General features: G+C 32.8%; 4 protein-coding genes and 1 long non-coding RNA gene across 6 annotated transcripts in view; 2 read left to right on the top strand and 3 right to left on the bottom strand.

Moving 5' to 3' along the window:
* Positions 1-22,346: 22,346 nt before the first annotated feature.
* LOC121119902 (uncharacterized) lies at positions 22,347-28,850 on the bottom strand. Its single transcript, XM_040714726.2, has 5 exons — positions 28,400-28,850; positions 28,006-28,104; positions 25,862-25,914; positions 23,442-25,766; positions 22,347-23,383 (listed from the first exon to the last, which is right to left on the bottom strand). Exons 1-5 carry the CDS (start codon positions 28,522-28,524, stop codon positions 22,530-22,532), a joined length of 3,456 nt encoding a protein of 1,151 aa, XP_040570660.1. The 5' UTR covers positions 28,525-28,850; the 3' UTR covers positions 22,347-22,529.
* Positions 28,851-34,435: 5,585 nt separating this feature from the next.
* LOC121120048 (uncharacterized) lies at positions 34,436-38,917 on the bottom strand. Its single transcript, XM_040714895.2, has 6 exons — positions 37,450-38,917; positions 37,022-37,372; positions 35,996-36,953; positions 35,595-35,921; positions 34,982-35,260; positions 34,436-34,923 (listed from the first exon to the last, which is right to left on the bottom strand). The coding sequence occupies exons 1-6, from the start codon at positions 38,727-38,729 to the stop codon at positions 34,672-34,674; spliced, it is 3,447 nt and encodes a 1,148-aa protein (XP_040570829.1). The 5' UTR covers positions 38,730-38,917; the 3' UTR covers positions 34,436-34,671.
* A 4,703-nt stretch (positions 38,918-43,620) lies between these two features.
* On the top strand, positions 43,621-46,098 carry LOC121119690 (kinetochore protein NDC80 homolog). 2 transcript variants are annotated; one of them, XM_040714426.2, is made up of 4 exons: positions 43,621-43,997; positions 44,062-44,347; positions 44,415-45,647; positions 45,726-46,098. In XM_040714426.2, exons 1-3 carry the CDS (start codon positions 43,816-43,818, stop codon positions 44,754-44,756), a joined length of 810 nt encoding a protein of 269 aa, XP_040570360.2. In that variant the 5' UTR covers positions 43,621-43,815; the 3' UTR covers positions 44,757-45,647; positions 45,726-46,098. The 2 variants fall into 2 exon arrangements, with proteins under 2 accessions (XP_040570360.2, XP_040570361.2); XM_040714427.2 differs by lacking the exon at positions 45,726-46,098 and having other exon boundaries at positions 44,415-45,651.
* An 8,524-nt stretch (positions 46,099-54,622) lies between these two features.
* LOC121119793 (catalase) lies at positions 54,623-59,027 on the bottom strand. The gene is given in 9 exon segments (XM_040714589.2): positions 54,623-54,796; positions 54,857-55,009; positions 55,081-55,117; positions 55,119-55,214; positions 55,666-55,748; positions 55,814-56,170; positions 56,262-56,894; positions 58,212-58,318; positions 58,982-59,027. Coding segments are annotated over 8 exon segments (1,503 nt in total). The 5' UTR covers positions 58,269-58,318; positions 58,982-59,027; the 3' UTR covers positions 54,623-54,709.
* Positions 59,028-66,270: 7,243 nt separating this feature from the next.
* LOC139905801 (uncharacterized) overlaps positions 66,271-72,089 on the top strand; it is a 6,316-nt gene continuing 497 nt past the window's right edge. Inside the window, exons 1-2 of the long non-coding RNA XR_011780862.1 lie at positions 66,271-66,388; positions 70,681-71,069. This is a non-coding gene — a long non-coding RNA (uncharacterized lncRNA). The remainder of the gene's footprint in view (positions 66,389-70,680; positions 71,070-72,089) is intronic.

A 72,089-nucleotide genomic window follows, 5' to 3' on the forward strand; every position in this document is an offset into this window, starting at 1 on the left:
GAAAATTCAAGATTTAGAAGATAACTTAATAATTTTTCTAAAATTTGCCGAGGTCAATAAAATTTGTCGAGTTTTGGTCGCTGAGAATATCATATGGTGAAGTTGACTAGAACGTAACTTAGTTAAATAATATAAATCTGAATCCCTTCTAAGACGATACCTATTATCGCTATCTTGAAAAGTTTCGATGAGATCTCGATCTTTGCTAGAAAATTCAACGCTAGGACTTATTGAATCAAAAAGGTTGCATTCGCAATCTTTAATTTTTAAAAACTTAATGATAGAAGAGGCTATGTGCCCAGATATTTGAAAAATATATATTGTATTGAGGTTCTTCTATAGTAAAATTAGAATTACAAAATAAATATATGTATATATATATTGGGAACAATTGGATCAGTGCTTACAAGTTAAATGATCTTTTTATTTTTACATTTATGCTTATTATTTGATTTTCATTTAATATTCTTAGGTTTTCATATAAATTCATTTCTTTATTAATTAAGAATATATACATAATATTAACATAATGATAGTATGTTCTCTTAATCAAATAAATATTTATAAATGCCCCTTCAATTCTACGATATAACTAGATAATACTATCATACATCTTCCATCTACTTTTTCTTCTATCCATACTAAGGTATAGTATGAAAATAAGATGCAAGTCCCCCTTTATATAGTCCCAGAATATATATTATGATAAAAGAAAAATACATTTGGAGCAATCAGAAATTGTAATAAAATGATGGTATTTGACTCTTTATAAACCTTATTTCTTGTACAAAGAGAACAAAACAGGCTGTATTACGTAGTGAAGGACATCAATTCTCAAAGTTGTTTATTCAGGACTGTTCATTCATACTCCCAAGTTATCAAATCAAGTTATGAGAACCATAAAAAGTGACTTATGGGTTCTTTCAACGAATTTTTATGTGTATTTCTCTAGAAATGATACAATGACATTTGAATGTGTAACTACAATTGCAATAAATAATAATTGCAGGTCACAATGTCCGATTTGAAGTCTAAAACAAGGGCAGAATTTGTTAAAAATTTTACCAATAAAAGTACAATTAATAAAGTTTATGTTCCAAGGGGATTTGTTTATTATTCAGGTGTGTCATTGATCCTGTATCTTGTTTTGAACTCGATATATTTTTCCACTGCCATTTTTTCCTTGACATTTTTTCCTGACACCATTTTGGAGTGTATCTTAGAACTGCGTAGATTTAAGAAATAACACTCCAATCGAGTGTGTGCGTGATATTAAAAGAAAAAAATGAAGTATATAAGTATCTGGGTTATCTCTAGCGATGAAAAATCGTGTGTATTGTGGGCATCTTAAAAAAAAAAGAAATCGAAAATCAACATGGTAACCCTGAGAATTTGAAGAATATTTTGAAGGAAAGGCGCTTAGCTGTCATGGCGTGTCATTAGATCAGCTACAATGAGCTGAGACATGAGAGGAGGGGAAGAAGGAAATAAACGAGGATTGGCAAGAATTACTTCGATGTCGATCCTCAATTCTACTCTGAGTCCAACAAGGACAATGAATCGTTAAGGTCACTCTACTTCTTGAATGAGCACACCCGAATGTTCAATAAATTTTGGTGTATTATTGAATTTAATAGGAAAGGAAATTCTCTACTCAGTCCAGTTAAATAATAACTACACTACAGCTGGGTAAGAGGAAATTTATGCTTCAAATTAAAACTTTCAAAAAATGGGTGAGCTTAAAAAGTAAACCGTATTTTTATCACTATTCCTCCTCACACCACATTAAAAAAAATTCCCTCTGTTATTATAATTCATTCAATCTTGATGAGACAACTTCTAAATATTGAGTAACTGCATGTGAGTGTACTCATGAAAAAGAGGGAGTAACACGTAGGATTTTTTGGGAGAGGTATATTTTATATAATTTTAGCAAAGTTTGTTTGTTTGCCGACGCCTTATTACTCCGGCAATGCCGGGTATTAGCGCTAGTTGATAAATATGTTAGTAGATATTTTAACACAATCTGAAAGAATATTAAGACAAATAGGTACGGTTCATATGCTATATACGTATACAGGTGTGGGAATAAGTATTTCATTCCTTGTCGATTAAGTAAATTTTACCAATGATAAATATTTTATATGGGATTGAGGTACGGAGACTGACTATTCCACTCCATGATATTTATGTTTTTCTTAATGAACCACTCCTTTGTTGCCATGTCCGAATGTAGGAAGACCCATTACACGAGCCATTTTGAATGACCTGTCTTCTAGGAAGGAGTTTGTCGGATTTCTAGGGGGATAGACCATCCTCCCTTCGATGCAATGAAGTTCTCCTTTCATCCTACTAGAGAAACACCCGGAAAACATAATGTTTCAACCCTTTTACTTGACGTTGGGGGTCACTAAAGAGACTACAAGGGAAAGAGGCGTGGCGTATATCTTTTAAGAATATTTTTTCTTATATCTAATTCTGATTCGTCTAAAATTCTGTACAGGGTAGGGCAGCAAAACGTGGACTGTTAATTAATGTTTATTTTCTCATTACTATGAAAGGTTTAATTTTTTTTTTTTCGATATTGTGTTTTCGCATCCTTTTTAAATAAACAAACTATACTAATCATTTGTTCATTTCATTGTCATGAGCGAACAACAAGCAAAAACGAAGAGCATCTCAGATCTCCTTGATGCTGGAGTTGATGTGATAAAGATTGCAGACATTGTATTCGTTATAGTTATTCAAATAGTGATCCTATAAACATATTTATTAGCTGAAGTATTGTTGGATGATTTAAGTATTGGTTTTAATTATAATGCCTTTTTTACATGAATGAATTTATGTTTAAAAAAATACCTTAGTTTATTTTAATACCATACTGAGGATCTCAAATTATATCTTATTATTACTTAGATTTGACACATGTGTTTTGAGCAGACTCATTATTCAATTGAGACTGCCGTAATGATTATGAAAAACATTATGACAGATGTTGTTATTTGGTGTGTTTTTTTAGTCATAGGTTTTTTCATATGAACTTGATTTCAAGGATAAATGTTTGAAAGTGATGGATATATTATTGTAAATAAAACATTGATTTTTACATTGAAAAATTGAAAAGATTTGAAGTCTGTAAACAAAATGGTAGAGATATTATATACTCCATGGGGACTTTATGTAAATATTTAGTGGGATATGACTAATCGTGGAAGGGGGAAAAATATATTCAAGTACTTTTTTAATAATAACACAGATTGAGAGGCACTTGGTTTGAAAGTGCCTTTTTTCAATGAAGATAATGAGGCCCTGTGGGTACTGTTATGTCAGTCCTTATTTATTAGGTCTAATCCATTCCAGTCTTAGGGCCTGCCCTCAAGACCGTCAGTCCTTCGGACTGTCATTATATAAGTGATTAAAGAGAAGAATGATAGTTGAGTGACGTCATCAAGGAAAGAACTTTTTAAGTTTTAGGACTGAACTGGGCCTGACCAAAATGAACTGGACAAAATGAATGCAGTCTTCAATCCTAAATAAGGAAGAACAGAACTCTAATCCTATGTTAATGTTTCAGAAAATGAGTGATATTCTAAGTAAATAAAAAAACTTTAAATATGAGTCCATAGGTTATATTTAATATATTTTCCCTATATTCTTTAATGGTCAATTAGATAAAATATGTCTATAAAGAAAATTTTTGTTATTAAAGACATCAATAAATAATATGTTAAACATAATTTGTTCCCTTATAAAAGACCTTCATATAAATTATAACATAACTTCCTACAGATATTGCTTTAAAATAGTGAAAAGTGAAAAGGAATTGCATAAAAAATATAATTAGTAACAAAATAAATGAAATCATGGATCAAATAATAAAAACTGATGTCAAGAACAAACAAATATTTATTCAGGGTCAATCGCAAAATTAAAGGAATGGAAATAAATTACAAAAAATTAAGGCTCAAATACGTTTTTAATAATGATTTTTATATTGCTTTATACCAAATAAAACTAAAGGATTCACAATGTAATAGTAGAGCTTTAGGTGTATTTTTTATGACATAGTCTGCAAAGCCCCGAAGCGGATCATATATCCTTGGAATTGTTATTGAGAACATGGAAGACTTTGATCATTTAATTAAATTCAAACTTAGAGATTGAACGAAAAATGAGTATCGTTGATGCTCTTCGTTCATTTTATATTAACGATAAACGCAAAAGCAATTGAAGGGCCTTAATTTAGCTGCAATATGGTCTTAACCACAGAATGAGGAACAAAAACTTGCAGTAGCACTAAATTACGATTGAATCCCCTTTATTTCTAATTATGATGTTGTATTACATAACTGCACGACAGCTGAAACAAAAATAAACAAATTGAATCTTATGTCTCTAAGTGTAAAAATGTGGGAGACACAGTAAATAAGACAACACGTCACGGATCTCCTCTGCGCTAATGCCAGTCCCGAGAAGATTACAGAGAAAGTTAGTATTTCCATGCAGACTGCCTACAACATCACCAAGTCTAATACCGCCCAATACAGCCAAGAAGAGCCAAGACTTCTGCAGCAACAATATGGTTGACTTCCTGGCTTGCCTCCATGTGTTTATCATCCAGCCTTGAGCCTTACCCTCTAGATTATATAGTTTGGGGCGTCTTGGAGAATAATTGTCTGCAGCACCTCTTATCCAAATTTGGACCCGAGCTGCCATCATGATACAGCACAGCCTTCATCGTAAATATCTCCCAATTTGTTTCCCAGCGTGGCAAGGCTGTTATTGCTTCTGAAGAAGGGCATTTTGAATACAAATAAAAGTTTTGGTTCCTCACTCTATACTATCAATTTTTTTTGGCACGAATATTGATTGTAGTTACAAGTATTACTGTATTATAATGTCTGGAAAAATGTGGGATGCTCCAAGGAAATTTTTTAAAAAAAACACACTTTAAGTATTAGGTTATATTTTACCTAATTTGTTTAATTGCTGCCTCTCTCGCTCTCGCTATAGTTTATCTAATGAGTATTCCTTACATATAATTGTTAGTTATTTAAATATGTTTTATAAATTCCATAGGAGAGTGACTTTTAATTTTCCTTCATTTACTGTACAATATTAATAATATGATCAATATAAGGTATTACATGGACATTGCTTGACCTTTGGAACAATCCTTACATGTTGTAAAGTACATATGTAAGTATATACGTTCAAAACACAACTGGACCTTTTGGAATGGGACATAACAAATATCAATGACACTACACGGAGGGGAGAAGGGACCTTGAAAGTTATGCAATGTGTGTATACATTTGTATAAAATTTATATGCGTAAATAAATATTTATTGTGAGAATGCTATAATGGAATCAATTAGCGGAGCAGACCAAATTTCTAAAGGTGATTAGTTTCCACATTTATCAAACGTCTAACGTTACGAATTTGTAATAATTTTGGAATAGAACGATTGTTTTTTTAGTTAACTGTATACTAGTATATTTAGTCCAATAAGATATTTGAGATATGTATTAAGGGCACAAGGGTACATTGTATAAGTTTCCGCAGACTTTTATACTTATTCATTATATCTTGAAATTGGAGACCGCGTTATCTGAATTTGAAATTCAATTATGGCCACCTTTAAATAATAAAAAGTGACATGAAGAATATATTATTGGAGTAAGAGGAGAGGGATCTCGACTTTTTCGAGATATTCGGACAATTATCACTTTGGAAGATCATGAAAGTAAATGAAAGTCTCGTTATGTACAAGAAGTTGTGAGTAAATCTCATATGAATTATGTTGGGGTTGTGGGTCGGAGTTGATCCGTGGACTGAGGGATAAGGGCGAAGGAGATCATTGTATAAGCCACAATGCCTTTTTCCTATATTATCTTATTATTAAAAGGTTGTCAACTGCCACTAGAATGGAAGCCTGCAAGGACTTAATAGTGTAGTGTGTAAGTTTACTGGACTCTCTCGGGAGGATTTCCTCATTAAGGCATGTGCCAGGTTCAGGACGACTTTGGAGGCTCTGGTTGAAGCTGGAGGTGGTTAGTTTGAGTGATTGACTTCACTATGGACCCTGTCAAGTAAGAGCAAAAGATTAGTGCATTATTTTTTGAAAATAAATTGTAGTATAGCTTATTAATTAATGTTTCCAGGTTTAAAATAACCACTCTGTATCAGAGAAATAAGAACGATAGCAATAACCCTTTTTCCTTTTCTAATCTTATAACTGTTATTTTTATTTATGTTTTTCCCATCCATCAAAACCTATTACAGTAAAATACTAGTCAGAAATATTTGGGTCATGACGTGGCCAAGACAGTCCCCAGACCTGTATTGCAAATCAAATCTTTATCAGTATGCGAACTTACAATATCGGCAAGGTATCAAATATTTATTTCCTGAACTAATTATATACCAGGCCCACCCTAAAGTATATATTTAGGGGGTGAAACAAAATTTCAGGAATCTAAAGCTATTCACAGAAAGTTTAATTTCTTGGAAAAAAAAATAAAAAATCCGTAGGTATTCTTAAAAAAATATTTTGTTTTGAAATTTTTTTTGAAATATTCAATTTTAGGAAAAACATTTAAAAAAGACAAAGTTATTAATGAAAAATTAATTTTTTGCGAAAAAAGTTTCAAAAATGAAATATTAAATTTTCTGAATTTTTTTTCAAAGATCTACAGTTATTCACAAAAAGTACAGTTACTCTCAAAAAAAAAAATTCGAAAAAAGTCAATTTCAAATATTTCTTTGAAAAAAAAATTCAAAAATAAATAGTTATTGAAAAAAAAAATTGTATCAAATATAAAATCCATAGGTATAAAATAAAATATCAGATATTAATTTTTTTTTTAAATTTCAAATATTAAATTATCTATTAAAATGCAAAAAATCCTTAATTTGGGATGGGGGGTATACAAGCCCTCCAGCTTAATCCCTGCGGACGCTTCTGTATACCTATATGAAACTTCTTGGATAGATTACTTCCATAATGTAATAATACGTTAAATGTTTTCTATGACCTTAGGTAAAGAAATCATGCAGGAAGACTTTGTATAACTATATAAATAAAAATATTCAATAATATACGCCGTGTACATACAAATATTTATAATTATACCTATATATCGATGGAATGTGGATAGTATTTTCATTCAGACCGTAGGTTAAAAATACGACAAATCATATTGCATCAAAAGAATCTCACGAAGAAGATATACGTTTCAATACAAAAAAGTATGTCACAACAATTCAATGTTTCTAAAACTGTTCATATAGAAAAATAGCCAGATGTAATGGGCATCCGCAGGGGTTGGGTTGGAGAAGCTGTCAATTAACCCCCATTAAGGAATTTTGGCTTTATACTAGAAAATTTAATATTAAAAATTTAATTTTTCAAATTAAAAAAAAAAATTATTTGCATATTTATAGTTTTTTGATATTTTTCTCTGTAAAATTTATTAATTAAAATTTAATTTTTCAAAATTAAAAAATAATTCTGTTTAAATAGCTATGGATTTGGAAATTTTTTTCAAAGATTTAATATTTGAAATTTAATTTTTGAAGTTTTCAAAAAAATTCCAAAAACCCCCCCCCTCCTCAAAAAAATCCTACTGATTTATATAAGCTTTATATATGCCTAAGGTTGTACTTTTTTTTTTTTTTTTTGGGGGGGGTTAGCTAAAACGATGCTTGTGGCCTTCATCTTAAATATAAAATATGTATGTACCGATTGCAGCAACATAACTTTCCTTTTTCATTAATGGAAATATATCAGGTTCTTATATTAGGGAAATGTTCTTTTAATTTATGGTATTTTGATAATTGGTCGTAGTTCGTTTAATAACTTTTCACTGAGAACTTGTAGATGGATATTATTTCATACAACAAGATGCCAAATTCAATTGACAACGTATTTTATTTCATGGTTGTAAATGATTGGTTGATTTCGAAATTAGAAATTTGTCGATTTTGGAAGGTGTTGAAAAATTTGGTTTTATAAATCAAAAAAGTTTTTTTTTCATTTCTTAATGATGGTACACTCTAACATTTTTGTTTTATAAAGTTTTGTAAATAATTCCTGATATGTGATGTTCACCATTGTGCATACACTGAACTTTGGTATTTTAATACACGGTAATTTTTTCGTTCTTTTATTTCTCTTTAAATAACTTTTTCTTAGGTCTTAAGTTATTTGTTTTCTATCAAACAAATCCCATTTGTATAGCCTGATTTGGAAATACTGCACTATTTTAGAATTTTTGCGTGACACCGGATTTAATGATTAAATTTAAGCTGTTTTTCATGATTATCTGTGGAGTAATTTTCCTTCAAAGAATTTTTGCGAATTTGAAAGTATGAAGATGAATTGAAAAAATTGTATTTTTATATTGAAGAAATTACCGAGTGGTCCATTAAAATCTGAATTTTAAACTCCAACAAGATATCATTTATTAATTAAGTATATAATTTCAACAAAATTGATACCATAAATAAATTTATGTTTGGGCTCTCTTAACCATTAATGTAGCAACTCTCAGTGGCAGTGATGGCTTCCAGGCAGCGACGGAAGGCCTGAGATACGATGAGGATGTAGCCATCTGTCATGCATACCAGAGCTGACTGATAGTGGCTTTGAGGACCTCGGTGTCTTAATGACGGACACTACAGGCCTTCCCCTGGACCTCTCCTTAAAAGGTGTAGTAGAGAGTACTGGCATTAGGGCTGTAGAGGGGCTAAAAGTGAAAAAGAGAGTTTTAAAGAACTTAAAGGAGTCTTCCAAGGAAAAAGATGAGTTTCTTTCATTGCTGGTGTCCATAGAGGCCCTCCAGAGTATCCACCCTCATAGGGTTCTTTTACCCCACTTTTTTGATAGCTCTCTGGACAGTCTAGTGTGAAAACCCGAGATCTCTTTCATGGCCCTCGTGGACTTGTAAGAATTGCCCTGGACTGTTTTCTTAAACTTCTCCGGGTCCTCTTTGATCTTTTTAACAGTCTTCTTCCTTTGCAACGTGTCAAACTTGCTGATGGTGTAGACGGTGGTCTTTGAAATACCATACTGCTTGGAGTGCGCGAATTGAAATCCACGTTAAGTGTCATTTTCTGGACTTTTATGTTTGCTTCGAGCACTCCCTAATACTTTAATAATAATAATAGAATAAATTACGAATTGATAATACAGAGGCCTGCACTGCAATTGTAACAAACTTTGACCTCATCCAGATCCTGAAAAAATGTATTGTCACGATTTTTTTGGTTTTATTTAATAGTAAATATATGTAGATTATACTGTCCAGCAGCAAAAATGGTACAGAATTAGTCTATAGTAAGTTTAATAGAATTGAATTCCCTGATTCCGAATATGGCCTTATTTTTTTCACATAGCCTCGTGGCCTTCAGAGAAAGACCATACATTATTTGTTTTTTTGGCCATTTTTTAAGATTCAAAGCTGTTTTAAGCCCTTGGTGTTGAAGATAGGGATAAATTATGTTAATATATTTTAAAGCCGAAGATGAAAAAATTCTAATACTATTTTCAAAATGTATTCATCATACTTTTATTTCGAGTTATCTTTGTTTAAAGTGGAACATAGGTGATTTTTTATTTAAAAGCTCAATATTAAAAAAAAAATTTTAAAAATGGTTGGAGTTTTTTTTTTAATTTGGCTTTAAAATATATTAATAAAACTTATCCTTATCTTCAACACTGAGGGCTTAAAACAGCTTTGAACCTTAAAAAAAGCCAAAAATAACAAACAATGTATGGTCTTTTTTCTCTGGTTGGCACTTTTTAAAGAATATACGCTTTGTGAGAAAGTTTTAGAATTTCAAAACTGTAGTAGGATGTAGTCATACCATTGACACCTTTGATCTTACTGACATTTTAACTCTTGCAAAATTTGTATATTCAATAAACAGTCGCAAGTTGGTTTCAATTACCCAATCTAAAATAATTGCACAAATTTGGAGTCTTTATTTTCTGTGATTCCCAGGATTTTGAAAAGATAAATTCTTAATTAATTTATCTTGAATACAGTTCCTATTAAATGTGTCTTAATCAAGGATATATTTGTTGAACATTTCTTTCAAATGCTTTATATTTAAGTTGAAACTAAAAAAATTATTTAAAAAAAGGCTTTAAAAGGGCAACCCTATAGCATTTAAAGGTTTTAATGGTGTTAATTTTTTGTTCTATATCTTAAATAACAGTAATAAATATGGGTTTTAGTAGGTGGGCTAAAATTTTGTTGCATAGTCTCCTTACGTAAGGATACACAAAACCTTGCACCCAAAATCGTTGAAGGATATATACTCAAAAACACCTCGAGTGATTACTTTTCATTTTTAAACAAACATTTACTTTATTTATAGATTATGTTTTTAAGTACACTAGACCTAAGATATTTTCTTTACATACCAAAAATGTACCATCACCATTTATAATATATTTAACCCTGATGATAATAAAGCTAAAGGGTTATGGGCCTTACAACCTTTTATAAATTAATCATCTTGATATTTATATAGTTTTATTGAGATATTTCAAGGCAGTGAATTTAATGGACGCATGAGGATATTGATGATGATAATATTAGTTAGGTTAAAACAAAATATAATAAAAATATTATCCCCAGCATGTGTTGAAACTATCTAGAGATGGAATTATGTGTTCATGTCATGGCAATATTATTTATGAGGGAGGGGAACTGTAGATACATAGATAGGTAGAAGAAGAAACTAATTCGAATCTTCTTTTACTTCAAATACAATCGTGGAACTACAAAATTCCAAGATTGGGTATATATATATATACCCATATCTAAAAGAGACACCATTGGATTTGATATCCTTATGACTTATAAGTATGACCTTGAATTGATGATTGATGATTTTTTGAAGATGCTTTCTTATTCATATCATTTTTAGTATTGGCTTTACATTGAAACCGTGGCAAAAGATCAAAACTACTGTTTGTCGTCTACGCTTAGGTTAGTAGGGATATCTGGTAATTTTGCCTAGAAACATTTTCACCGCCGGTTATTATGCTGCACGACATATTCGCCGCCTTTTATTTTTTTTAATATAAACAGTTCGAACTTTACTGTGGTTTATCGATCAGATCAATTATGTAGCTAGAAAAAGAAATAAAAAGGAAAACATTAATGAAATACTTAATACTACAGTAAAATTCGAACCGATAATATAAAATATAAAAAAAACGTCATGCGGCAAACTCACCAGCGGCAAAGAATTTCGATGCAAAATTAGCTGGAACCTATATTACTACCTTTAGGGTGGGGGAGGGAAAAAAAATTTCCCAAATGTTTATGACTCATATATATTTCTTAAAAGGATTCTATAAACGCTTTTTGAAGAAATACATTCCTTAGTAGCCTTGTTTTAAAAGACATTTCGTGATGCTGCTACGCCTATTGGTATACAAAGGGATGGCAAAACGTAGAAAGTTTTTATTTTCAACCAAAATCAAATTACAGGTTCATTTAGGGGTGTTTAAAATGTAGAGAAAAATAACATTTTTAAGATTAGAATAGGAAAAACGGTTGGTCCTATCTACAGGGGGGACAAGGTAAATCCAGAATAAATTTAATGGGTAATTATGTGACTTGAAGCTCGCCCCGCGGGACACTGCTCAGGAGATAATTCCCTTCTTCAAATATCCAAAATCAACAGTCTATGACGTGATTAAGGCCTTTGATATGGAGAGAAAGACTAGAAGAGCAGTTCATTCAATAAGATCTGATAAAATCCGCCCTTAAAGGTTAATAGCTGGCTTGAAACGATCAATTGTCACTCATCCAGACACGCCAATTGCTGAGCTGCCCAAGGACCGTAACATGATCAAAGGGACCATCAAAAATGTCGTCAGGATTAACCAAGATTACTTTTCGATGGTCAGAGCCTCAAAGCATCTACCAATAGAGCAGAATCAGGCATACAGAATTAATAAAGGTAAAATTCTTACTAATCAAAAGAAGAATAAAGGTGGGTACGTGTGGTTTTTTTTTGGTTTTTTTTTCGCACGAGAAAATCTTCACCATTGACTCCAATCATAACTGTAAAAACAGTAGCTGGATCTGTTTGGATCCTGATGAGCTCCAACTAGCAATGAAAACAAAGAATCCAGCTTTGATTATGGTCCTGACAGTCATCAGCACGGAAGGACATTTAATCCCCCCTCCACTGCTTCTAAAAGGTGACCAAGGAAGTCTACTAGGACGTGGTTATTCCATGGATGAATGAGGTCACTGATAGGAAGTCATATAAATTCCGGCAAGACTAAGATTATCGAAGAGTTATTACGAGAAAATGTGCCGGATTTTTGGCCTCCATTCTATTGGCCAGCTAACAGCCCAGACCTCAATCCATGTAATTCCCCCTTGTTTGTCAAGGGGGGAGAGGATCACCTGCAAGAATAATCATGCCTCAATTGCGGCTTTGAATGTCTCCAACGTCAATATAATGAAGGACTTGGATCTGCATGAGGTAGCAAGGGCATGCAAGGCATTCAGGCGCCGTGTAGAGATCGTGATTGAGAACGAAGGCTTGCATTATGAGAAATCATTAAACATTTAATGTGGCTCATAAATGAATAAAAAATAATCTTTCTATCTCTTATACAAGTCAACTAATTAACCGTTAAAGTTATTCCGGATTTAACTTCTTCACCCTGTACATGTTAAGATTTGAATTAAATATAATCATCCATTGTATGTTTAAAATGAATTTTGTTTGTTTTTATCAGTAAACACTTAATTATTTCTTAGTCATTTCAATATATTATAATAATTATTTTTTCTCAAACTATTATTATTGTTCTTTCATTCTTCGGACAGAACACATATGAATTGATGTTAGTATTAAGTGCTCATGAATACGGAGGTAACATCGATGATTTCTGGGGGAGTTATCTTCTATACTAATAATAAAAAAATTGTCCTTTAGCCGCCGTCTAATTACTCAGTGTAATGCCGGGTACAACTCCTAGGTCATAATAATCATACATGTAAATCCGAGGTGTATTTTAGCAGTCCCGTTAATTTATAATTGGTAATATAACCAACAAATTTTATTTTCCTTAGCAGTCGTCATTATTATTTAATTCCTGAGTAGTGAATATCCTTTCCTAAATAGATTCAATAACCCTGAGTAACCTTGAGGATTTATTGCAGAGATACAATTGTAAGTTTTTTGTCATTGGAGTTAGACTCAGGATCAACAATATTATAAATTCTAACAAATGTCCTTGTTCATATCCTTTTTTCCTTCCTCTCTTATCACAGCTGATTGTAGCTTATCTTATGAAACGTTTCTCTCCTTCAAAGCATTCTACAAATTGTTAGGGTTACCATGTTGATTTTGAGTTTCTTTTTTTTTAACATGCCCATTCCACACTGAATTTTACCCTCCAGTGTATAATATATAGTAAAGGAAACAAACATTTGATCCCTTGATTATTTTGTTAATGTGCCCACTAATAAAAATTTTATATGGAATTAGGTCTGGAGACTGGATAGTCCATTCCATGTTTTAAGCGCGCTTCTTTTTGAACCACTCTTTTGTTCTCATTACCATCTGTTTTGTGTCATTTTCGTACTGGAAGACGCACCCACGACCCACTTTTAGTGCCCTGATGGAAGTAAGTTGTAGCCCAACATTTTTTGAAGTATGGCCCATCTTTTATTAAATGCAGTGACTTTTTATTTTCCACTTGGCAGAGAGAAACTCCCAAAACTTTTAACAACCCTTTTTTTTTTTTAATTTAAACTCGCCACCCCTCCCCAAAAGACAAATACTAGAAATAGCTCTCAAATCAGGGGCGTCCACAAGTACATATATATATATATTTGGGAGGTTGGGGAGAGAGCTTAAAGTAAAAATACCCTAATTTGGGCTACAGCCACTTAGCCCAGCCTCTCCGGAGGCTCCTGAAAATTCATATTTATATAGCATCACTTTGGTTTATGAAGCAAATTAACCCGTGAGCGAAAACTTTCTAAATAGATATATATAGGCATACTATATCCAATCGTGACGTAGTAATGACTGTCAATTTCATTGTCTTTTAATGATTCAAAAATTAACTTCATAACCCTATAATATATTCATTTACAACAATAAAGCAGTCAATTAAAAATCCTACTTCGTTCTTGAAATTACAAATTGTGTACATACTCATACAAACAATAAAAAAAGATGTTGGTAGCCTTGCTTCCCCTTCTTCGCCTTTTATTCTTTTGTCCAAATTGTTTTCACGAAAAAACTGAATAATAAAATAGCAAAGCTTCATTGTTCATTTGTAAGCAGTTTTTTATTTATTATACATACGGAATAAAATTATATAGATTTAACTTAGAGATATGAATGCAAAAATAAATAATGTAAAGAATTCCATGGCTTGAAATTGAAGTGTCTATGTTTGTATATACATACATATAATTGGACTACATCTTTTAAAGAATGAGAAAGTATAAAATCTACGTACAATAAGCAACGTTAGTGATACTGTTTCCATTATGAAAAAAAAAGTATACACAGGGTGCGCAAGACATATATACCACAACTTTGGGGCACTTTCTAGCACGTCGTTACCTTTATTGTACAGGGGTGGCCGCAGAGGGTGGGCTGGAAAGATAGTAGTCCTCCAAATTAAGGAATTTTTGATTTTTACTAGAAAGTTTCTAAGTCATTCGGTCAAATTATGCACCAGAGCAAAAAATTTAAATTTTCAAATTTTTGTAAGTAGCTATGAAATTTTGATATTATTTCAAAAAAATTTAATTTTTGGATTTATAAAAAAAAATACATAACGAAGCCCCCCAAAAATATTATTCTGCGAACGTTCCTGTTGTATCACACAACCTTTTATCCAAAAAGAAACAGAAAAAGGCCCGAAATCATCAAGTAGTTAGCCAAATAAGGCAATCACGCCAATTACTATTTATTTCATAAGTACTTGTCATATTATTTATCTACAATTTTTAAAAATGAATTACATATATATATTTCATAATATTCAAATCCTATAGTATTTTATTAGATCCTGCATTATAATGTTATTTTTTTAATAAAGTTATACATTGTATTTCTTTATGATTGCCAAAATTTCTTCATAGAAATAATAAATTAGACAACATTAGTGAGGGATCATCAGGAAATTGTATTCCTGTCCTTTTGGAGACGGATCATAAGTATTCATAACTTATTACTTCGTTTATTTATCAGAATGAATAAATTATAAAAAAAGTCATGACGTATCAAATGAGAAGAGCTGACAACAAAATACATAGGGTATTTTTGTGTTTGGGAGGTTACACCGTGCTTGGGCAAACGCGGGCACTTAAGCAGCGGATTTCTTTTTGTTTGTTTGTTAGATAGCTAGTTCAACTCTACACCAGTTGCAAAGAAATGGAATCAATTGACGAATTCGTTGTTCCAAATATATGGAAAAGGCACGGAGCCATCCTTGGAATCCATGCTGGGAGCGACAACTCAAAAATTGCTCGAAGTCTGAAACTAACTGAGACGTTCGTTTGCAATGTTAGGAGATGATTTGGGACCTCTAAAGGTAATTTTGAAGCAACAACAATGTAAGCCGAGGTTTAAGGTTGTAGTAACCATTTTGACGACTTCATCTCTCCGGACTTTTAGCCTACAAACTCGTTCGCTCCGAATCCAATTGATTTTTTGTGTATCGACCAACAAACTTACCGAACGCCTTGCAACATTAAAGACAAATTTGTCAGTGGGATCAAAGAGGAATTCCAGTATTTACCGAGGGAACGAGTGGCAAAGGCCTGCTCGCACTCCTCATATAGAGACTTTAATTGTAGCTGTAGGTGATTTTATTAATTAAAATCCATCAAGCCTTCACAATCTGGTTTTATGTTTTTAAAAACTGGTTGGAGAAAAAATTGCGTTTGAAAAACAATCATTTTTGCATTGTGACCTCTATTTATAAAAAATGATTTTATCTTAAACTAATCATTCAATGGTAATAAAATGAATACCAAATAACAGTTGAATCAATATTAATATTCCAAAGAAAAAGACGGAAAATCATTATCTTCTAATAGCTTTAATTGAATACTATATACCTCTTCAGAAATCCTTCCCTCAGCTCCTTGAGGGCAAAAAAAAAACACCTAATAATCTATCTCAATTGCATTTAAAAGACGTCATTTGAATAGTCAAAATTACACAAATTGTACTATGGATGGTTAATGATATTGAACTTTGGCCTAGTTCACTGATGAAAACACACATAGACCGCAAAATGTTTTTAAACTCACATTATCTCATTATCCAAATTACCATTCATTTCTGGTAATATTATTGTTGTAGTTATTAATAAGAAAAACAACAAAAGAACTTCGACTCGAAATTGCAATGGAATGCGTTGATCCTGAAAAATAGTAAAAAGAGATTTCAAGGACTTCAAAGAGGCATAGAGTAAGTATATCATCTTCTATTATGGAAATTGAATATCTGTATATATATAAAATAGAGTTTGTGTTTCCTTTATGCATGCCCAAACTGTTAAACCTAGGAGGCTGTAATTTTGCATGGGTGCCTCTTTTGAACCTGGTAAGGCTAAGACGGTTTATGTTACATCCGAAACACAAAAACTGTTTTTTTCCATCTCAAAGATACGGGTTTTGAATTATAAATCAAGGACTGACTGGCATCTCAAAAATCAAATGTACGAATAACTACGTTATCTAAATTTATTCAAAATCTAAAAAGTTATTGGCAAAAAAAAAGAAATTGGTGAAAATTGCAATTTGGTTTTTTTCAGGTGCAAAAAGTGAACTTCCTATAAAATATTGGATTTGTAATATAATAAAGTTTGTAGAAATTAGTCTGGACATAAGTTTGCATTTAATAATTGACCCATAAAAATTGATGTTTAACTGAAATATATGTCATTATGTGAATATTTTTATTGATTTTTTTCATTTTTTCATTAAACGTAAATTTTCAATTTAAAAAAAAAAATACCACAAAACGAATAATGTTGTTCTAAAAAATTTAGATTCCAATACTAACTTAGTGAATTTCAATTTCCGGGACATTTTATCAAATAATTTTTGCAATATTTTCAAAAATAAACCAGTTATCGCTGTTTAATTTTTCGATAACATTATTGACCATAACTTTTTTTGATTTTTTTTTTTGGTTAAAATAATTTATTTATATTCTACAATACAAACAGTGTAAATAATAAATACACATAAAGATAAAAGTAGATCATATAAATAAAAAGCAACAGGACAATTACATTAAAAAAAAAGCCATAAATTAACATTATAGTTCATATCTAATGTCCTGAAGTAAAATAACCTGATATAATATTAAAAGAAAAAATTCTAAACATCAGCCAAGGTTAATAAAAAACGAAGATGTCTTCTTATCATTGACTTGATGAGATTAAAATATTGCACGGACCTCGAAGGAACAAATTTGATGATATTTCCGGCCCATGCCCACGACGAAGATGATGACAGAGGGATTTTGATAGAAAGTGCTGAATATCGAGCAGCTGCGCTTATCATTATAGCTCTTGATTCTTCCACATGTAATGGAGAGTCAATAGTTAACTTTTGAGAAATCAATGATTTAATATTTAATAAGCAAACTCCACGGCTTTTTGAACAAGAGAAGTATTTTTATTTCTCTTATAAGTTCCAAATAATATATTTGCCTTCTTTAAGTTAGAAGAAATATCTTCTGTCACACAAACGTTGAATTGGATAGAATATTTGACTACTCTCACAACTGGGCAATATGCAAAAGCGTGTCGGGTAGAGTTGAACATATAACTCCAGTCTTTGCACGGATAATAAAATTTGATATTGTCAGTGAAAATTTGAAAGTGTGACGTAAATTTGGTCCCGTTTGAAATTCCAGAAATTGATCGGTGAATTCTTCGTTGCCATGAAGGAGGAAGATCGAGTAATTCCATATATTTATCTGACACAGACTTCACTTCCACCGATGAGTCTTGGGAAAAGCTCATTTTTAAAAACCATGGTTTTGAAGGAGTAAAATATTTTAAGAGACCTCTCAAGAGGAAGACGGAATCATCCACTCCAAAAATAGATTCCTGGCTTAAGTCATGATAACTTTAAATTTTATGATGGAGAGCAGTCTTCTCTAATAAAATGGATTCCCAAACTTATTAACAAAAGGTATTTTAGTCCTATTTTCGTGAATTATATCAATTGTTGAATTTAAATGATAAGTAGGCCTTCCTTTCCATAAAATTCTCTGAATAGACGGTAGAAGTGGCGAAAAAACATCAAAATCCCGATTAGTTAGGGGTGTTCCCATTTGGATCCATTTATAATATTTAGAGGACGTGAAAATCACCCTCCAGTCTCTCAACGGGTATACACCTAATTTCTCCACAACCTTTTTGTAACATTTTGGAATTATACTAGATAAAAGGCAGAGCCCACCGCCTAATTTATACTTTGGACGCTTTCAAGCTGGAATATAATTTTTATGGAAGAGACCCTCTGCATCTTCTTGAATCACTACAGATTCTGCAAGAGAAGGAATAGAGGGTAGCTCTTTATAATACAAGAGGAACAATTCTCAAATTGTACAAATCAATGGGTTTTTGTAAAGATAAATGACGCCATTTTTGGATCTGTTTATTGACCATCATATTTAATCGTACCCAATTACCTCTTGATACCACATTGGTTGTCCATTCGATGCCTAAGATGTTCACTTTTGGTACAACTCTACAACTTTCGATTATTGTAGAACTATCTGGCTTCCAAGATCCAAAGGGAAGGATGGTGGTTTTCGTTAGATTCATTTCTAATCCAGAATTGACCTTAAATTCGTTAAAAAAAGTCCAAAGAACTTTGATGCTATACCAAAGTTGACGAATTGGCTTCAATGATTAACGTTACATCATCAGTATATAGGTCAATTAGATGTGGAGTACCACAAAAAGAGACAACAAATCCCCAATACTTCTTCGAAATGATCCTTGTAAGTTCATCGATGGCAGATATAAATAACAAGGGGAGACTCGACATCCTTGTCTACATCTCTTTTTTAATTGAAAGGGTTCGCTCTTTCTACCATCCAACAAAATTATAGAAGAACTGTTAGTGAGTAAAGCTCTGATATGGTTAAAAAAATATTTGGGGAGTAACATTTTAACAGATCTCATAATGTGGCAGTGACGTACAGAATCAAATGCTTTGCAAAAATTAATTGCAATCAATGCACCAAACTTGCTACTCCTATTAAGAGATTCAATTGATGTAGCTGTATTTTGTAAAATATCCATAATTTTTATATTTCTCCGGAAACCTTTTTCTTCATCTTCAATATTTGGTTTAAAATGGGTTCAATTTGCTTAGCTAAAACACCAGACAATATTCTGTAAGCTTCATTTAAAACTGTGATGGGCTTACAGTGATAGAAATTAGTGTCATCTCCCTTTTTAGGTATAATAGCTATCCTTCCTTTTGTAAGAGAAAGGGGCATTTTTCCCGACTTCTCCATGGATTTTCCTACTTTTAAAAGGTATGGCGCAATTTCTTCTGGAAGGAGAGAGAAAAATCGCCCACAACGGCCATACGGACCCGATTCTTTCGAATTCTTGAAATCATTCTTTATATAATTTACGATGTTAGCCTTGGTAAATACTTCAGAAGGCTTATCGATTGTTCTATTTTTAACAACAATTTTTTGAATCGTAGTGGCTGTATGATTATGTTTGCGAGGTAAATATTTATTTCTAAGAATGGGAATAGTTTTGTGATCTACTTTTCTTCTCAATCAGTTTCAGCAATGTCCAAGATTATGTATGAATTCACCAAATCTGTGGTGTATTTTTTTTTTTTTTTTTAAACAGAGGAGCTATTTAAAACTTTTTCAAGACTCTTTTGGAACCTATTTGCTTTCTTTTTGTGATATTTAATAAATTTTTGCACTGTTTTAACAGCAATATGAGGCAATAATTGATAAACACATCAAAAAGGCAGAAAACTAAGACCTTTTAAAAGATTGGATTTTAAAAACTTTTTGAAATTACATTGCCCAAATATTCATTTTGGAACTTTAAACTGATGACTGCGGGAAGAAACCGAAGAGTTATTTCAATAATTTTGTGATCGGTCGACGGATCTGGTCTATATGAAGCATTTTTAACCTGCTTAACAAAAATAGACAATATTAAGACCATATCAAGTCTTGAAGATCTATCCCCGCTACTCCAGGAAATATTTTCCTCTGGACGGAACTTTTTCGTCAAATCCACTAAATTACACTTTTTTCTAAGTTCCCACAATAATGCAACATTTGTAATAGAGCTCGCTGGTATATCTAGATCTAAATTGAAATCTCCAACCAAAAGTATTTTAGAATTGTCAGTAGTTTGGGAATTAATAATAGACTGAAAAAAAGACAACAACTTGGAATTTGGCCCATACGCATTGATGACTGAAAAAGTACAGCCCGACACGGTAACATTCATTTTATACCAATGACTGTCGATTTTATATTCTTTTGCAAATATTGGCTTTGGAACTCTTTTGGGAACAAAAGTTAGCTCCCCTTTTTAATTAGAATTGTCCGGAGCCCCCACCCCCTACCCCTACCCCACCCTTTCTCGACAACAACGAAACATTCATATTAAATTTATATTAGTATAATACAATAATTCCGTATATAAAATTATTTTCTGAATAATTTTTCGATTATTTTGACCATTGTCAAGTTGATGTCCCGCTTTATCCTTGGTCGAGCAGAGCCGGTAACCCTTTGCCAATAATAGACATATAACATGATGACGCTTACCCACTTGTTAGCTTATGAACAATTTCGGAGCCCGGGTGGTTCCGTGTCAAATGTGCACCTGCGTATCGATACGGAACCATCTGACAAAAATGGTACACATATACTATATGAACTATAGTGAAATTAAGTCTGTATAAAATCTACAAACATTGCATTTTATAGATCAAATTGAACCTCTTAATTTTTTTATTTAATAATGTCTCGAAAACTCCGACAGAAAAAAAAGTGATGGGTCATAAACTTTTAATTTTTTAATTCTTTGGAAATATAAACACTTCAACGATATTTATGGTGAGAAATTAGATTTTCTTTAAATATTTTGTCAAAAATAATTCTCCAATGAAAGTTTGTAATAAAATAATGTGAGGCAGACCAATCTTTGGAGAAATTTGTAATTGAAATTTTAAAATTGTTATAGAGAATATACTTAGCTTTTATTTTACTATTGTTATTGTTAAGGAAAGGTTGACTCATATAGAAAAATGAAAAATGCCGTTTTTATTCCGGATATATAGAGTTCCATGACTAAGCTTAGCAGAATTTGATCCTCTAAGTCCAAATACGCCCTTTGTTTTTCTCTATTTACCTCAAACTCTACAAAAAAGGCCAAAAAGTTGATTAAATGGATTGTTTTAATTCAAATAAGCTCTCGATGTTAAGGTTGATGTATTACCCTTCCCAATAATTATTAAATAATAAATCTATTGTTAGGTAGAATTGGCTAAAGTTACTCAGCTGGATCAGATATTTAGCAGAAAATGAGCACAATTTATGTTTTTGGTTTATTTTTGAAGCGAGCTCATTTTTTTCTTCCTTTTTTCTTCTTCACCAAAAACAAATTTTAGAACAGAATCAACGCCAAACCACTAATCGAAACGATAGTCAATTTTTCCCACATTTACTTAACTATTACAATACATTTTTTTTTGCAAGGAGGAATCATGTGTATGATCAATTACTCACCACATTAGCACACAACCTCCATAAACTATACAAGGAGAAGAAACAATCGCATTTGTCACGAGAAAAAATGATATAGCAACTAAGGGACTGAAAAGTCCCCAACTTAATAAAGGCTTTTTTTTTAAATTAAGATTATCTTTATTTGCAGACCCATAAAACTTTCCTAGCCGTTCCTTAGCTTGAAGGGTATTTTTCCCCTACAAGAAGCAGTGTAAAGTTAAAACACGATTTTGGGGCCAACTAAATTTGGACATAAAGAGATCACGTGTTCATCATTTTGTATCATACAAATGACCGAATGACCGTGAAAACAATAAAAAACGAGCACCTAAACTGAACGTTTCCAGAAAAGAATGAATGAACAAATACACGGATAATATGTTATCGTGGCTAGTACAATTATAGCTACCCTCTGATTTGGGATCTTTTTTCATAAACTTGTAGAGGGAAAGGTTGCGTGATATATTATAGGTAACAAAGTGCTGTAAATATTAAGGAAATGAGAAGATGATTAACAATTGATAAATATTAATGTATATATATTTTGTTATATACGAAAAATACAAGAGTTTAAAGCTTAAATATTATTATGGATATTACAAACATAATTCATAAATATGTTGGTGATAGGTGGATATTTTCTAAAAAGACATAGGAAACAAAAAATGATTAAATATTTTATTACATAAAAATCTATTTATCTCATCAACTTGACGCTGCTCCAATATCCGCAAATTCCACCTCAGGCACAAATGACAAAAACGGCTTTCCATTTAAGGGGTAAAAAATAACTAAATTATCAGGTCTGTAAGTTGTATTTTCATCCGTCAACTTTTCAACGGGACTCTTCTTGGACTCTTCCTCCTCCGTTTTATCAATTTCATTCTCTAATTCATACTCTTCATCATACAAAGAATACTCCTCCTCCTTGTTATCCAACGTATTCGTTGTCTCATTCATAAGGAATGAAGTGAGAACTTGGAATTCCTTTGCAGACCGGAGACCACCCTCACTGGGTCTCTGAAACCATTGACCACTCAAATCAGCAATATTGGTAAGAGAATGAACATCTGGTTGTAGGTTATTACTTTGTTTTCCGGAATTCCAAGGCCAATTTGGATTTCCGTCGATTTTTGAGACAATACTAGAGTCATTGTAATCCTTTGCTTTTCGTTCTTCTTCTGTCGCTGTTGTCGTATTTTTATCTGGAATTGTTGTGGTAGGAGGAACTTCCGAGGATGTCGTTGGGCTTTGTGTTACTTTGGTTGTTTCTGGCATTGGTGGCAGTGTAACATCACTTGTATCATATTCGTTGAGCCCCACCTTGTTTGTGCTAGGTGTATTTTGAGTCGTGGATGGAGGGGCGTTTGTTGTTGTGGTTATAATTGTTGTTTTCGTTGTAATTGCTGAGTCATCAGTTGTTTCTTCCTCATCCACGTTGATTGAGTTGGAAATCTCTACAGCCACTGGTTTTGACTCTCCATCAATTACCCAAATCATACTAGATTGGTTCGTTGAGGGTGGAGAGGTGGTGTTTGATTCAATGCTTCCAGATACATCTGGAAATAAAATAAAATAAATAAAATTCAATAGACTTTTATAATTATTCTGAAGTACTCGAAAAATGTCCCTGGACTGAATACTTATTGTTTCCGTTCTCACTCTCTTCGTCTGTTAGTGGAGCAGGCAGTGTGGGAAAATGAGTAACCAATGGAGGATCGGTAACAATATCCGTAAGGCCACCTAAGGTTGGTGGAGGATTGAAGTTTGGAGGTCCATATCCAATTGATGGAGCAATGGCATCAGACAATCCGTTGTTGTTGATAAGGTCCGGCTTGCTAGTGGTACTTTGAGTATTCTGATTGGATTGAAAGAAGGTGTTGCTGCTGGGAAGTAGAAAAACGTTTTGATTCCCGGATGGTCGCTCGCTATCCTGATTTGGCAATTGAGTGATGATGGGCCTTTTAGTCGAGGGTGTCGTTGTTGTGATTGTCGATGGGAAAATAAGTGGACTACCATTGTTGCTTACTGATGTTGTTGTTGTTGGTGTATTAATACTGTTTGATGGATATTTTGAGGGAGAATAGGGTTGATTGTAGGAGGGATTTGTGGATTCCGTGCTTCCATCATAAGGTTGATTGTAGGGAGAATTTGTGGATTGCGTGATTCCAGCAAAGGGTTGATTGTAGGAGGGATTTGTGGATTCCGTGCTTCCATCATAAGGTTGATTGTAGGGAGAATTTGTGGATTGCGTGATTCCAGCAAAGGGTTGATTGTAGGAGGGATTTGTGGATTCTGTGGTTCCAGAATAAGGTGGATTGTAGGGAGAATTTGTCGATTGTGTGATTCCAGCAAAGGGTTGATTATAGGAGAGATTTGTGGATTCTGTGGTTCCAGAATAAGGTGGATTGTAGGGAGAATTTATTGATTGTGTGATTCCAGCAAAGGGTTGATTATAGGAGAGATTTGTGGGTTCTGTGGTTCCGGCATAGTTTTGATTGTAGGGGGGATTTGTGGATTGCATTATTCCAATATAGGGTCGGTTTGTAGTTGTTTGAAAAATTACGGGATTGAAAGGAGATGGAGTGTTTCCATCAAATGACACACTGCCTACTACCTGGGGCTTCTGCCCATTAATAGAGAATGGATTTAAAAAGGATGTTGGTTGTGAGAGGCCATTGTGTATTATTGATGGTCTCGTTTGACTATTGCTGGATTGAGAAAAATGAGAGATGGGCTCGTTTTTGTAAACCAGTGTTTCCTTGTTTCCCCCAATATTTTGGTTGTTACTATTGTCATAATTATTGAATGAGACTGCATTTTGAGCCTTATTATCCTTATTATTCTGAATAAACATAATGGTATCCTTGGAATCAGAGGAAGGAAGATGATTGTCAGAAAAGGCATTGTTATTAGGCCTCTCATTAATAGCATTATTATTGTTGTTATCATAGCTGCTGAATAAGTTTGAGGAGGGATTCTTTTGTGAAAGGAAAGTAGGGCTGGGGTTTTGATTGCTGTTTGTAGATAAAGATGAATCAAAGACAAAAGGTCTCGTAGTTGTTGTCGATCCTTTGGATCCAAAATAATAAGTGTTCAAATTGGGGCTAAATATATCATTATTGCTCCCTTTATTACTATTAGGCCCTGAATAAATACCGCTATTCTGATCAACAAATGGTATTTTAGATGACGGTAATTGAATGTTATTATTTTGACTAGATGACGAGTAGGAATCACTAATATAATTAATGTTATTGGATCCTCCAGAACTACTTACACCATTGTTTGAAGAGTAAGATAAATTACTTTCCTCATTTGGAAGGGTTGGCTGTTGGTTATGCGATGAAACTATGGGAGGATCCACTTGTAAAAATTCATGGCCTCCACTGTTCCATTGCTGTTCTTTTCCTTCTTGAGGTAAGCTGGAAGGAGAGTTATAATAATTTATAACAGAGTAGGTGGGTAATGAGAGAGGAGAGGCTGTAGTTGAGAAACTGGCATAGCTACTGGACTGTACAAAGGATCCAATAAGAGGTGGGGGCATATAGTTAGGAGGGCCATATCCGTCAATATGAGCATATGGATTCAGGCTACTAACTGTGGTAGCAGACACAGAAAGAGGTCGGAAGGGAGAGGGTGAGGTATTTTGGTAGCTTCCCTGATTGATGTTGTTGCTAAAAGTGGATGATATGCTATTTTGCTGATTGTTGATTGATCCGCTACCAGAGTTGCTGGTATAGCTTACAAATAGACTATTGGGCTGCTTTGGCCTTAGGGTAGTTGTCAAATGAGAGTTGACATAGTTTGAAGACGAAGATGTAGAAAAGGAGGAAAAAGAAGAGCCCCCTATATTGATTAAAGATGAGGAATATAGAGGTCGATAGGGCTTTCGAGTAGGGTGTACTTGAATATTTGGTAGTCCAGATGAGGAAATGGATACTAAAATAATAAAAAATATGTAATTATGAATATGATATGTAAATTAAATTAAGGAAATATATAATAAAAAAAGACTTGGGGTTCCCCCGCCCTACCTGGTTTTTGTACATGATATTGAGGTCCATAGTAAGGTTTCCATCCGCACGAACTATCAATAATAGTATTGTATTGTATAGAAATGAAATGTGGAAATTAAGGAGTATAATTATATGTATATACACTTTGATTAAATTAATTAAGACTAGTGTTAGACTCGAGTAGATACCCGAACTCCATGTACAAACTCGAGAACTTTCTGATAATGACTTCAAATTCCCCAATAATGTACTTTTTAGAAAAATTGAGTTTTTTTCAATAACTTGAATTACGATAAAAATTTTAATGTAAAATTTATAATATTATGCAACAGGATAATAACTAAATTTATAAATAATTTGACAATTTTTACTAGAATATGAAAAAAAATTGAAGGGCTCGAATGGCCTTTTTTTCATGTCCTTTTTTATTTTGATACCAAAATACTACATAATTAAAGTAGGAACGACGCCCAAAAACTTATAAATTCCTCCTCACCCATTTGTCACAGGCCTGTCACCCTAAAGTAGCGTAATAAATTGAGCAATAATAATTATAACCTTTAAAAAAAACAGGTTTCAAAAGTGCTTTAGAAACTTGCTTGACCGCCAAAGCCGTACAGCAACACAAAAACCTAAAAAAAGGAAAAGAAAATTCAAATAAAGAGCATGAAGTAGGGTGAGGCTTCATTTCACCGTCAATCATGTCAAGTTCTTTTGAGCCTTTTCTTTTAATAAAACGATCCTTGATACGGTTACTTGTTCCTTGCTCTTTGTGAAATCAAATATATGTTCACGGTTAAATGATAAAATAATATGCACGCAACTGCAGTCACGCTGACCTCGGCTGGCTATTGACTTGGAACGTAAATGAATATGGGTATTAGAGACATATTTGTTTAGTTAATTTTATAAATTTAAGTATCTACTATAAATTTAAAATTTTATCCTTTCATATTTAAAAATAATACTTTTTTTAATTAGATATCAAAATACGTATTTTTTTGGCGGTGCCCCTGACATGGTGATATTTATCAAAATCTCAATCATGATTGAGCTCAAAAATTTGTATATTATCGTGTCGTGTCGACTTATTCAATTGAGCCGACACAATTAAATTAGAAAAGGAATAAAAAGTGAAGCAGCTACGAACTATTACCTACCTATTGCTTAATTAAAGTATTTATATATTTTTTTCAACTATGAGCACTAATGAACATATATTTTATAGTAACATTGAAATCGTGCCATTTTTTACAAAACCGTAGCATATTTAGTCTATTCTGTCTCCTCAGAGATTAGAGGCTGGGATTTAATAGAAATTAATTAAGAGTCTAGAGACAGTGCCACAAAACTCAAAACCTACGATAAGGTTTATCCATAAAAATCAAGTCTTTAGAGAAGGGTCGAAAAATCATCGACTCAAGTCGAATCGAACTGAGTTTTTAAGTCGATTCATTGATATATCATGTTTTAACACAAACACGGAAATATTCAATGTATACATGGACTTCGAAGACAATTCCTCGATCAGATGGACGGTTGAGACCCAAATTATTGTAACTCAAAATTACAAATTTTAGTGTTATTGTATATATAGTATCTTTGAAGTCTAATATTTAATGTTAATACTTAAAATCAGAGAAATTTAGACTCTTGAAATAAATTTTTGAGATCAATTTTTATTGAAAACAACATTATTCATAATGAAAGAAAGGAGTTTCCATCCTTAATTCTGTAAAGTACATTTTTTAGTTGTAACAATTTGTCTTTCACCTCACAAGATGAAATAATTGCAGCACTTTAATGTTTCCTAATACTTAACCCGTGCAGCTTCATTTGACCAATTGAAGGTATATATTCAATTAGATTCAATGATAAAAACCAACCGTACTCAATAATATATTATGATGTCAAATGTGAAAATTGACCCAACTTTGAATGAAGTAGAAAAATCATCTACTCAAGTCGAGTCAAACAGTCACACAACAGGAGTATATAGTGTCCTTTTGAGTTTTTTTGAGTAGTTCATCGTAGAGTCGACGAGGAACTCAAAAAACTGCTACATGACGGAACTCGAGTATTTTGACTCAAATCCAACAGCAATTAAACCAATTAAGTATCCTTGTTTAAGAGTAACCTTCTTAAATTAGTTTGTTACATACCTAGTGTGGTGGTGAGTTTGGTGATTATTTTGATGGATATTGTTATTTATATGATTACTAGGATTGGGTTGAACATGATAGGAGGGCTTTCCATGTGTGCTGTCGAAGAGATAACAATCGGACTATTATTTAGTGTACAAATAGTTAGTCTTGTGTGAGTCCTTATTTCGGACTGGAGTCCCAGAGACCTACAGTTCAGTCTTGCATTTCAGTCCTAAAAACTATAAAGTTCGATCCTTGATGGTGTCACTCAATTTAGATCTTCTTTATTTAATCAGTTCTATCGCAGACAGTCCGAAGGACTGATAGGAGTAGCCTTTATACTGGACTGGACCGAAAAAATAAGGACAGACACAACACTACTCAGGGTCATGGCTAACAAGAGCTGCCTCACCTATATGGCCTCTTTGGACTCCTTCCTTTTCTGAACAAATGAAAGAAAAACCCGTTCCCAGATTGGATCGCTGTGAAGAAAAAAATGAATCCGAGGAGGAACTTTAATTCTGGATGGCACTTCATAGTTTAAAATAAGATTAGATTTGATCAGATTATTATGTGTTATATTGTTGGGGTCACAAGGAGGAGTATCAGTGAGAAAGAGTGATAAACAGTTTATGGATTAACGATTTCAACCAATCAACAAGAATTGGAATAATGAGCAATATATAAGTCGAGCCTCATTGTAGAACTATAACTAACTCAAAATCCAATAGGAGACTTAAAACCATACTGAATCTTTTATTAAAAATAACTTTTCGGAAATACAATACGTATATTTTTTTCCCCTCTTTTGTCCTCGTTCGGTATGCATGAAGTATGTTCTACGTACGAACATATAAGTAACTAAGTAAAAATCTTTTTATAATATTAAATGGCTCTTCCGCGTGTTTTCTGTATGTTGTTACTTTTTCGAAAAAATATTTCTGTTTTTCTCCTTATAATACTTAAGTACATAGAAATACATATGTTAATGTGTAATTAGCCTCGGGTGGTTTATATATATATGTACCTATAAACAAAAAGACATCGAAGTACATCAGCAAATACTAACCCAGCTGACATACCCACCACCCAAAAAACCATGTTCTTGAGCAAACTTCTTGATATTTCACTTTATTTAGTACTAGCAGAAGTACTCGGCATTGCTCGGAGTTATTAGGGTAGGATGACCAAACTTAGTATGGATAGATTATAAGCAGTGATGCTAATTTTTTGTTATTTGGGGATGTCAAAAAAAGGAAAACAGAAATCAACATGGTAACCCTGGCAATTTGAAGAATGTTTTGGAGGAGAGCAGCTTAGCTGTCATGACGTTTTATTAGGCAGGTCTGACCAGAAAGGAGGGAGAGAAGGAAATAAAAAAGGAGTTGGCAAGAATTACTCTGATATCGATCCTCAATTCCATTCCTAATCCAACAAGGACTACCAATTATAAATCCGTCTTTTATGAGCACCTACGAATGTTCAATCAGCTTGGGAATATAATTGAATGTAGTAGAGAAGGAAGTTCACTACTCAGGAGTTAAATAATATTAACAACAGCTAAGAAAATGAAAATTCATTCCTTAAATTCCCTAATGTAAAAAAGTAGGCGAGCTAAAAATACACACGATTTACATAACTAGTGGTGCTAATCGTGAGTATTTTGGGTATATTTAAGAAAGAATCTTAAAATCAACTTGATAGCCAGGGTGGCAATCTGAATAATGTTTTAGAGGAGAGCAGCTTAGCTGTCATGACGTTTCAGTTGTGATGAGGAGGGGGAGAAGGAAATAAAAAAGGACATTGGCAAGAATTACTTTGATGTCGATCCTCAATTTTACTCTGAATCCAACAAGGAATTACAATTATAACTCTACAACAAATGCTCAGAGTTACGCTCCGTCGTTTATGAGCACCACATGCAAATGTTCAATCCGGCTTCGTATAAATCAATAATAAATTGTATGTAGTAGAAAAAGAATTTCACTCCAAATGAATTAAATAATAATAACAACAGCTAAGGAAAAGAAAATTCACTCTTCAGTTTTCAAACTCCAAAAAAAACGAGTGACCACCTGAAAAATGTTATCTATTTTCATCACTAATTAGTAATTATATATGTACTTTCCTATGCTTTTCTCTTTCAATGAAATGCTCCGAGCTTTAGCTACGCACGACGCCTGATGCTATACGGTTGTTGCTTCTTAGATCAATGAAGGAGTTCTAAGATATTAAGCTCCCACTCAAAAATGAGCACTCGGCAGATAGACAGGCAAACCTTACTTTATGGATACAAGATCTAAAGTATGTTCTAGAATTAGAATCCTATCAACCACGTTAAATGACTCATATATTATTATTTGTATTATAGTATGTACAGAAATGTCCTACAATAATCTAATATCTCATTCAGTATGTTTGCTCTTGCTTTGAGCTTTCAGAGTATTTTTTTATACAGCTGCCCTCAGAGAGTCCCTCCTGAGCAAGATAGCTGCATTGACTTTTACTCGACTTTACTTTACATAGGCCAAAAGTCCACTAAATTGTATTTGCACTATTTTTGAACTTCACTTGCAGTTTGGGCTGCACCTCATCCTGCTGTTGCGATATATCTGACTGGTGTAACTCAAATCTACACAAAATGCTATTAATTTTGTCAACACCAATTCTAGACTACTCTTGATAGAATATTGTCCTTTCTCCGCACTATACATTGTATGGTGCCAATGTTTAGGTATTGTAATTTGGTGACGAAGAAGGCTAAATAGACACAAAATCGTACGCGTAATACACGTAGATTATTTGTGACATTATGGCTGGGTATTTCAAGTATTAAAATATCCTGTTGAAGGCAAAGTTAAGTTCCTAAAAACACCTCCTGAAAAAAATATTCCTTTTTCAACGCAATACCATCGATGACGTCACTTAATTATTTTCCTAATGACGTAATTAATTTGTCTTCCCTTCTCAAAACTCACCTTCTTAATATGGTTGAAAACGTAAATTCATGGAGACTGAGAAGTTAGGAAATTATTCTAAACTAGGAAAAATTATTCAATAATTGAAGATAATTGTTCACAACTTAACAATAGCTATTCATAATTCAATTAATCAACGTTAATAAGATTGGCAAAAAGGAAGAGTGCGTATTTAGCTTTATTGTGTCACACAGCCTTTCCCCGAAAGAAAATAGAAAAAAGGCCCAAAATCAGTTGGTAGTTAGCTAGTTATTCCAGACTATGGAATTATTATTCAATAATTGAAGATAAATAACAACTTCACAAGACCTAATTATAATTCAAACAATCAACGTTCAGAATGATCATAATAAGGGAACAGACTAATTGACAGCTGAGAATAAAGTAATTTTTATGTTAGAAAAGAGTGATTTGATTAGACAATATTATTTTATTACTTTTTCGAAATACATATTATGTACAGGGGGGAAGGAAAACGAAAAACATTACTTTGTTAAGAGTTTGATGAAAATCTCATCGAAGGTTAAGTAATTTCCGCATTTTATTTTTAATTTCTAGGAAATAACTACGAAACGAAGACGACGACAACAAGTTTTTAACCCCTTTTCCATAAGGTTTTGTTTTAATGTGTAGAACCTATATACTACAGTATACAATGTACTTGATAGCTCTGCCTTGAGTTCCTATTGAGTAAGTAAATAAGGAACACACCTCCTCCCCCCTTAAAAAACAACCCAAAACAAATAAATAAACACATTATTTCCATTCATGAATGGTGTGGGGACTCCTTTCAAATCATTACTCAAAAAGAAAAAAAAACTTTATTATTAAGGCCCTGTTCATAAAAACTATATGACATCAGGGGCGTCCGCAGGAGGTGGACTGGAGGGTCTAAAGACCTCCCTCCAAATTAAGGAACTTTTCCTTCTTAGTATATTTAACATTTGAATTTTTTTCCCAAAAAATTTAATTTTTTGTGAACAGCTGTGAATTTTTGAAAAAAAATTCCAAAGAATTTAATATTTTAAATTTAATTTTTGCATTTTTTTTTTTTTTCAAATAAAAAAATCTGATAAACCAAAACGCTCTGGACATTGTCACAACACAAGCGAAGATATGAGGGCTAGGGTGGGTTACCACATATACCATTCGGGATTATGCTAATCCCTTAATGTTAAAAAAAAAAAAAATCTACATGGTAACTTTGAAAATTTGAAGAAGGTTTTGGAGAAACCCTCTATACCAGTGGTTCCCAAAGTGGGAATCGCGAGATGATTTACAAAAAAGAAGAATAAAATTTAAATTGTGGCATCAAAACACTAATAATGATGAATGTACATACTTTTTATAATTCTCTTCTGGATCATTTTAAAAATAATTTGCCAGAAGATAGTACTTCACAAAAACATAACTGGCTTCAACCCTTTTACCGACACGTTGAGAATCATCTTCTAGTGGCTGTGTCCAGAGTTTATAAAAACTATTACTCATCTTTAATAGTATATTTGTATTACACAACAAGAAGCAGTGGAAATAAGAAAAGAAGTGTCACACTTACCACAATAACTCACAAACAGATTCTTGTGAAACTTTGACAGCTGTCTTTTGAAGGTTGATACTACCTGAAAATAAGGTGAATTAAAAAAATAATACCATCTGTATGTGAAATCGGGTACTTTTTAGCCCATGTACTATATCCCTGATTTTATATTTACAATATATTTGATTATTTGGTCGTTGTAATTCTACATATACTTTTCAATATATGTAGAATTACTTTAAAATCTTTATTTTTGATCAATATAGTCTATAACTTATATTATAGGGTTGAACTTTATAGGGGTTATATACCCTTCAAGTTATCTATTTGCATAAAATGAACTCCAAATTTTATATTCATATCTCAATGAAAGGTGTAAGGGTTGCACATTGGCTTGCTAAATATTTTAAGGGACGAACTCAAAAAAGTTTGGGAACCACTGCTCTATACAAAAATATTTTACAAAAATAGCATTCTCTGCTTCTTCTGTAAGACCTCAGTAGAAACCTCATTTCATCTTCTCTACTATTGTTCAAAAGTGAATACGGTTGATAACCTTATATCAGAGAAGTATGCAAAGAAACTCTTCGCCAACATACGGGTCAGTCTGTTGGAGGATGCGGGACGCCCTCTATCGGAGGAAAATTCATATACAAAGTGAAGGCAACACTTGTTAAAACTCTTTTGCTAATCTACACCTGCACAGCTAAAGAAATCTCATTTCCAGTTGGACTAGAAGAGATTATTCAAGATTTCATGAACTCTTCAAAATTTCTCTAATTTTATATTCAACTGTCTATAACCCTTTTATAGAAATTGTTTCTCTGGTTTACTAAATAATTCAAAGGAAAAAGTGAGAAAATTATATATCTTGAATGGTGCAAAGGTCAAATCGATTTGACAGGAAATGAATTTGGAGATTACTTGGCAAAAATAGGCACTTAGAATCAAAACCGAAAGTTGGTTGGAGGGGCTAAAAGCTTCATTAAGTAGTTGATAAGTTGTTTCTTCTAGAAAGTCTGGTGCAAGCGATACAACTAAGACCAAAGTATAAAAACATACACACATTCTGAAATTGCCAAAGCCAAAAAATGTCAAAATTGGACATGAGAAGATAAAACTTCTTTTACAAGACTACACAGGCTACAGACCATCTCTCGCCCACCTGAGTAAATAGAAAAATATAAATGCAACATGGAATGTATGTATGAAAGAATTTGCAGAGTACAGACTATCTTACAAATAGATGTCCTGCTCTTTCGTATGAAAGATATACAGTAATGCTAGAAAAAAATATAGAAGTTCATGCTCTAAAATTTATGTAGTAGTGTATGTGTAGTTGTGTTCTTTCCTTTAGTATTTTTTTATATTCTTTTCCTATGTATGTCTACGGTAAATAACAATAAATTTCAATTTACTAACTTACTAAATAATTCTAAATTATGTGAATATTTTCAATATTTTATATATAAGATAATTTTCTTTTGTAGTATGTAGTCAGATACTTAAATTTATTTAATAAATTTAAAAAAAAGGTTTTGGAGGAAATTAGCTTAGCTGCAGGGGCGTTCAAGAACCAGTACCGCTAGAAACATTTGACTTCAACCTTGCTCGAACCCCTTTCCATTGATCAAATTAAGCTCTGAAATGTTAAACTTAAGCTAATTAGTTATATATCTAACATTTTATTTCTAATTTAATAAAAATCTGTGACATTGGGGGAAAATAAATTATATTTCTTGTTAAAATTTTTATGAAATTACATTAGGGTAATGGGTTATTTTTGGACGACTGTTATGTAGAACTATAACTAAATTTAATTTTAAAAACAATGTAAGCAAAAAAAAAACCAGCATAAAATAAATAATTTCATGATATTAGCTTATATAGATTATGTTGTAACATTTTTTTAAAATTAATCATCATAATATTGTACATAATATCATAAAGGATTTTATTTCAATACTACAGTATTAAGTATATAATGCGGAGCAAGGAACGTAAAATGAGTTACATTAATATATATAATATAGAACCGTCACGATAAAAATCTTCAGTCAAAAAATAAAGCATGAATTTTTGTATAAATGAATACAAGCTAAAGTTATGAACATATATTATTTTTTTTAAAGTAATAACACTAAAATAAATGTTGATCAGAGTAAATCACCATATATCCGTTGTTGATGAATGAGGCGGCAGCACAGATGACTCATCTACACTGATCCGAGTGTACCGACTATTGGAAGTATATGAAGAACTTTCACTGCTACTTGACTCACCCCTCGGTCTAAAGGTTGGATCCCAAGCACGGAGATTGACTAGAGCACTGTTTAAAATGCTACACCAAGCTATTCTTTCATCTCTGGTATCAGCCATGACCAAGTGTCGAACTCGTGTTAATCCACTTTTGCGATTCTGGAAAAATAAAATATGAATTAAAAAATAATATACTGTGGATTAATTTAGAACTTACGACATGCATTATTAGAGATTGTTTGTCATCCGTCCGTGTAGGGCGTTGAGTCTCAAAGGTAAAAGTATTCATTCTTGAGCAAACTTCTCTGGGTGCGAGTGTGACGTTATCCGTTATGCACTCACTCAAATTAATATCATATTTTGCTTCTTCTTTATTTTCGTCTTCAGGGTATCTCCAAAATCTTAAACTGTTTCCCGATAATAAACACCACCTTCTATTCCAGTCCCCAAATCCATTCACATCTGTGAAAAGGGTTAAAAATCCACGTTTTTCAACCTATGGGTATAAAATAACAAAATAAGACCTTAGATACAATAATAGGAACAACACATAAGTATACAGATATACATATACTTTACATCGAATTTAAGTATGTATATAATAATATGGATCAAGTATTTTAATAACATTCTGAAATTCCTAATATCTAGTACTACTTATTGTATTCATCATTCAAATCTACGCATATCATTTTTTTAAAGTATTGTATATATACACATTGTACACATTTAAGTGTCTTAAAATTTGTCACGATAATTTTTATGAAATCACGATCTAAACACGGGCAAAAAAAAAAAAAAAAAAAGATAAAGAATAGAATATGACCTACCTTATTTTCAGAATGCGCAGTCAAGTTCATGCTGAGATCCTTTTCAAGGGGAGAAATTGGAGGAACATCATGCAAAGAGTACTTTTTCATCTTCATAGTATCCAAACTGATGGTTGTATGACCAACCTTACCAAAAGCAGGTCTTCGAATAGTTTTACTATTCACTGGATTCTGATGTCTAGGCCCTGGTAAACGTGAGACTTCCTGCTTCTTTAATTTTCGAAGAGGAGTCAAGTTGAATACGGATTTGTCTTTGCGAATATGATACTTGGCCTCATGCGTCAATATCTCCTTCCTTGTTTGCAAAGCATATACTTCCAAATGTATCTAAAAAGAAGCGGAAAATAAATACTATCACTCACTACCAAGTCAAGAGTGAACCCCAGACCACATCAACATACCTGAAAATCAAAATCCAATTCACGGACATTGATCAAGTTGGGAAAGTGGAGTCTTCCTTTTGAAATCCCATCTATAGATGAAAGCATTTGTGTTGCAATGACTTGATTCTTATACTTGAACAAGCATACAAAATAATGAACAAAATTATCCATTCCACTGTTAATCTGTTTGATAAAATCTGTTTTTAACCTCAAAGTTACTCCGCTGATACTAATGGATCCCTTACACCCAAAGGGCCTATTCCTTTGAGGAGTAGTTTTTCCCATAGCTCCCTCGGTTTTAAGTCTTTCTACCTCTACCATAGCACCAGAATATTTATGAAAAGCTTCCAACAGCAAACGCTCACCCTCCACTCTTTCATATGAACCCTCGAACTCGTCTTTAGACACACAGTAATTCAGAGCTTTAGATGACTGCTCCATTCTTTGCTCTTGTTGCATCGCGTCCTCCTGAAGTGTTCTGATTTGTCGCAAAATGTTTTGTCTCAGAATTTCAGGATCCTCATCTTCTCGCACTACTTTCCTAGAGTGCTCTGCTTCATTCCTCACAATTTTAGATTGAGGAGTACACTTTCTATAAAAAGAAACAGTATGAAACAAGCCACCATCTTTCACACCTTCCACATGTGGGAGATTTTCAGCACCCGGAGAATTGTTTCCTTCTATCAGTGGAGTTTTAAAGTCATGACAATGATGTTCAGAGCTTTTTAAAGGAGTCTTCTGCTCAAATTCCCAACTGGAAGTGGAGGTTGTAGGAGACTTTCCTTCCATTTTCAAAGTACTTTGAGATGTTCTGGAGATTTTAGGTGGAGTAGGTCCACAGTCAGAATAGTCCAATTCAGAGTCATCCAGAGCCTCATCCAGAATATCATCTATTTCTTCGGAGCAATTGGATACATTCATTCTCTCACATACTTTATTATCTTCATCCTCATGAATAGAAGGCAAATGCGATGTCCTAAAATGTCAATGAACTTGTTAATTTCTAATAAAAACAACATATAAATAATCATATTATTATATTACCTCTTAGTTGATGCTGCATTTTTGATGGCTGTTCCTAGACTAGGAGCTTCACTCAGTGCAAAACTCTCCACACTCATAGCAGTTTCAGATCTGGGTAACGTGTCTTCATCTGTTCCTGATAAATTGGGATAAATGCAACCTTCTTTTGGAGGAGAGACTTTAACTTTTTTGAGAGAGTGAATTCCTGGATAATCATTATGCTCAGTCCCTCGAGGTGAAGTAATGACTTGATCCATTTCATCATCTTCACTTGCAGTTGTTTTTATGGAATCGTTTTTATCTTTTTCTTCCATAATTTCTACTTCTTCTTCTTCTTCAATAGGATTATTGGAATAGGATCCCGTAATAAATCTATTAAAAAGAGATTAGTTTAGGCTTTAAGTGAATGAATCCTAAATGTATTACCTTTTCATTAGAATATCCATATCCTTTTTTTATTTTCTTCAAACTGACGAGCCAAATCCGATTCTCTCCAGTCTTCCTTCTCTTGCACTCCTTTTTCAAAGAGTTTTTTCTGAGCATCTATTTTGGATGTTCTGTCCGAGGGTGACACGGATCTTCGCTTGTGATGATTTGCGGGGGATGTAACTGTGATGTGAGGAGGGGAGTCCCTCTTTCGTTTCCAGGCAGGTTCACACCCAGGGACAACTCGTCCCTGAGCCTTGGAGAGCATGGAAGGAGTCACAGACTCGCCGAAGCGAGCAATGGGTGTGGGCACAGTTTTATTTTTCTCAAACAAGGCCTTCCTCTCCCGAAGAGACAACAATGCGGGATCCACAGAGGGTGAAGACTTTTCAAACAGAGTTTTCTTTTCAAACAGTGTTCTCCTTGAGGCAGTATCAGATTTATCAGGGCCGCTGTTCCTGCTACTGCTGAGATGATTTTCTTCTGAAGAGCTTTTGGAGATGTCATGTACCAGGGGCTGTACATAGGTTCTAGCAGGCTTTGGTGGCGGTGGTTTGGGAGGACTCACAAACTGTAGAGGATGTGGTTTGGAGGGACTGGGAGATCTCCGGGGCACTTGCTGAATAAAGTTGCGATTTTGAGTGACTTGAACGGGAGGAAAGGATTTGACGGGACTGAGGGATCGGGATCGGCGCCGGTTGAAGTCGTAGACCAATTTGCTCCTGGAATCCGTCTCTTGGAATCCCTGCGCCTTGAGACTCTTGATGAAAGAAGGATCCTTCTTTCTGAGAGCGGCGTCCACATCCACGACCTCGGACGTGGGGATCTTTTGGGGCTCCTGTTTGGGACATCCCGCGTCGTGTTCCCAAGCGTTGAATTTGGCGGCGAGTCCCGCCAGCCGCTTCTTCCGCGCCTCTTTCTCGTCTTGGAAGAGGGGCTCTTCTTCTTTGGGATCAGGAGCGGAAGAGGAACGTTCCCGCGGCACGCTTGACTGTAAACCAATGAGTGCCTTGAGTTCCTCTTTGGTTTCCGGATCCATCGGCCCCGAGAAAGTAACGACTTTCTTCGTTTCCACTCGTTCCTCCGTCGTCTTGCTCACGGTCTTCTGGATGAGGGCCCCTTTGCCCTCGCTGAGCCGTTCCTCCTTCTCGGACATCTGGACCCGAGTCGTGACTTCGTTGCTCCGCTCCTTCAGAGGACTTCGAATCGCTTTTCCTTCCTCACCAACGGATTTCAGCCGAGAATTCAGCGCTTCTCTCCGAGCTCGAGTTCGAGCCAATAGTCGACTCACTTCCTCATCCATTTCCTTGGTTATACTTCTTGGGCACCGCCTATTCACTTCTAAAAGACTCAATGAAGTTCAAGTTCTGTAGTTTTTTGGTTTTTCTTTTGGTCCGCTCAAAATTTCAAAAAAAAAAAAAAGAAGAAGAGCCACAGAATAATATTCCTTATTTTCCTCATTTTTATATTCATATTTCAACATTTTTTCTCAAGCCCATTATTCGATATTTTTTAAATATGAATCATAATATAATTTCACTGTAAACGTTATTTCCAGCTAGATAAAGTAATATGGACCATAGAAAATATATTACGGAAGTCTCAATAGCTCTAGATGTCCATGATTAATGCTTTGGAGGGTTCTCCAATTCACAAATTCTTATGGTTAAGTTTATACGAATTAAAACGGATCCGTGAGCCATTGACTTGAAACTAAGTAAAAAAAAACAACAGCAAAACTCAATTTATACATTTATAATTTAAATCAGAAATATGAAAAATACCTAAGAGTGTATTTTAACTGACGTTATAAATTGCCTCAGTTGGGTGCTCAAAGTTAAAATTTTGACTATATAAAATGGACAAATTTACAATAAATCTTGATGAAACTCTGGCAAATAGCTATAAAAATAAAGACTCAATTAAGGCCTGCTTGAATATTTTTTGATAGCAGTAATAATAAACACTGATATTTGAATTATACTAAAGTAATGTGTAGTGAAAAATCGCTAAAAATGACTAGATTTTTGATTTTTGATCGATTCGGAACGATAAAAGTAGGATAATTAGAGAAGAATATCATATTCAATCTATTATAATAGTTAACTTTTATTTACAACACGGAAATAACTAATAAGATCGTGAAACGATTTAATAACATATTTTAATTGATATTAGGGTCAGATATATAATAAACAATGCAATGGAACGATAAAAAAATTTTAGACAGTAAGTTAAAGTCTTTATATTTGTTGGCCCCATTTTAACCTCCAAACGTTGACTATTTTCCTTAATATAATGAAAAAAGGGGTTTCATTGTTATAAAACTTGGTTCTTCAGGGGCCCAAAATGGGCAATATCAAAATTGTGACGTCACCTGAACCCAACCTATAATGCAAGTCTAGTCAAGTTTTTGGTCATAAGTCCTCAAAATTATTTTCAGCTCACTTCAGGTGACCATAGAGATAAGGCTTAACATGATTTCAGTGCAAATAGTTTTCGAGTCGTTAGTCTTGGCTCTTGAGTGCCAAGTCTAGCGTATAGTCTCGAGTCCAAGTCCATATATATTACGTTCAATAAGAATCATTCTTAGAAGAATAAGAAATGATTCAATTTAATGTAATGAACATATATTATTGATGGATTTATTATGGACCTTCAAATACTATCTTATATAAAAAGGACTTGATGCAATTAATAGATGGGTTTACTCATGAATTTTATTGCTTAAAGGTTTTAATCTATGGACTAGTAATAGTATTTACAAGTCATAAATAATGTGAGAAAATATTCTTGGAAACTATATTTGAAAAACATAAAATATGTATATATAATTTACGTCAATGAGGTCTGAATGAAGGACATTCGAACCATTGTGTCTCGTTTTTATTTATATAATGTATATTATAGAACTAAAAAGTCCTATTTAATAAGTATTTGTTGTATGGAATATGAAGGCAGTAGAACTATCCTGTCATGTAATATATATTACAATTGAAATCCCCAAGGATAATTTTGTTATTCATTATTACGACTACTAATAATAGTGTTAATGTAACAAACTCTTTGCGGTTTGCATCTGCAAAATTATTTAAAACGGCATTGAATTTGATATTGTAGTAATTGATTTGCTATAATATTAGCACCTTATTTTTAAAAAATTAAGGTTTTTTTTTTTTTGATATACAAGGAAATATTAATGTGTTTACATAATATGTGCACTGTACAAGAAACCATATTTACTTCCATTCTTTTTTAACAAATGTTCCTAATCATTAGGAAAATTAATTGTGATTAAATGAATGCAAGAGACTGAAATTCGTTGTACAGCCATTTGATCATGAGCCAAACTATGGCATATTTATTTTAAAAAAGAAGATGATGTTCGATTTACCATTAGTATCGTATTTAAGAATCTATGTAATAACAAATTTAGATTCTTGATAATAAAAAAATATTATTAGGGTAATGTTCTGTTATTATAAATTATAAAACCTTAAATTTGATTTTGTTGTGTTATTTGTCATAGATTTTTCAACATGCGCTATTTGCTCTAAAATACCGGACATTTGATGAATTTAAGTTTTTGGTCGTCTCGAACACGATATAAAAAGAACGAATATCTGGAGGAAAAAGGATGGTTGATTACTCTAACTGAACGTTAAATATATGACAATATATTCAACGTTATCTAACTAGGTATGCTTTATATTATATTCTGGGACTATATAAAGAGGGACTTGCATCTTATTTTCATACTATACCATAGTAGGTATAGAAGAAGATGAAAAAAGTATGAATACTATTATATAGTTATATGGTAGCATTGAAGGGATAAATTAAGTCATTTATGAAATTTTTTCAACACATTTGTTTTAATTAAGAGAACATATATAATTATGTTACTATTACGTATATATTTTTAATAAATAAAGAAATACATTTATACTAGAAACTTAAGAATATTAAATGAAATTAAAGTAATAAGTATGAATGTGAAAATAAAAACATCATATAATTTGTATCCAATTGTTCCAAATACAAATATTTGTAGTCTTTCTAATTCTAATTTTACTATGAAAGAATATCAAGCCAATCTATTGTTTTATATATACGGATACTGAGCCTCCTCCATCATTAAAATCATTTTTTTAAATTAAAGATTGCAAATGCACGACCTTTTTGATTTCGGGGAAATCAATAACTCAAGGTGATGAAATTTCTGGCGAAGATCGAGACTGCATCGAAACTTTCCAAGATAGTGTTAATAGGGGTGGTATTAAAAGGGCTTCAGATTTATTATAGTCAACTACTTTTCATATTAGTCAGCTTTACAATATGATATTCTCAGAGACCAAAACTCGACAAATTTTATTGACCTTGACAAATACAAGACGATGATTTACAAAGCTATCTGTCAATTTTAATTTATTAGAAACGAGAGATTCCGATCTTCCTATTGGTTTCATGTTCATTAAATGTTTGGACTAATAATTCTCTACGTAAGTTTCGAAAAAATCCGAAACTTCAAGAATTATGGAAGGCTACTGTTCCGAAGGAATAGATATCTGGTAATATATTCATATTTTTTAAATTTTATTAAGAATTATATTTGCATAGAAAAATATTCCTGTAAATTTTTAATATTAATTTATAACATCTATTATTGAATAGAATATATTAATATATATATTTCTTGTTGTATTTTTATATCTTAATATTTGATGAAGGAAAATATCCGTACTTATTATAGCGAGTGGTATGCTATATTCACTTTTTATCATCATTTGACTTTGAAACAGAGCCCCAATAGAGTAATATCAAATTAAAAAGAGGAATTTTGAAGAAAAACAACTATACAATCGCTACATCTCCAAGAAGGGCAATAAAAAGTCCCTTGACAACCACTATTCCTTCCTAGTTAATCCTATTTAATACAAATATCCTCCTTCATCCTAGTTAGAACAGGAATTTCACTGTCAACAGCAAATTACTTAAAGCAAAATTTCAAGGATTTGAACGATAATGAAAAAGTAGTGTCGATCCTTTTAAACGAAGTATATTTTGCTCAAAAAGTTGAACATGTGTATGGAAAAATTGATGGATTCAACGAAGATGGAGTAACTAAAACTCTCTCTGCTTTATGGTAAATTCGATTCTGGTCAATATTATAATGTAGTTGCTATGATAACGATAGTGAATATATCATCTAGAACAATGGTATCTCAAAGTTTTAGAACTACTAACACGAATCGGATTTAACGTGGTGGGAACAATTTCAGATGGTCACTTTGCTAATGTCATTTTTTTTACTAATGAACTGTGGTGGTTTATTTAGAGAATATATAGAAAATCCTTTCAAGCTTCCTCTATTTGTTATTATCATTTGATACGGTTCATTTGTTCGAAAACATTTACAAAAACCATCTTTATAGACCGTATATCACAAAGTCCAACTTATAAATGGAATTGATATAAATCTGATTGTGATGAGTGATTTCTGCATACATCAAGGGCACTGAACGACTCTTATTAATGAAATAGTTTTCTTAGAGTAGGAGACGAAGCAGTGTTGACTTTCAAGAATTTCAAAGGAGGAGCTGTGTATGCAGGATGAAAACTCTCTCTATTCCTTCCTGGGTATTTCTGTCGATTAATGGAACTCCATAGTTCTTATATGTAGAAGATGACGATGATTCTTTAGAATATCTAGAGGAATTTATGCATAAGGACAATGATTAAAGAGATCACAAGTCCCTATCACAGACCTTGACATGAAGAATCACAACGATCCTTCAATTTAAGGAGATGAGATCCAACGAGTGAAGCACTTTTTCAAGGGTTCATGTCTTAAGATTATAGATCTCTTGAACAGACCATGACATTGAATAGAATATCAGAAGGCGTGTGAATTGGATATTCCTAGGAACGGGAAGGATGGATAAATGCAGATCCATATATCCAATTGCTACGTAGGAGAGATCCATCCAAATGACGATGAATGAAATGTCTTTCCAACTCCTCACTTCTCCCACCTCCTTCTGCTGACTCCAGACCGCCTTGAAATGGAATTCAAATACTCAGCTCCATAGATTTTGTAAGTCAAAAAGGAGTAGTAAGTACCAAATTACATTATAAATTATAATATCTTATTCAAAGGAGCTGATTTGTGATTCCATGGATGAACTGGAACTATAGATAATAAAAAATCACGCAACCTTTCACGCCATTGGTATGACGTGACAGTGCTAGAAGGCGGTTGATTTTCAATTTTAAGTTGAATTGTACACAAAGGAGGGGATTGAAGCGATCGTGTTTATTATATGGAATTATTGATAATTATAAATATTAATTACTAGAATAAATTGGAATAATAAAGTAAATACGAAATGCAGGCTCGAAATTCTGTGGGTGGGAAATCTCTGGGAGCAGGTTCTCTAATGCGTTCATCTTTAGCATCATGTGAGAATTTGAAAGATGTCAGAAAGCGAAGTTCTTCCAAGAATCGGAACTCCCATTTGAAAACACCCATTTCTCAGTCCCAGTTACAGCATATGTCGAGTTCATCCCGGTATTTTTTCCTTCATTTCCTTCGATATCCTTTTATTTTATCCATTCTATTCTAATCTTTGTAGGAAAACGGGCTCCACATCCAAAAACCGAGGATCGATTGTTGTTCCCGATTCGAGAGCCACAAAGGATACTCGGCCTCTAAGAGATAAGCATTGGCAAACGGAACAAGTGAAAAACCTTATTGATTTCCTTAGAGAACACAACTATCCAAACAGAGAACTCACTTCCAAAAGTTTCCCTTTGAGTGCCTCTGAGTTTCGATGTCTCTTTAACTTTTTGTACGGAATTCTCTCTCCTGGTTATGTTCTCCCACAAAAGTTTGAGTCAGAACTTACTTCTTTATTAAAGGTTCATTTATACTTAACAATTAATTAATTGACTCCTAATAAATCTTAATATTGTAATTGTTCTCTAGGGACTTGATTATCCAGGAGTCATTTCCAAGTCAACATTCGTCACTATTGGATCACTACACTCATGGCCTAGTATTCTTGGTGTTATTGTTTTCATAAAAGAGATGGTTGTATATTACTTGGAGCGAAAAAGTCAATCCTTCTTTGTGAAGGTGGATGAAAACGGTCAGGAATCCGAAGATATGGAAAGTAAACTCTATTTTGAATTTTATATTAATACCTACAATAAGTTTATGGATGGTCAAAGTGACTTTGAGCAAGAGATCAAAAGAACTGGAGTCCAAACTATTGGATCGCCTAGATTTGAATCCTCAAAACTTACAAAGTCTAATAAAAAAACGTGATCAGTTGAAGGAAACTTTTGATAGCATCAAAGCCGAAACAAATCACCTTGATTCACTTCGTCAAAAGAAGGAACTTATGGCCAAGGATCGTGAATACTTTATGGATTATAAAGCCAAATACATTGACTACACTGAAAAAAAAGCAAATGAACTGCAAAATATGAAAAAGAAAAATGAGACTCTTCTAGAAGAGATTAAAACTCTGGAACAAACCATTGAGCTGAACAAGAACGATAGTGGTGCAGAAGAATTGACCACTGAAAACCATAAAGCAAGATTTGATTCATTGGAGGAAATATATTCTAATATCAATAATGAAATTCGTATTACTGATGAGGATATTTGTGTTCTTGAAATACAAATTAGTAAACTCAAATTCAAGTCTGATGTGGTCATACGTGAGTTTAACACGTACATTGAAGAGTTGGAGGAGTTTTCATTACCAAAAATAAGTGATATTGAGGATTTTGACAAAGAATATCATTCTAATTTACTTGTTGCCCTAAGTTCGAAGAAGAAGGAACTTCGTCAAATACAAGATGAAGTTGAAACTGACTTATCCTCTATAAATACCATCAAACTCGAAGTTGAACTCCAAAAAGAAGAATTAAATAACCTCATGAAAGAATTGGAACTTCAAAAAATGGAGTTCCAAAATATCGAGAGAAATATGAAAGAGGAAGAGATAAATTTGGACTCAAAAATATTGAGTTTAAAGGATAAATGCTACAATTTGGACCAAAAGAACCACTCCCCACAGATTAGGTCTCTTATAGATAAATTTAACAAACTGGAAGGGATTCGTGATCAGAAACGTGAAAAACTTGATGAAAGAAAGCAAGAAATTGAAGAATTTTTAGAAAGTGCTATGGAGATATCTTGTTCATATGTGTAAGTATTTATCCTACCCTTATCGTTTGTCTGACTTCAGTTTCTAAATTGTCTACAATAATATTTTATTTTTTTAAGGGAAAAAATGACTCAAATGAACACTATGGACATGGATAAAAAAATTGAATCACTGAAGTCCTCCCTGGGGAATGATGAAAAATTATTGAGAAAAATGAATAAACATATTCAATTTTTAAAAGATAGAGAAAAATTTAAAAATTAAATTGGGACTTTTACTTGCTTTTATTGCCTGTTTATTTTATATTTATTATTTATCTGTGGGTACATAAAAGACAAAGTAATGTTTAATTTTATCTCCATAGGTATAAAAATGTTGTATACCTACGTTTAAATAGTACTTAATAGCTTACAATATGTAGAGTATTATATTATAATTTTGCTTTTATTAAAAAAACCAAAACAAAACGTAGAATATAAACATTCTATTTTACTTACGAATTTTAAGGGTTTTTTCTTTTAAGCCATGGATATTTGCTTAATATATGTATGGTTCTAGGTTTTTTATTACTCATATACTATAGTGTGTGGACCACTTTGGAGAAAATGAGAGTGTTTTTTCAATCTTTTTGTCGTAGTGTTCATCAAGCTTGATAGACAAATTGCAAGTTACGTATACATATATCAATCCGGGTGTGTTACTTGCCAGATTCGGTAATTGGGATTGGAATTCCCGTTACAATCGGAGAGTTGATCTTGAATTTCAAGGCGGTGAAATTTTAGCGAGTCCACCGCACTGAGCAAAATACTTGTTAGATGAAGTTGCTGCTATTATGTTTTTTCTGATCTCAAGTAAAAAAAAAATCAAGCAGGACTACAGTTCTTAATAAATAAATTATAATTAAGTACAAATTTTAAATTTCAGACAATAAATAATAAAATTTTGAATGTGACACGATTAATTAAGTAATTCATCAACTATAGTTTATTCAGCATTCATAGATTATTTTTGCTATATGGAAAACCTATTTATAAATATAGCTACGAGTCAGGTCAAGGAAAATTCATAAGAAAAGATTTTGTGTCGAAATGACAGCTTTTCAATGACGACTCTGAACCCAAATAACTGGAACACTAAGAAAACAGTTCTGCGGCAAAGTCAAGTAGCAGTCTATAAAAAATGACTTCTATAATTATTTTTGGGCTTCCCAAAAATAAGTTAATTGAAAATTTATATTTTTGGAGAAAAAAAAATCAGAAAATATAATTTTTTTGAAAAATTATATTTCAAATATTGGGGAAAAAAAAAAATCTGAAATTAAAATTCATGTCTTTAATTTTTCGGAAAAAAATTTCAAAAATCTATAGCTATTCTCAAAAAAAATATATTTTTTGAAAATAGAATTCCAATATTCCAATTTTTGGTAAAAATATTTCCAAAGTTAAATCACAAATATTAAACATTTACAAAATTAACTGGGTATTCACAGAAAATTAAATTAAATTTTTTGGAAAAAAAATTGAAATATTAAAGAGATCCAATTTGTACCCCTAATCGTTTTAACCATAGACAAGAACAGCTAGTAGTCACTTAGTACCAGGTCCGGACTGTAGGTTGGATGCATAAGAGCTTTCCATCCGATCTTCTGACGCGCCATCAAAGATGTGTGCGGCCGGGTGTTGTCTAGAAGATGTCTTGTTTTGTCCTATTTACCATTGTTGGCCACTTCTTTTCGATCGCCAGCTTCAAACGGTCGAGTTGCTCACAATAGAGGGCAGGAATTAAATAGTAGACACTAATTAAGTCTGCTGTATTAATGTCATATTTTATTAAAAGTGTAGCTATATATATGTTATTCTGGGATACCCTAGCCTTATTAGAAATAGACCACAAAACTTTTCAATAAATATCTGGTTACCTTGAATCTCCCAACTTTTACAAAATTTGTTATTTTCGTTTCTTTAACCCCTTTTTATTGAAAACCGACGTATGTATGTATACCTATGCTTTTAATAAGATAGGACATTGATACAGTAGACTTAGTTAATTTCTAATATTTTATGTCATAGCGTAGTTATACATTTGTAATTCTACAATGTTGTTTTACCCCAAACCAGTTGGAATTAAAGAAAACAAATTTAAACATTGATTATATTAAATTCTCTTAAGACTGCATTAATTAAATGTTCTTTATTTATATCCACTTGTAGAAACTTGAACTTCAATACCGGCATGTAAATAATAAGAATATCATTTTATGTCTTATAAATAAACTATTTCCTTAGAGGAACATGAAAACGGTGAAAAGGCCGTGATTCCTCTCACCGAAATCCTTGATTAATAATTTCTTGGACAGCTTCCATTAGCTCTATTCAAAGCTATTATGACCGTCTACTGGCAGTCTGAATGGCAATGGGATGACAATCCCCCTCAAAGTGACAAACAATTCGCCCATTTTACCTTTAAACTATGCAGTCTTATTAACAGAAAAAATAATATTAATTCCCTTAGATCCAAGACCTTGTCTAGATCAACCATGCCATTAGAGTCCCCAGCTTTAGTAGATTCTGAGGATCAAGGCACGGGAGGACTTTCATTGCCGCGCCCGATTTATCGATTCCTTCGATATCCTCTTTAACTGTAGGAACAATTTTGCTCCTGTCCACTTGGGAGTTATTAGAATTGCTGGGGAGCAACTTTGTGCTTATAACTAACGGAAGCAGTGGAACTGGAGGGAAGAAGTAACTCTTTCCTTCCATCTGATGGAACACATATCCAATACTTCCACGTTTACGCGAATAAATCTATCTCGGATTGGAACCAACGATAAACTATTTAGTTGAATACTTCTTCTCTCAACCCGAACTCCCATGTTTAAAGAGACTCTCTTGACAAAAAGTTCACTCGTGTATTTTCCTTTGAAGGAATCTTTAAATGGTGCACAAGCCAATCTCAGTTCTTCTCACGCTCGGAAGAGATTTGTATTTCTGGATTAAAAGGGCTATCAAAATTCTCATTTTCTAAATCGAATCGAAAATTTCTCTCGAAAAGTGGGGCAAACTCAAAAGCCGGCTTCACACTTTTAACTAATCAAGTTATTTGTTGAAGGTCCCGGGCCGGCAATTCTCGCCTACGGCGAAATTTAGAGGCAAGATCCCGCATCTTTTGCGCTTTCTCCTCAAGAAGGGGAATCGTCATGGACACCGAGTCCCATAACAACCTTAGATGAATGAATTGCGTTTTTGGAATCCAAGAACTCTTATTCAAATTGACCTTGAAACCAAGGATTGTTTATAAAATCAATGCTAAGCACGAGGAGAGTGAGGCATGTACAAAGTCATAGGCCTGTAAGATTAAGTAATCTAAATAAATGTTATAACTTATTCTAAGTTGTGACCTTAGATATGAAATCACAGGTTTCAACAGTTTAGTAAAGATTCTTGGTGCTGACGTAAACCCAAAACATTAAGCTTTAAATTAATAAATTATATTTCTCGATCAAAATCTGAAAAAAACGACGATGGTCGGGAAAGATTTTGTAAAAATGGAAGTATCAAAAAGATCTAAAGAGCATTGTAAGGAATCTTGGTCAAGCCAAAATCTTAAAGAATCAACAGATTCTAATTTAAATTTAGAATAAACTGTAAGTTTATAAAAGGCCTTGAGATTAATTATTACTCTCCATCGATAATTATCCTTCTTAGGAACTACAAATAATCCACAAATGAAGGAAGGAGACGAATCACTTTTAGTAACCGTCTTTATACCTCCAGAAAGTAACATTTCCGCTGCTTCTCCATCTATAGCTTCTTTAGCCTCCGGACATACAGGAAGATTCCTTCCCACAAAGTAATAGAAAGGTTCGTTAGAGAAAAAAATCTTGATTGTTGCTAGCATGCTTGTCTCTTCATGGCCCACATGAGATGCCTGGAAGATGACTTGTAGGTCTTTGCTCTCTCCAGTTAACTTCATGGTGAGGTCCTTCTCCACATCAATCTGGATGAGACAGACTTTCCTCTTGTAGAGCATGCTCCTTTTGTGTTCACTGAACACATTTATGAGACTTGAAAATTAATTAGACGGTCACTAACTGTGTTGTCCACCACATAGTCACTCAAGTGGCTCAATTTTTTTGTCGTTTCTGTGGGGGTTCTGCTACAAGAGGCTCTGTGGTCTGTCTATCTTGAGATAATTCCTACCAAAATGAATCAAACTGAGTATCACATCTCAGCTTCTCAATATATGCCAAGTCACTTAGGACCAGTCTCTACCGGTGTACAGGTATGTGGATTTCTTTTTTTTTTTAAAGGTCTTTATTTTACAATATATAATATAAAAAAATAAATCACAATAAATTGGGAAATTGCATTTAGTAAAAATATAAATAAACATTGTAGTTTAAAATTAGTTCCCAAAGACCTCTTTAGTTACAAAAGTACACAAAAATCTATACAATAAATGAAGATTAGAAAATACTAAACAAAACCCCCAACAACAAAGAAAAACATAAAATAACCAAAAAAAATCAGAAATCCAAAACTAATTATCTAGGAGTTGCCTATTTTATGTCAACTGAATATCTTGATAATGTGATTTAAAATTTTAATGTATTTGATTGAGTTTTTCAGAAAACACCGGACAATGTACAGTGCTAAATCGAATGTCAATGTATCTTCTTTAGGTATTTTCAATTCAAAAGCCATGTATCTTGACGCTGACGCATTAATTATGCCTCTTAACTCTTAAAAAAGGGACTAATAGAATCAAAAGCAATCAAGAGCCATAATGCACCGTACATTTGACGTCCATTTACCGATTCTAGTGCCACCTGAATGTTCCAAGAAACATCAGTGATTCTCCTCCCACTAAGAAAACCTTTTTGCTTTGGACCGCAATTAATGTTTAAAATTAGCTCAATTTGCTTGCCTAAAACTCCAACAACAATTCTATATGCTTCATTAATCACATTATGGGCCTCCAAGGACTAAAGTCCTTTCCGTTAGCTTTTTTTTATTTTATAGTAAGAGTAATTATTCCCTTAGTCAACCCTTTTGGAAGACGGCCGTGTTTCTCCATATATTTTCCAATACACGTAAATAAGGCATTAATTTCTTCTTTGCCATGACATAAACTTTTCCAATTATTCCATCAGGTCCACATGCCTTATCAGATTTAAATTTTTTTTCTATAAATTTTCAAATAGTGTCTCCCGAAAAAATTGTTCCCTTGTGTCTCTTTGCAAGGGGGAAGTTTTTTCTATCCCCTCCTACAATATTTTGAAAGCACTCATGAAAATAGATCAAGATATCCTCTTTTTTTACCAGTCTTTTTCCATCCACCATTATTAACTTAACCCCTGTTGTTGGAGGACCAAATTTTCTTCCCAGCTTTTTAACCCAAAGACTGAAGTTACATTTCTGTTCAATTTTTCTATTCATCTCTTCATCAAATATATCATGAATTTTAAAAGTATTGATTGTATCTGCCGCATATCCCATGACAAAAAGACAACCTTGTGACGGAATAGCATCCAAGTTATCATTCAATTTTCTGCTTGCTTCTCTTCTTCGTTTGAGGACATTTCTGGTAGTCATTTGAATGGTATTACTAAGTGGCAAAGCTATCCTAGAAGCAGATAATGTGCGATCAAAATTTACTGACAACCTACGTTGAAGACTTTGTTAAAAATCTTCATCCTCCAAGATCTAGTAAGGCATTTAGAATTGTTTCATTTTATAGTTATGTTTGCAATCCTATTGTAAGATCTTGGTGTAAGATGAGAGATCTGGTATATATTTTGAGTTCGTTGTTTTATCAATAAAATTAAATAAGCCAAAATTAAATTTATTCTTGAAGTCTTGTTTCTTGTTCTCAATTAAAAAATATCATTCGGTCAAATTTTCTTTAAGAGATCAACTATATTCATCTCCAACATGAACTTTTTTAAGTTTTCAAGTTTGGACTACAAATCTAATTTAAATCCACATTTATATCACCAATAATAGCAAAGGGCTCCCTTAAAGAAATTTATAATAGCTTGGGAAAAAGTCGACTCTCTCACACTCGTATCATACGCGTTGATTAAAAAGAATTCTGATGTTGCCGAAGTAATTATAATCTTATGCCATTCACCTGTTCTTTAAAATTCTTGAACACAAATTGGAACATTAACAATCTTGAAATAAAAATAGGGACTCCACGTTTTACGCTAGAGTCAGTGTAGAAATAGCTAAAACAACTAGGTAAACAAGAAGTACACATTTTTCCACATAAAGAGGAATCTTAATGTCTTGCAGACAGATAATATCCGGATTTAAGGCTATTAGTCTTTTCATTAGAGCGTGTTTGGGTTTACGCGATTTTCCTCCACGGATATTGAGAGAAATTAAGCGATCGATTCCTAAATTTTCTTTGAATTCAGTAGGTATGGGATAGCTATTTTTTTTTCTTAATTGTATTGCATAATCGATAAAAGTATGAATATTTGCAACTACAAACTCGCCAGTACACAGAAAAGCCTGTTTCTTCTACATAACTGTTATTCAGATAAACTATTCTCTTTGGATCTCTTCTCCAATGAATCTTTTTCAGGACTAAAATATCTTTTGGAAATATTTTTAGAAGTCTGAGAATGACGTTTCCTTTATACAACTTTCCAGTCTTCTCTCAGACGAACAGCTTGTGAGGCTTCTGATGAAGAGCCCCCTTCTTCGTCTACTCTATTTCTATCATTGAGGGGGATTGAATGTATTTCGGGGATTTCAGTACTTTTCTTTGAAGGAGATCTTTCTGTATTTGTAAGACTCTCTTGTGCTTTCTCGTCACTGCTTATTTGTTCTCATATCTATTATCACTTTCTTGTAATTCAAGATTTTTAGTCCTTTCTTTTGAAGCAGATCTTTCCAAATTTTAGGAATCTTTTGAACGTTCTTGTCAATGCTTTTTGATTCATTAGTATTTCTTCATTTTCTTGAGGAACTTCCTTTTCTAGAATTTTTAGGTAATCTGACCATTCCTGATACTGATTGAGACGCTTTTAGCCAAATGACCAGTATTCGTGGAATTGGCTTGGAGTGCAGTGTTGGGAGGATTAAGCAAAATCAATATTTGATACGTCATATAGGCAATGAACAGGAAACTGGGTTCGGTAATGGTATCTAAATGCCTTGTGGCCTCCATTTGCACCTCTGCTGCACTGGTTTGGGTGCTTTCGATCCTAAGAAGTAAGTTGGCAATGTTGACAATTGATTTTAGGATGACCATCTCTGTGGCCAGGTGGTCTGTCCACCGTTGCTCAAATAACCTCTTTAACTTATCTTCCGTATACACTGCAGCCACTGTAGGTTTCTTGAAGTACTTGTAGATTGAGGTGCATACATTGAAAAAAATTTCCAGTGCGAAATCAGAAGAGATGGCGTGTCCCACAACCAAATCCAACTAATGATTATTTCAGTATACGTATGGCACCTCTCTCTGCAATTCTTTCTGCACGATTTTCTGCATCCCTCCGTGTACTCCAGACATGACAATTGCCCCATTATAACACTGGCTGAGCACCTTCACTGTATTTAGCCCAATGTCTCAACTACGCCAAAACCAGCTCAGTCAGAGACTTGGTATCATATTGTTTGGTAGTGGCCATTGAGACAAGTCGCTCCCTGACAGTGTTGCTCGTGTCCACGGAGCGAAATAGTATAGATATATTTTTCAAGATAGCGGGATCTTTGTTGCCATCAACCTATAATGTGTACCAAGCCTCTCCTATATATTTCACTATTTCCTCTGTGATGATTGTACTCATCCCTTCAATAATTTCATTTTGTATGTGATGTGATGTGTTTGTGGCATTTGCAGGGACGATACTAAAAGTCCTGGCCTGGTCCTTGTACTTTTTAAGGGTGTAGTCCATCAATGCAAGAAAAATGTCATTCCCCACCTCACCTCAAAGCATCATTTGAGTCATAAGAAGACAGCTGGTTTAATGCTATAAATTGAATGATGTCAACAATAGCTGCTACATAGGTGCGGTTCCTCTTCAGTTATGCTGTATTTACAAGATTGGAGATCTCTAAACGAGCCACACTCCTTGTACACCTCTCCTCTCACAATGCCACAGACTCGTGCCTTCCCAGCCATTCTCTAGAAACAAACCACGAGATGTAAAAGGACGGCTTTACTCTACTTTACTGACGAGTCGGATATGTTTTAAGAAATGCTTGAGTAGGCTGTGTTGCTCAGAGATCCCTTGGCACTTTCAGGCTGCCAGCACATATCAGCGACAAAAACAAAGTCTGCTTCTCCGGGAGTGAGGGCAGTGCCGGCAAAGGCAGAGAATCGGGTGGGATTGAGTGGTTGTTGCTAGTGCTAACACCCACAACGGGTATAGCGCTGATGTTGATAGAAGCCAAAGTAACGTCAACTGTTCCAGCTGCTTCGTGCTCCACTTTGTCTCCATCCTCCTACTTACTCTGGTCAATGTCTTCTACTGTGGTCTTTTTTAGTTATTTCCGAATATCCATTGCTAAGTGGATATCCAACAGATATATAACTACTGCTGCCAAAGAAGTCATAGATATGCTATGAGTGCGTGTATTTTGCAAACGACGCCGGCATGAAACACGATGCCGGCCTGCGGCTAATCCCAGCAGCGCTGATATGGAGCGACAATATTGTTACCTCAAGTGTGATATTACTTAATACTACAGCATAAAGCAAAATATATACTAGTGAAATAATATTTGACTATAGATTTTGAGTTGTATGTTTATTTAATCATATAAACGAATGAAATTGCTTCTGGCAACAAAAATAGATCCCCACTGAGCGGACTGTTGCCAAGCAGATATAAACAAAAACCCCTACATAAATGCCGAGTGATTTTGTCAGTTTGGCAAATAGTCAGAGTGATGTGGATGCTCATATCTCAACGGTATTTAATGGAAATTGTCACAAGTTTCATTACCATTTGTCTTGTGAGCAAGTATTTTTTTTATCATATGCATGAAAAAAAAATATATTTTTGGTATATATATATATATTTTTTTAATTAAGGGTGGGAACAATTTTTTTGGGGGTGTAATACATGCTTATGTTACAAAATTTATCATTTATTTTTATAATAAGCCAATCTAGTCTCAAGTCTTTTCCCATAATCAGAATCACATTGCCCTAATTGTTTGATGGCTTTCACCTAGGTATAAAAAGGATAGTTAATATTTTTAAGCATTAAGAATGAACTATTTAACCCTACTTGGAATTTTTCTTGTGCATGGACTAAATTTACTGCAATGTTGTCTACCAAGTTATTCTTTTGTTCTTCGTTTAAAACATCCCTATAAAACACTCCGACTTGATAAAAATTATCTTCCTCAGAGGAATCATGGCGTCCCACTTCACCAGAAATCTAAAGAATAAAAGTAAATCAGTATATTGATGTAGTCATGACTGCTGATTAATTAATTATTAGTTTCTTACAAAAAAAGGAGTGTTCTCCATAACGCTCTTTACATCCTTTTGGGCCAGAAAATGAGTTTGGGTAGTAATTAGGTCCTTTACCTTGATTATTTATGCACATTAATCCATCTCTTTGATAATTATTGGCTCTGCATCTGCGGAAATGTGTCAATTAATAGTAATTATATAAATTATTGTATACGTACAAGTTATAACTTATATAAATAATTGTACAACTTTGTACGTATCATAACAAATTATGTATGTACGTGAAACTTTAGTCATTTTAATTACCAACTATTAATTAATGTGGTGAATTCACTTTGATCTACTAAAATTAATATTTTTTATAAGTTTAGAATTAATGCCAATTTTTATGGGGATTTCAAATTCATACTGTAGCACAAATTACTAAGAATTATTTTCCCTCAAAATAGACAAGAATTAAAATTAATAAAAAAGAAATTTTCAATAACGATTGCATATTATGACCAAAAACTGTCAATGTTTCATCTCATTTTTTTGGTTATCTTGTACAATTTAGGTTCTTAATATACATGTTAAAACAGTTTATTTATTTATATTTTTTGAGGAGAAACTACATACTGGTGTGGAGAATTGACTGGTATTTGTGTGTAGTTGGTTCCAACACGATAGCGGTGAGCATCACTATAGGTTAATATCCGACCCTAATAAGAATGAATAATAATACAATGTTGTTTCACTTAATGTAAAAATAAATAGATTATCTTACTTGCAACATTTTGTCAGGGCTTGCTTCAATTCCAGGGATCAAGTTCCCTGGACTAAAAGCAATTTGTTCAACCTCAGCAAAGTAATTGGATGGATTTCTATTGAGGACTAGTTGTCCGACTTCAATGAGTGGGAAGGTTTTATGAGACCAAACCTTTGTCAAATCAAAAGGATCAAAATCTATGGTGTCTGCTTCATCCATAGTCATCACTTGAATGTGCATGGTATAGGAAGGAAAGTTTTCTTGGTCAATAGCATTATATAAATCGCGAATAGAGTAATCAGGATCATCTCTGGCCATATTTGCAGCCTCTTGACTTGAAAGATTCTTTATACCTTGGTTAGTTTTAAAGTGAAACTGAAACAAACAAACAAACAAAAACAAAAAAACATTCATCAAAGGGGATCATGAAATTTATCTATGAAGGTATCGAAAGAATGAGCCTCACCTTACAATATACAGCCTCGTTCTTTTTATTAACTAATTTAAAGGTATGAGATCCATAGCCGTTCATATGTCTATATCCATCTGGTGTTCCTCTGTCTGAGAATAGAATAGACATTTGATGTGTTGTTTCAGGCCTCAGATTTACAAAGTCACAAAACATATCTGGATCCTTCAAATGTGTTACAGGATTTCTTTTTTGTGAATGAATAAAACTCTCAAAAAGAATGGGATCACGAATAAAAAAAATAGGAGTATTGTTTCCAACCAAGTCCCAATTACCCTCCTTCGTATAAAATTTGACGGCGAATCCTCTTGGATCTCTCTCAGTATCAGCAGATCCAGATTCACCTCCAACTGTACTGAACCTTACGGCAAGATCTGTTCTCTTTCCAATTGTATCAAATATTTCAGCCTTGCAGTACTTTGTAATGTCATGAGTTATTTCCAAGTAACCAAAAGCTCCAGCTCCTTTTGCATGAACTACTCTCTCGGGAATACGCTCACGTACAAAATGGGCCATTTCGTCCATAAATGCAACATCTTGAATCAAAGAAGGACCTCTTCTGCCAACGGTAACTATGTTATTTTTATCACCCAGTGGGATTCCGTGACTGGATGTGAGAAGGTCTTCTTTCTAAATTAAATAAAGAAATAAATAGCAAGATCAATGAATTTTGTTGAGAATCAAATTTCATCTAATTCATTTGTTCCATTTTTTTTTATTTAAGACAGAAAAAGAAGAATCATAGCTATATTTTAGGACCTTCATTTTATTTATGAGAAGGTGAATTTGTCGCCGATGTCATGGCCTCTTTCAAATACATAGGTATATATAATCTATCAATTTCTAACTACATATTTCATTGTGATGATGAACTTTCTGCTATGGCTTTAAGGGATTCATCAGAATAACTTGTTGATAGAAATGAACAATAATTATTCATTAAAGAATACAAATAATCCGAAATTACTTTTTGGAGAAAAACCAGGAGTCCATGTTTTTATTTACATTTTATCCAATTTATTTTACATAAATTGGAATTCACACATACAGAAAATATGTGACTTCATACGTAGTCAGGTTAATGTATTTCTATTAACTTTACTATGTAGAATAAATATTTTACTTGTACTAACCTAAAGCATTGTATCAAAATAAATTGACCTGAATACATGGCAACCCATTGAATACTATAACAAAAATATATTGCGTAGTTTATATTTTTGCTGATAAAGCAGTCAACTTTTGCAATTAGGTATTTCACAAAGCAAGTAGCTTATTCAAAATATTAAGGAACACAAACATTAATGCCCGTCTCGGTTATCCTTTGGGGATTTACGCAAAATAAAATTGCAAATAGAGTGTTGATATTTAGTTCTTTAAAAATATATAAGCAAATAATCCATCTCTAAATACCACTCAACTCTGATTGTGAGTTGATATCCGGGATGGAACAAAGAATATAAAAGATTTTTAACATTTTTAAACAAAATAAGGGAAATCTTTTATCTAATTTTCTTAAACGTACAATAGTTATACATGGTTTAAAAGTAGTACTTAAGTATTCACAAGTACTACTTTTTAAACCATATATAACCAGGGTTGTGTCAGTCCTTATTTAGGACTGAAAGCTGCAGTCCCGTCCAGTTCGGTTCTTGATAACGTCACTCAACTTTATTTCTTATTTTTTAATCAGTTCTATTAGTGACAGTCCGATGGACCGGTCCTAAGACCGTACTGGACCGAATAAATAATAATTGACAAAACACTAAGTATAACTACCCCTGTTTTATGAATACCTATGTAAAAGTACAGGTACTTAAGGACACTTAAGTACATTGTACTTGTCCCATCTCTGGTTGAGTGATCATTTTATATTTATAGTTTTGTAATACATAAACACAAATAATTGCATACATTAGGGAAAATATAATCACGAATAAAGCATACCTTCATCGACTTTGAATAGTTGGCAAGTTGTTCTGTGGCACAATCACGAAGAGGCATATTTATTGTTCTTAGACGTAGTATCCAGATTACACTTTAACAAACTAAACCTTAAAACAAATCTCAAATTATTTATAAAGCTTTTTTATCCGAAAATAAATTTACATTTACAATACAAGTTATTCTAAGCAACGCTGGCCCGTAGGAATTGCGTAAGAAAGGTTATATATGTAGCTTGAATGGGCATACCATTTTGAGAAGAGGATTCAAAATATATACCTTATCAACTCAATGTTGTTGTATAAACAACAGTGGTAACTAACGAGCGTGGTGCGTTGGAAAGGGGAATATAAATTTAATTCCACGGTTTCAAGCACTAACAAGAAATACTATTGCGAGTTCCAAATTTTTTTTTATAATTATAATTATATGAATCCATTGAAATTGGTATTAGGCAAAATGGATAATTTCTTGTCGTTTATCTACAATGAGATATGTTATTTCACAATTTAGAATTCTAGGGTCATAATCAGTGTCATTTACTTCTTTTTGGAATCTTTTAAATTGTAAAACCTCTGGAGAAAAGTTATCTCGCACGTATGCTCCCGCCCCCGAACCACCTTGATATTTCTTTAATAGTAATATTTGATGATTCCTGAATACTTTTTCTCATTCAAAATAATGAGATATGAAATATCACATAGCCAATAGTGATGAAAATAATTTATTTCCAGTCAATCTGGTAACAAATACGCCATTAAGATATAACTTACTTTGAGATTGTGTTGATTTTTCCATAGTGCCTGTCTTTGCATTTTGATATTTACACTAATTTTGTTGAATAAACTATGATCCTACTTACCTTTTTCTTTGTTTAAAATATTCAAGTAAAATATCTCCTTTCTATCTTTGAATTTTCCTTAGAATCAGCTAGTACGGATGCTAATTTGATCAAAGTACTGCGTAGTATTATTTGTTACTAAATATTTTTCAACTATTATAATTAATACTTGTAGTACGAGGAAGGTTCTTATACGGTATGGATTTGAATTGTAAACTAAAGTACTCTAGATGTACATATGTGCAATGATACTACATAGAGGGGGGATTTGAAATTTGGGACACCTATGAAGGACTGATAAATGAGACTGATTTTACATCTCAAATTAAGAAATGACACAACCGAAACAAAGAGTCTTATTTTAAAGGAGGAAAAATGGGGAAAATTCAAAAAAATTGCGTACAACACATTATATGTGTAGTAGTTTTGCATTGTAATTCAAATTATTTATATTTTTTCCCCCAGATGAACAATAATATTTCTTAGAGTAAATTAAGTCATCTTGAAAAAGTTATAAAACAAAATAAGCTGTATCGTGAACCATTTTTACGATAATCGAGAAAGAATTTACTTTTTTTTTTAAATTGGTTTTTGTCGAAACTTTGAGGTCGTTGAGCTACCTCTAAACACTGATCAATTTCACTCAAGCATTGCCAGTTGTATTTCTTTTATCAAAAGAAACAGATTTTGACTCACTATCCAGAAACTTCTAAAAAATAAAAATAAGAAGCATCCTAATGTTGATGTACAATTTATCTATGAAAAGTACAGGGATGTGCAGGAAAATTGTGACATTTTTTAAATTTAAATTTTTAGACTTAGAGAAAATTTTACTTATTTTTTTTTACAAGGAATGTGGGGCTGAGTGTCTTGTTTAAGCACAAAACGTTCGTTCAAATAGATAAACAAACAAAAGATACAAGTCTCCCACGATCGCCAAGACGTTATCGTACCCCAGGTCGACGGTCTACAGGATGTACAACAAGTAAAAGCTACCCGGTCAGTTCGAACGAAGTCCCACATAGCAAAAAGTGACAAGAAGAGGAACCACACGTTTCTGGTGGGTCTAAAACGATCGATTGAGAGGCGAAACACCAAAAAAAAACCAGAAAAAAAAAAGCCAGTGGAGTCAGCCCTGGGAGAGTCCAAAGTGGCTGGTAAAGACCGACATGAAGTTGACATCCTACAAGCACTTGAAGAGGCACATCTTGACATCGAAGATAGAGGAAGTCCAGTTAACCAGGAGCAGCGTATTATTGAAACTCCTCAGGGATAAGCGTCGTCCTGTAACTTTTTCAGGTACGAGAAGTGGTCCGTAAATATGATATACAAAACAACCGCTTCTTAGCTGACAAGAAGGAGAATGCCCCATGGTTTATATTACCGAGTTTCTGTTGTGGGTCATGACGTTGGTGGTCCTTGGGTCGAACAAGACGATCTTCTTCAACCAAAAAGAGTGGGACGGCACTAATAAGTACTGCAAGGTACTGAAAGACTAAGTCATTGCGTGGATGAAAGTCAACGATGGGTCAACAAATTCACTCACCTTCCACCAGGACTCAGCCCCTGCTCACAAGGCCAAGAATATCTTCGACTAGTTCAAGGAGGAAAAAGTAAACTTCTGGTGCATGCAGACTTGGTCCTTTAACTCTCCCGATTTGACCCCTATGGACCAGTTCTTTTGGATGGAGTTAGAAAGCTAAGTCTGCTCGAGGCCCCACAACAGTTTGGCCGACCTCAAGAAATTAATCGTGTAGTAGTGAGCCAAGATAAATCCCACACACGTAGTCCCGGCCTACTCCTTCTTCTAGATCCACCTCGAGAAGGTCATCGCTGCCAACGTGGACACATAGAATAATCATTTTCTCCATTGAGGGATGAACGAACAAAAAAATCGGGAGTTATAGCCGATTAAAAAATGTCCCAATTTACCTGCACATCCCTGTACAAGTCGTTTTACTTATTAATTTACTTTTCTTTTTTAAATTTATAAGTCACTTACAGGTTACAAGGCGAAAAATAAAGATTCTTCATGGAATTTGAAGTACAATAGGATAAAGACGGATTTGATTTCTTTTCATAATTAGTATTTTTAATTTCTGAAGCCCCCCCCCCACCAAAAAAAAAAGGACTTTTTATTTAATATTTGAAATATTTTTTTCAAAAAATAGCTTAAAAATTTTTTTTACAAAAATTAAATTTTCTATGAATATGAAATATCTATGAAATTTTGCTTCAAAAACTTAATGTTTGAAATTTTTTTCGAAGAATTTTAGACTAAAATATAATTTTCCCAAAAATTATATTTTTTGTGAATAATTATGAATTTTCAATTTTTTTTTCAGATAAATTTTATACTTTTAATTTAATTTGTAACATTTTTTTTCTGAAAAATGCAATTTTTAATGAATAGCTATGAGTTTTTACTTAAAAAAATCTAATGTTTAAAGTTTTTTTCTAAGAATTTTATACTAAAATTTAACTTTTTAAATTTTTTCTAAAAAATTATTTTTTTTTGAATTATTTTGAATTTTCGATTTTTGTTTCAGAAAAATTTAAAATTTGATTTGTAAAATTTTTTTCTGAAAAATTCAATTTTCTATGAATAGCTATGAATTTTTACTCCAAAAAATTTTATATTTGAAATACAATTTTTTTATTTTTTTCAAAAGAATTTAATTTTTTATGAATAACTTTATGTTTTTTTATATTGAAAAAAAAAGAAGAAAAAAAAACCAAGCTTCTCCCTCAATATAAAATTGTGGATGTCCTGATATAATTTACACTTGTAGCTAATAATTTGTTGAATCTATTTGTAATATTAATAACTTTTATATCGTATCATTTGTCATCTCTAATTTGTTTGTTTTTTTGCGTATAACTTCTAATAAAATTTATATATTTTGGTAATGCTTCATCGTTTTATCAGTTATGTTTTTTATTTTACCAATACTTTTTAACTCAATATCACAAATATACGTTATAATACTTTTACTGATCAATTTACTAGTAATCAACTGTTACGGGATCTTTTCCTTTTATGCACATATTTGGATTAGAGGTAATAAGATTGCAGGTTTGACCCATGACGAGCAACTCTAAGAACTAGGAGGAAAATCCCAAAAAATAAAACTTGTATTATTTGTTTTATCTTTATTGTTCTTATCAGGAAAAACCTTTTTGATCAACTTCGGAGGACTTTCAAGAATACTCTACATAGATTGCATTTTATTGTTAACTCTCGATTTTTTTCTTGTTCTTTTCGACTTATTAGTGTTTGATACATTGAAGCTAATTCTTTAAAATTAACTCTTCTTATTATTTTCTTGTAATTATTGAATAATAGTTCCATTTTTGGGAACAATGGGTTAACTATCAATTGATTAAGTCCTTATTTTCTGTTTCTCCTTTGGAGAAAAGATTGCAAAATATGATAAAAGTAACTATGTGTAAATTTTTTTATTGTTCAAAATAGCGATTCATAAGAGAACTAATATCTTGCAAGTCACCAACAAATATTTTTTCCAAAAAAAATTAAATCTCTGTGAATAGCTATGGTTTTTTTATTTAATATTTGAACTTAATTTTTTTCCAAAAATTACTTTTCTGTTAAAATCTATGAATTTTTGAATTTTTTTTTTTCGAAAATGTAATATATGGTATTTAATATTTAATTTTTTTCCCCTATGAATTAATTTTCTTTGAATAGCTATGGAATTTTGAAAAAAAAAATTTAACTTTTGATTTTTTTTTTGAAAAAAATTACATACCTCTAAAAAAATGAATATATATATATTTATATAATCCTGCAACCTTAGCTATTGTTGAGACAGTCGTCCTTTAGGAATGAAGACTGCAGTCACGTCCAGTTTAGTGTCACTCCGGTCCAGTTCAGTCCTGCATATCAGTCCTTAAACTTATAAAGTTCTGTTCTTGATGGCGAAAGTCAACTTTATTTATTGTTTTTTCAATCAGTTGTAGTACTGAATGTCCAAAGGACTGTCTGTAGTAAGGAAAGAACCCAAGGACTGTATGTATTAATGCCCGAACCCAAGGACAGATAGGACAAGTCCTAGGACTGGACAGGACCGAATAAATGAGCTAACATAGCACTAACCCTGGTCTGTAGGTATTGCGTAAATAAAGTTATATATGTAGATTGAATGGGCATTCCATTTCGAGAAGAGTGTAAAAATGTAGCTAATCAAAGATTCTAGACTTTACCTTTTACTCAAAAGTTATTTTATACTGAACTATAGGCCTGAACACTATGGACGAATATGCGAAAATGGTCTAAATCCTCGTTGCTCAAGAAAAGTTTCAACATTATGGACTATTCAAATATCAGAGCGGATGTCAGGGACTTCACGTGTCTCTTTTTGTAATTTGAACACATACACTGAAACACCCGGTTAATCATCCGGTATATGTAGGATCGTCCTTAAAATAGGCTGCGACGCCCCTAATGTAAGAGCTCCGGTACGTCTATGCTATGGATCATGTATTATAATCATGAATTTGAAATGAGCTCTAAAGAAATTTGAGGACTCGATTAAAATATTTCAAGAACTTGGATTTGTGATAAAGGACTTCAGAAACAACTTGGACTTGTATTATAAAGATTTTATCCCACCTATGGGCTTAGTATATATTGTATATTATAATATACAATATATATATTTAGTTTGAATTATTATCGAGAAAGATACCTCATACCTCAAAAATGAAAAGATAGAATAATGCTTCAAAGCAAATGAAAAGTAAAAAGTACTTCTGAAGGTCGTTCAGTACAAAAATTAAAAAAACGTACGTACATAACACACCTATGTATAAAAGACCTAAAAATTTCTCTTATGCTCAAGGACAATTGACCCGACCAAAAATTATTATGAGAATGACTGAGTTTGTGTGTAATTATTTTAACAGGAGGGAGAGACTATAGCTTGTCTGTAAAATCAACCCTCACTACCCCTATCCACTATTACCTATACAATGTGGGTACATCGCTTTAATTCGACACAGGTTACACATTAAACCTGGTTAAAATAAAGAACTATATATCGTCTAGCCAAGTATGTACGTTAAACTGTTTCAAGAAACTATCTTTGTAATAAAATCATGAGAATACGACATCCTATTGCAGTTTAAAAAATGAAATTTTACTTCTATTATTTTTAGTGTTGGAACACAAAATTACCATATGCAGGGGCGTCCGCATGGGGTGGCCCAAAATTAATGAATTTTTGCTTTTTACTAGAATTTATTTTTCGTCATTCGAGGAAATTATGCAACAGAGCAAAAAAAATAATATTAAATATTTTTTTCAAAATATTTTAATTTTTGGATTCCTTTTCAAAAAAAAAAAAAAAAAAATATCCAAATTACAGGCTCCCCCTCCCCCAAATATAATTCTATAAATTTATAGAATTATAATATTATCCTTACACAAATGCTAATTTAAATGTTGAAGGTTCTCCTCTTGTGGAAGTAAGATATTTTCTCCCAACAAAATTATATAACATGGTGCTGGTATTAAGGAGGGTCTTAATTCAGATCTACCATATGTATGGTTTCCACCTCCACCTCGAACTCTTTTTTTCCCTCAAAAAAAAATTTAGACTCTAATTTAAGTCAGTAAAAATATTATTTTAAGCATAATGAACCTGAAAATGGTCTCCTTCTTGACTTTTTTAGTTATGCTTTTTTGAAACAGTTTAATGTGGCTCTTATCCTATGGGTAAAAAATAGCGTTATTTTGTTTAATCCATCAATTTATAGGTCCAAAATTTTGACGTGAAGACTTCTTGTATATACAAAAATTAGTACTTTTTGTTTATTAAGATTACTTTTCATGCCTAATTTCTCATATAGCCAAGATGGAGTATAAATAGGCTTGGATATTAACAAGAAAATGACCTCCCTTCATACTTTCTTTTAATTTTAGAATATTGGAATGGAAAAAGTTGAATAATTTGCGGAAAAAATTCTTTGAACGGTCTTAATTGAGCCATTTGTTTTTCTTCGTTCTTATTGTACTGTTCCTCTAAGACCTATTTTTGCTCAGAACCAAAGACAAAAACAATTGGTGAAACGACGACCACGGGATAATTTTTTACCTAAATATTGTTTGGTATAGTAATGATTTATCTTCGCTAATAGGGTATTATGAATTACTCTATAATTACCTACGCAACTTCCATGAATTAACAAGTTGGGAACGTGAAATGATTAAGTGACGTCATTCGTTGAACCTTAAAGTGAGAGAGAAAAAACCAACTACATTTGAACAAAAATTGATAAGGTGGTCGGCGTTTCCTTTAAAAAACCTATGAGCGCCAGAAGGAATATGATTCAGAACGGAACAGTTAGTGGTAAAATTGTGAACAGGTCCAAGCCTAGGTATATGTAGCTATTGTCACATCCATCAAATTCCACTATGTCTCATCATTTCAAAAGCAAACAAAGATGTAGCATTTATGTGTTATTTCCAACGTTAACTTTGATGGATCGATTATAATTGTCAGAAAAATACATTTTGTGGTTAGGTAAACACAATAAACCTACTACCAGGAAATAATTTTGCATTATCATTATCCCATGATCATTGCCAATCAAAGTACATTTCTGTAGTTGGAGTGTAAATGAAGGTGAGATTGTACCCATTATTACAAAATGAATACAATATAAGAATACATTTTCTAAATGTTATTTGTCCGTTCTCTGGACGTCTTTTAAAGACGTTTTCGTGTCTCCGGTCGTGATATTTTCCCTGCACTAATTCTGATTTGAATGTAAAAGGTACTCCTCTTTAATGTAATAATTAATTTTATGGACCCATGTTAGCACGAATATTAATTAAATAGTATTAAATGTTTCGTTCTTGCCTTCTCCTCGCGCTCTCCGAAATACCCAGCTATTACTGTCATATAATTCAATAAACTTATATACAGTTATGGATTAAACATTTCCAAGCTATAAGATAAGGATTCTATAATTGTTGGGAATTGTTTATAGCTAAATAAGAGCAAAAAAATCGAGAGTTGACAACCAAATATATTGTGAATTTTGATTTTAGTGAGGTAAGACTGTGATTAATGATTTAGCAGCACTATAGTTTGTAATTTGATCATCTCTCAAAATTATCAATAGAGTATATAATATATAGAAATAGTATTGATGTAAGAGTGCGAGACGAAGGTGCGAGTGATATATATGATATTACTGAATTAGGACCCTTGTTAATATCAGCTGTCTGTTACATGATTTTGGAGGGATAAAAAAACTACTATAAAGATGATAACTTTTCGGATTTTAACTAGCATTAGTACATGGAAGTGTTGTAATTATATTTAAATTCATATATATTTATTGTAAAAAAACAATTTACACCAAAAATAGACGAGAATTCTTCTTTCCAAGAGAGATGTTAACAACCCACGACATATCAAATAATGAACAGAAAAGAAAAAAGAGCACCCACAACAATAAATTTTCTTTTTCTAATTGCTATACTTAGTTTTTTCTTTACACGGATCCCTCCTTAAATAAGATACTACTAGCCGGTATGTATATATAAAAGACACCGAAAATTTATATGGTAACCCTGATAATTTGAAGAAGGGTTATTGCAAGAGCAGCTTCGCTGCCATAACGTTGTATTCTATTAGCATTGAGCAAGTAAATAAACATAAATCCCACTCTGTACCTAGCAAGGACATAAGCAGGAATTACTAAAAAGTCGATCCTCTATTCTACACTTATATATCCCCAGCCATTCTTCAGTGTTACTCTCCGTCCAACGCACTCTCGATTACCTTACAGTTAGATTTTCATTCTTCAAGGATTAAAGAATAGTTATAACAGGTTTGGAAAATAAGAAATAAACTCTTCAAATTACCAACAAGCATAAAAATCTCATAGGCATTAAGGTCATATTTTATACAACTCAAGTTATCAAAAAATATATTCTTTTAATTTACGCTTACTAGGGTTTACAAAAATTATCCCATCTCTAATTATACCTTCCAAACATGGAAAGGTTCAAATTTACATTTTACAACTCAATAAAGTTACGTCATGAATTTAACGACAATAATGAACAAAGAAATGAGGGGGATTTCCTCCGTCATGTTTCTTAAAACCTTACTTTATTTCTTTTTTACTCATATTATAGGTATGACTCAAATACTTTTGTGGTTAGGCCCGTATTTTAATGATTGACTCGATGATGAATTTTCTCTTTTATTAGTTTCTAGATAAGTATAACTATCCATGTGATTCCACTATTTATGAAATCAAAAATATTATACATAATATGTTGAGGGTGACTTAACAGCTGTATCTTTTCCAGCTGTTGTTTAATTCTTTCCAAAAACTTCCATAAATACGTCTTAGGTTAATAAAAATATAATGTTCATATACTACTCCGAACATTTTAATACCATTTGACTCCCTAAAAACTGTCATAAATAATATATATTTTTTCATTTTATGTACATACATAAGACCAATTGGATTATATAATACCTTTTTGCAAAGAAAATACACTAGAGGTAATAAGATTACGGGGATGGCCCATGACGAGTAAATCTTCTAACTAGTAGGAAAATCCCTAAAAATCAATGTTGGGAAATATCATAAATTAGTATTCTGAAAGTTGGTTTTTTAAATTTGAATTAGATCTTGCTAAAATGCTAGTAACAATTTCCATTTGTCACACTAAGTTAAAAAAAATCAGGTATTGGATGGCCCACGTGCTCAAACCCAGATTTAACATTGTTATTTCAGCCAAAGAACACGAAAATGATCTTTAAAATTTTTAATTGTAGTAGGTTTGGCCTTTAAGACCCTTTTCACATTTTGAGAGTATCATTTCGATTCAGAGCCATATTTCGAAATGGAATAACTATATAGATGAAAATTAAAGGTAATATGAATTCATTCGAAATACAATATATTTCATAAGGGATCTCGGATAAAATTCCTACAAATTATATCTAATCATAAAAAAATCAAGTGCAATGAAGGGTCTTATTTGAAGCCAAGTATTTTTTCAATTGATTTATGTTGAACCGAACACTAAAGAATAAACCTTATATTACAACTTGAAAAGATTTTTATAATAAAAAAAGTTCGATTTAAATTAATTTTGTCAGTTTAACTGTTAATTTTCTTATTGAATATTTAATAAATATAAATGTAAGGTTGCGGGAAATTTTTAGAAATCCAATATAATTAAATCAATTATTTGACTAATTGTACGGAGTAATGAATATTTTTAGAGGCAATAGAAGTTCAGAAATTAAATATAAATAAAAAAATAAGATTACTTTCTTTTCAAGGCACTTAATCTATCATTTATTTCAGTAATTACAGTTTTCTCAAATCGTAAGCATTTAGTGTGATCGGTAGTTTATTTATGTAATATTGATGTGGAGATCCTAATTCAACAAGTCATATTTAAATTTAGTCACAAGTAATTTAGTAATTCAGAAAATGACTCCCAACACCCTAGCACGAAATTTATATTTGCAATATACGGGATTGGTCTTATCAAATGGTAAACATTGAATTTTTAAATTTTTTTTGAGTAAAATATAAACAAAGGTTTTGTAAGGTCATTTATTTTACAAAATCATTTGAAAATAGTGCTCGGCACAACTTTTATGCAATATGTGAGACCTCATATCTAATAATGACCTCAATACGAGCCCTAAATCCCTTACAGACCTTGCCTATTTAGTCAGGATCGAGCTTGATCCACTACTTGATGGAAAACTCTGAAGACTGGACACTCTTGTGAGGAGTAGCGCACACCCTCTTCTCCAGACAAGTCTAGATAGAGTAGCCCAAGGGGTTCGGGTCTGTTGAGGAGTGTGGTCACATGTTGCGGTCCCAAAGTCCGGAAGGTTGTGTCTCAGAAAGGCCTCAATCTTAGCGACGCGATGACACAGAGCACAGTCTTGAGTGAAAACAAAGTTGTATCCGAACTTTTCTCTATCCCAGAGTAGCACTTTCTTATCCAGAAGTTAGATGTTCCTTCCTCTCTATAAAATGAGAGGGCATCATCAACAACGGGCATGACCATGGTTACGGCTGGATTTTTTTGTCTGAAGACATGTCTCACTGAAGCTGAGACAGTGTCTGGATGTGGCATCAACCATGAAAAAAATTTCATCAGAAAAAAAAATTTCACCCCGAATTTTTAAAATTATTTTAAAAACCTGATTGAACACTCTTGTGTGTACATAAAAGATATAGAATCCCTTTTGGATTTGTTGCAGAGTTATAATTGTAAGTCATCAAGGTTGTACCCGGTTCAGGTTCAGCGGTTCCATCGGTCCCAGTCTTGATTTGTTCATTTCAACAGTTTCAGGATCGGCTCTTTTTTTTTTTATAAAGCCTCAGTTTGGTAACAGGCACTTAAATAAAAGACGTGGCATGAAAATTCGGGCCCCTAAAATGATATTAGATACAAACTGGACCGCAGCTATCTTATCCGCAGAGTGCGTTGTGTGACAAGTTCGAGCAGGAGCCCCGAAAAAACTAAGCTTGCTTCAGACAATGGTTTTCAAAGTGCGGACCATGAGGGGAGGCTAAGGTTGGAGGACACTGGAAGATGGAGAATTGAGGATTGCTTTCAGTCTACACATACATAGTACACATATTTCGTATAAAGAGGGGGCTCAGCTAAAAATGTATTAGTGTAGGAGGATCTTGGTATAGTAAAGTTTGGGAAACACAGCCTTCAGAAATATTATAGTTATCATATTATAGGGTCATGACAAGCATAGTGGCGAACCTGGATCCATAATCTACCCTACCCCTTCCCTCTTTTATTTACACCGTCTGGTGCCTAAAACCAGTTTTCCAGATCTATAAGAAGCCCGAACTATTTGCAACTCAGATACAACTGTATCCCTCTGTTAACGTAAAAAAAAAAAAATAATAATTGGAAAATACTGGAATTGCACAAAAAAAAAGAAGAAAAACTCAGAAAATTGACTAATTGATTATTGGCAATTTTATTTGTAACGTTTATTATAAATTTCTTTATAAATTCTATAAAGGAACAAAAGGGCAAGAATTGAGACAGTGAGGCAATATATTGTGGTCTTAGTTCGACTTTGTTGGTTCCGGTTCTAAATGTTTAAAAACCAGGACCCGCTATACCGATATATGCATAACCTTGTAAGTCATGTTGGACTGGGAGTACAATTGGGGGTCGACATTGGAGTAATACTTTCTAATGTCCTTCTTTATTTCCTTCTCCCCCTCCTCCCTTGTCACAGCTGATTGTAGCTGATCTCCTCCAAAACATTCCTCAAATTTTCAGGGTTACCATGTTGATTTTCCGTTTCTTTTTTTAAAATGCCCAACATACATACGTTTTCATCTCTATGTATATCTTTTACTAGTTATAGGAACCAATGCATAACATAATTAATAATTTATTTCCTAAAGTATATTTTCATTCGACCATTAAGGGTAAAATCAATTCATGTCCGTGGCTAGTTATGATACTATGTAATTAATAGATCAAAAAAGAAGAAAAAAAAATTGAAGACGTTCTTAACTTAATTTTTTAAATTCAATTCCTTCTTTTATTTCATAACTATTGGTCAAAAAAAGAAGGGGAAAAATACGCCAAATAGTGGTCGCCCGGATGGAGGCAACGAGGTCGCAGATCAACTGGAAAAAGAAGTGTTTCATGAGAAGTATGGCACATGAGGATAGTGTGTATTGAGAAACCAAGTGTAGTGTGGTAAAAAGGATCTGAGGATGAAACCGCATATTCAACAAAAGCGAAAGTTTCTCAACGAGGCCAAAATGGGCAAGAAGCTGACCCGGGCGAAGGTGCTTCTGAAATTTCTCAATTCTAGTACTGGGAAGGGTCTTACTGCTTCTAGAAGGCCGGAGTACCTTCATATACTGCAAAGTCTGTGCAAAAGTTGTGTCAAACCACTTTCGAATACTTTTGGAGAAAGGACTTGTGTCCTCCATCTTCCGCAGATAAGAAGGTAATCCTCCAAATAGTCAAAAATCAGCTAGCCTGGCAACACATTACTAAACATGTTGATTACCTAAATGTATGTTAAAATAGGAGGAGGAAAACTTATAACAATATCCCTTTTATGACGTAATCAAATCAAGTTTACAAAAAACTGTTAAAATGATGGGTAACAATACATTTTTCTAGCCCTTCCCTAAATGAACCTGCAGAATAATTTTCCGTGTAATTTAAGATAGGGTGAGTTAGTATCTGACCATTAAATATCTAGTGGAAGTATGGAACGATGTAGCTCAATCAACGAGACGCTGAACTCAATGTGCGTTGATTTGATAGTCGTTATTTCCTTGAGAAAGAACTATACATACTTAATAGTCAGATGTAGTAATTGTAATACTAGAATGTTTCCTTATACTAAGTCATTGCATCACCATCTCACCAATTAAAAGGATATTATAAAAAATTTACCTTACTCCAATTTCTATAGTTATATCCGCTTGAATCGAATTGAACCGAGTCAGGTCACAAAGTATTCACTCGAGTCGGTAAAGTAGAATAAGAAAAATTAAATAACTATACATCTTCACTGCTCAACGGCGATTACAGGATTATATATTTATGTATTTTTCTTTGGGGAGGGAGGGGTTGGATTTGGAGTGAAATCAAATTTCTTATAGAATAATATTTCAAATATAATTTAAAAAAAAAAATATTTTTTAAATTTCAAAAAAATCAAATATATATTTTTTCTAAAATTTCAAAAATCCACAATTATGTATAAAAAATTATATTTTGGAAAAAATTTCAAAAATACACATTTTTTCACCAAAAATTAAATTTTTGAAAAAAATTTCAAAAATTAAAGCTTCAATAGACAAATTTTTGAAAAAAAAATTCAAAAATTAAAGCTTAATTAGACAAATTTTTGAAAAAAAATATTGCAAATGACAATTTTTTTGGAGAAAAATTTCAAAAATCTTTAGCTATTTGGAGAAAGTTAATTTTTTGGGATTTTTTTTTTGGAAAAATT

This window comes from Lepeophtheirus salmonis, chromosome 6, assembly GCF_016086655.4.
Source record: "Lepeophtheirus salmonis chromosome 6, UVic_Lsal_1.4, whole genome shotgun sequence".
In the NCBI taxonomy this organism is placed as follows: Eukaryota; Metazoa; Arthropoda; class Copepoda; order Siphonostomatoida; family Caligidae; genus Lepeophtheirus; species Lepeophtheirus salmonis.

Coding starts and splice junctions, on each gene's coding strand:
- LOC121119902 (XM_040714726.2), bottom strand. CDS start 28,524: ATGAAGTGCCATCCAGAATTAAAGTTCCTCCTCGGATTCATTTTTTTC. Junction 28,105..28,399: donor AGTCCAAAGAGGCCATATAG/GTGAGGCAGCTC, acceptor TCTCTTCGACAG/CACACATGGAAAGCCCTCCT. Junction 25,915..28,005: donor CAAACTCACCACCACACTAG/GTATGTAACAAA, acceptor TATTATTGATAG/TTCGTGCGGATGGAAACCTT.
- LOC121120048 (XM_040714895.2), bottom strand. CDS start 38,729: ATGGATGAGGAAGTGAGTCGACTATTGGCTCGAACTCGAGCTCGGAGA. Junction 36,954..37,021: donor AATGCAGCATCAACTAAGAG/GTAATATAATAA, acceptor TTGACATTTTAG/GACATCGCATTTGCCTTCTA. Junction 35,922..35,995: donor AATTGGATTTTGATTTTCAG/GTATGTTGATGT, acceptor GCTTCTTTTTAG/ATACATTTGGAAGTATATGC.
- LOC121119690 (XM_040714427.2), top strand. CDS start 44,569: ATGAAAACGGTCAGGAATCCGAAGATATGGAAAGTAAACTCTATTTTG.